This window comes from Cornus florida, unplaced genomic scaffold (assembly GCF_030987335.1).
Source record: "Cornus florida cultivar Cherokee Brave unplaced genomic scaffold, ASM3098733v1 CherokeeBrave_3.0.0_Hap2_Chr08, whole genome shotgun sequence".
Lineage (NCBI taxonomy): Eukaryota > Viridiplantae > Streptophyta > Magnoliopsida > Cornales > Cornaceae > Cornus > Cornus florida.
In genome coordinates, this window is record NW_026775578.1 from 38,451,722 (window position 1) to 38,523,810 (window position 72,089).

Consider the following 72,089-nt stretch of genomic DNA (forward strand, 5'->3'; position numbering starts at 1 on the left):
AACATTATGATTTTTTTTTTTTTTTTGGTTACCTCTAAATTTTAATACAAATCTGGTAGGAATATTGATATATATATATATATATATATATATATATATATATATATCATATCATATCATATCATATTATATCAGTATAATTCATATCCGATTTGTTAGGCTAATGGGTTATCGGATTCGGATCGTAATCGGATTGTAAGATTTTTTGTTCAATTTATATCCGACTAATCGGATCGGATTTGGATCAGAACGATCCAAATCTGATCCATTGACATGTCTAGTTACAAGGAAGACTTTGTCTTACAATGAATCCGGATGGAGAAGTGAATGCGTATATATGAGTTGGGTATTAGTCTAATCTAATAACTTAAACTTTTTGGTTGGATCGCAAAATATTTCACCACTACACTAGCCCAGTCACCACGGTACCTCGGCTATAGCCCAGGTTCCAAAAAAAAAAAAAAAAAAAAGAAAAAATTTACTACTACTATGTCCTATTAGCTATAGTCCAGCCTAAGTTCCCAATCCATGATAAATGGCCCAACCCACTAGCCTAGCAAATCAAAGCTGATCCATGAAGAAGACCAAACTATTCAGCGTAATTTCAAAAAAAAAAAAAAAATGTTTTTCTTTTTTCTTCAACAATGTTTTTTTTTTTTTTTTTTTTTTTTTCACTTTTTTAATCTTAGTGGAGTTTTAAAAAATAAAAAAATAACTTCAACATTCTGTTTATAATGATATTTGGTAATTGGGTTTTTTTTTTTGGATTATTGCCTGAAAATTTTGGATATCGGTTTATTTACTTTAGGTTAAATTTTGATTGTTTTGTGTTGAATCATGTTGTTATATCTATGTTTCTTCATACTTAGATTTCTCTTAAGAACTAATAAATTTTTTCCTCAATAAATCATCTTCTCTGCTTGAATTTTTTTTTTTTCTCAATAAATCCTTTGCTTGAATTTTTTCTTTAGCCCCCTCTACTTTCAAATCCTGGCTCCGCGCCTAGACTGCCTGGTGGTATGGTACTCGGTTAGTCACTTTTTTTTATTTTTTTTTCATAATTTTTTTTGAAACATATTTTCTACATTTGTTTCTATATATATATAGAGAGAGAGAGAGAGCGCATGGGGCCACAAACAAAAACAAACAAACAAAAAGAGTACTATTAGCATGGGGCCACAAAAAAAAAAAAATGATATTTAAAAAGATTATTTGACAAGCCTTCTTTGGTGAGGATTTATGTGAGGCCATGTAAACGAGCCCTACACCCTGTCATGCGTGATTCATACGGAAAATTGAGGCCAAACATTCCCAAAAAAAAACATAAAACATACCACTTATAGTATGAAAACGGAAAACCAGCCTGAAAACAACCTTGCGATGCGTAAGTCAAAATGCTGGCTTGGAACCCTAGGTGTCACGTTTGAAGGACCACCACCACTTGCTTCCTTCCAAAGATAAAAAAAAGTTTTGGTACTCCAAAGTCGTTGCCTCGAGTAGAAAATATGTAACCATTTGTTTAAGAACAACTCAAGGAGAACGAGATTAATGTTAGGAGTTTAAATTTGAATTCATTTTTGTGAACGCTAATGATAAGCTTGAATACACAAAATTAGACTGATGATTTTGATCACTTTCTAAAATATTATATATATATATATATATATATATATATATAAATATATGTATGTATCCATTAGTGTTTTTTATTTTTTATTTAATAAAAGTCTTCCAAATTTGGTAAAATAACATAAATACTAATTGACCTCTCTAATTAGTTCCTAGCTAATCTAGCTATAGTCAAAGACAATCCAAAACGTTAATTGAAAAATAACAAATAAATTAACTTAATTCACACACCTGTTGTCCTATTGTCACTGTCAAAAGGTAAGCCTTTAATTAATTTATTTTTTTTTAAAAAAAAATTGTGAGATCCACACTATTGTAGATATAACATTATAATTGTTTTTCATGCAATTGTACCACCAGCTTCCTTCCAAAGATAAAAAGTCTTTGGTACTCCAAAGTCCAACCAAAAGTAAAAAATATAATTGATTCCATTCGTGAACAACTCGCGCTCAATGAGATTAACGTTTGGCTCAAACTTGATTGATTAATAAAGGAGCTCATATTTGAACTCATTTTGTGAATGTGCTAATGATAAGTGTTAATGAACATTCTTGTAAATACTATGTGTTTTACCTTCCGAAAAAAAAAAACATTCTTGTAAATGTGACTATTTCATTATAATTTGTAATTAAATTTTATTCATTGGGCCTCCAGCTCGAGCTTGATAATGTACTCGAGACTAAACTCAGAATAAACTAAACAACAAGATATAGAGGAGTTGAGCTTGACTTTGAACACACAAAATTAGACTCAACGATCTTAATCACTTGCTAAAATAATACTCCGTATATAAAAGTCTTTCAAATTTAATAAAATAAACTAAATACTAATAAACTTGTGTAGCTAGTTCCTAGCTAATCTAGTTATAATCAAAGACAATCGAATAACGATGTTAATTAAAAAATAACAAATAACGCTATTCTTGGGCAAGTTGTAGGCGTCGAGGGACTGGGGTTTCGCTGCGACTATGTGGATGCAATGTGGAAGATACTATAGCAAGAAAACCCCGATGTGGTGGCATTGTGGATGAGGTCACTGTCGTAAGGATTGGGATATATATGGGTGTGTATGGATATATATATATATATGTATATATGTATGTATGTACATATGTATGTATGTATATGTATGTATGGATATTCATATGTGTGTATCTAAAATAGAAGAAATGGAATGAGGAAGAGGTGGTGACGATGGAGGTCAAGGGGTGGTGGCGGTGGTATACTGGTAAGTGGTGGCAAAATTTGTTTTTTTTGGGTAAAGTACAGCAACACCCCATGAGGTTTGCCAAAAGGACACACAGATGAAACTTACCTGTTTTTGGGACAATCACACCCCTTGAAGATTGAAAAGTGGACAAAGACACCCCTTAAAGCCAACTGGCATGAAAAATGGACCAAATTGCCCTTTGGTAATTTAGTTGACCTTTTTAACTTTACAAGTTAATAAATTAGACAAAACTACCCTTATAAACAATTTATATGTACAGCCACAATGCTAGGAATATAGACTATATATTTATCTATATATATATATATATATATATATATTGACGAGCGTTGAAAAGTGCGCTTTTAAACCCCATTAAGCTCGAGTATTCTAGGACTTTTATCTATCTTACTTTCCCGTTTTAGACTACTTTCATGTTATTGCCCTTTTTAGGTGCTTATCCCAAAATAAGTCAATTCAGCCAAATTAGAGGATAAAAGAAGCAATCTCAAGCTGAATAGACGAATGGAGCAAAGTGGTGGAAATCAGCAAACTTCGATCAATCAGGAATATTTTCGATCGATCTCACATTGATTGATCTCACCTCACCAAGATGGATCAGATCCCTTGTCCTTATCATCAAAGAATTTCCATTTTCGATCGATCCAACTTTCTTCAGATTGATCGAACTTCCTTGATCTTATCCTCATCTACCACTTTTGTCTTTTTCCAAAAATATCCCAAAATATCTCAGAGATTTGTCGTATTCCAAAAAGGCGCAGCCAAGGATTGATCGATCTAGCCTAACTTCGATGGATCTGGTCACAGTTCGATCGATCTCATCTAAACTCAATTGATCGAACCTCCTCAAGTCCGAATTAAAACAGAGTCCAGCTCGTTAAAAGATGGCTCGTGGTGCAATCATTGAAGGGACCCTAGTGCACGAGACCTGACCATTGGGTGTCACACTTGAGCTTCCTATATAAGAATTTGAGCTATTTTTACATATATCTTGATATCTCAATACATCTCATATCACATATCTTGGAGAGGAGGCTAGAGCTTAGAGAGACGTACACTATTTTGGGAGTTCTTCCATTATTTTTCTACCATGGAGATGGCCCTTAAGGGTTGGATGACTACATCAATGAGTGACTAAACATCTTCTTGGGGCTAGAGTTAACCCTAAGCATGCCTTCTGGACTTTAATGCTTTGTATTTTGAGGGAATTTGTGTTGTAAACTTGTCTTGACACTTGATTTATATATGAATCTTGTTCTTACAATGATTTGTGTTGATTAATACTTCCAATTGATCATTTTATTCTATCCATATGTCTATGTATGCTAGAGTAGATGTTCATGTGTTTATCTCTTGGTTTAGTGATATTAATGCATGTCTATGTGTAATGATATTATGAATCTAGAGATTGTCAAAGCATAGTGCTTAAATAGAATACTCTTGTGGTTTGTTTGATGGCTCATACTCATTTCTTGATGGATTGTGCCTCTACATTAGTTTAATTAGTTTAATTTTCATGTCTTTAGCTCAGTAGTAATGTAGTTACTTTACTTTCTTAGATGTGAGGACAATCCATGCTTGTTATTTGATGTTCCATACTTATGAATGCAAATAATATAGTTCTCTAACTTGTTAGTATGTTGATTGTGAGCTTAAAGGAAGGAATAATGGCTTAGTTTGATATATTGTGCTATTCACTAGGTTATTTAGACAATGTATACTTAATTAGTCAATTCATGCTTGTTGGTTCAATCAATCACACCTCATTGTATTGCAACACATGTTTTCCCTCATTTATTATACATTGAGTGTCTAAAATGGTGATATTTAGTGGTGACCTCTAGATCCCAAGACCTCTCTCTCTTGTTCTCTACCCTTTTATTTACTTTAGTTGTTTAGTATTGAATTCATTTATATTGTAGTTTAATTAACCAAACAAACAATCTTTTGATCACTCGACCTACTAATCCATCTTTGTTTCCATATTAACATAGCCCCCAATCCCTTGGGACGATCCCTACTCAACCTAGCTATATTAGTAGTTAGAGGTAGTAGTGGCTCTTTATAAATTTAAATTTGGCCACACTTTCATTACAACTTGTTAGTCCACGCGAGAGCACCGCGCTAAGTTTTGGCGCCGTTGCTGGGGATTGATTTGGTAACGCCGTGTTTTGGAAATAATTAGGAATTAGTACTCTTTTGATCGTGTTTTTATTTTATTTTCTTTTTAGTTACTTATTGGGTTTGTTCTTATTTGGCTAGGTGAATTAAGCAAGGAGGTTAAGCAAAGGAGAATTGAAAAGTAAGGAACTAAACTAAGCATAAAAAGGGCTAAAATCTAAAATTGCAAAGCTAAGCGAAAATTGAAAAATGAATTGAAGTTACTTAAGGACCCTTTGTGAGATCTTTCTAACTTAATCTCTAGTTAAATCGTCAGCCAGCGTGGTGGCAAGTTCTTAAATTCTTAGATAAATCGTGAGCCCGCGTGGAGGTAATTTACTTTTCTTTGCATATTGTTCAAGCATGGGAATATGGGATCATTGTATGCGGAGATTTGTTGATTGATTTGTTGCGCGAGCGAAGTGTTTGCTTTGTTGATTTTGTGATGCTTGATTTTTGTGTGGTCTTAATCAACCCTTCATCATTCTAATGGAAAATCTAGAGGGTCATTTTGGTTATTTAGACCTAAATTTCATGGAACATCCGCCTTTCAACCAATTTCCTCCTGGAGTTCAAGCTCCAATTTCTCTAATGATCCTTCGTGATCATTACAACCTTCATGAATATCATTCACCAACTTGCATCTTGCTTCCTAATTTTAGGGCCAATCATTATGAAATTAAGCCCGAGACTATTCAAATGTGTTCACTTTTCTATGACTTAAATGATGAGGAACCTTACAAACATCTTGATGAACTTCTTGAGATATGTTCCACCGTAAAATATATGAATGTCCCAGAGGAAGTTCTTAGGTTACTTCTCTTCCTATTTACTCTTAAAAATAAGGCGAAATATTGGTTCAACAATTTGGGAGCAAATTCAATAACTTTTTGGATATAAATGCAAAATGAATTTTTGAAAAAATTTTACCCTGTAAGTTTGACCAATTCAATGAGAACCGCCATTAAAAAATTTTCTCAAGGGGAAGGAGAACTTTTACATAAGGCTTGGGAAAGATTGAATAACTTACTAAGGAAATGCCCACACCATGGCATTCCTAAATGGCAAGTGGTTCAATATTTCTATGAAAGTCTATCCGACATTCATAAGGACATTGTTGATACATCATGTGGAGGTTCATATTTCAAAAAACATGAGGATGATGTTTGGCACCTTTTTGAGAAAATGAGTGAAATTTCATTGTATAAGTCTCACACTTCTTGGTTGAGTCATGATTCTAATAACAAAAAGAGAAATTTGAAAGTATATCAAATTGAGAGTCCAACGGAGATTGTTGCCAAGGTCAAAACTCTCACTCAAAAACTTGATCAATTTTTATTGAGTCAAAAATCGGTAAATCAATCATTTCCTCTTCTTAATCATCATCTTCATCATTCTTGTGAGCCATGAATGACTTGTTCAAGTGTATTGCATACTACTTCCAATTGTCCCCATGGACATGTGCTTGATAAACACTATGAACAAGTCAATGCCGCATTTGCTCATCCTCTTCCAAATGTTTATGTTCCGGCGTAGAATGAACATTCAAATCCTTTTCAAGCTAAAAATTTTCAAAACCGATATATTCTTCCTCATCAAAGAAATAAAGGTTTAAAAGGATTTGTTTCATCATCTTCTTATCATCAAAGAATGAATCATTTCTCTCATCTTCAAGCTTATAATTCTCAAAGTAGCTCTAATCATCCTTATGCACTTTCTAGCAACTCCACATTTGAAGATAAGGTATTAGTGGATTTGGGTAGTTTGGAAATGAACCCCAATTTGTTGCATTCTCATTCTCAATCGATATCAAAGCTTAAGTCTCAAATCGGGATGATAGCTAATGCATTGAATACGAAAGAAATTGGTAAATTTGCCTAGCCAACCCAAAAGGAACCCAAAAGCCCAATATCTTGTGGAAGCAAACTTTAAATTGGGATGTCTTTCCCAAGAACAAGTGCAAGCCATTATTACTTTGAGAAGTGGTAGGCAAGTTGACAATAGGGTTGAACAACCAATTGAAAATAGTGAACCGGTGTAACCAAAAGTTGACACCCGTCCTATTTCCAATCCTACTCCTATTTCCTTAGAGGAAAATGTTCCAAATAGGAATTTTTAACCTTCTTCATCATCCCCTCAAGTTATAAGGTCTTATGAGTCAAAAGTTCCATTTCCTTATGCTTTAAAAGAGACTTTACCTTTCGGAAGGCAAGAAAGAAAAATCCATGACATGATGGAGGTCTTTAAACAAGTTAACATAAATCTTTCTCTCTTAGATGTAATTAGGCAAATTCCACCTTATGCAAAAATTTTGAAAGATCTTTGCACGCAAAAGAGGAAGAGCAAGGGACATGGCCTTAAAAAAATGTTCCTAATAGAGCAAGTCAGCTCCATCATTCAACACAACACTCCACCTAAGTTCAAAGATCCCAGTGCTCCGACCATCTTATGTGTAATTGGAAACCATGAAGTTCGTAAAGCTCTTCTTGACTTAGGGGCGAGTGTCAATTTGATTCCTTACTTCGTGTATATCCAACTAGGTTTGAATGAGTTGAAGCCAACCTCGGTGGTGGTTCAATTAGCCAATAGATCCATTAAAACTCCTAGGGGCATGGTTGAGGACATTCTCATCAAGGTTGACAAGTTATATTTCCCGGTTGATTTTGTGGTCCTTGATACCGAACCGGTTGCTAATCCTACAAATTACATCCCAATCATCTTGGGAAGGCCATTTCTTGCCACCGCAAATGCAACTATCAGTTGTAAATCCGGGGTTATGGACCTTTCTTTTGGTAACATAATGGTTAAACTTAATGTATTTAATGCAAGTCGACATCCCATAGATGAAGACGAGTGTTGTCTCATAGATGTCTTAGATGAGATTGTGGAGGGGTCCATTCCTTCCATGGTTATAAAAAAACTAACCGAGGACAATCTTTCATCTCTTTTAGCCGAGGATCCTCTTGCATCTTGTCTCCTTGAAATGTATGAAAATTGTAGGTTTGATAATGAAAGATCAATGAGCTAGGTTAATGACCTAATGGAATCCGTTGCAAGTTTAGATTTTTCACCTTGGAAAGCTCCAAAAAACCTTCCTCCACTCTCTAGCACTCCACCGGTCCCATCTTTAGTCTCTCCACCCACTCTTGAGCTTAAAACCCTTCCTTTCAATTAGCGAATAGATCCATTAAAACTCCTAGGGGCATGGTTGAGGACATTCTCATCAAGGTTGACAAGTTCTATTTCCCGGTTGATTTTGTAGTCCTTGATACCGAACCGGTTGCTAATCCCACCAATCACATCCCAATCATCTTGGGAAGGCCATTTCTTGCCACCACAAATACAACTATCAGTTGTAGATCCGGGGTTATGGACCTTTCTTTTAGTAACATAATAGTTAAGCTTAATGTATTTAATGCAAGTCGACATCCCATAGATGAAGACGAGTGCTGTCTAATAGATGTCTTAGATGAGATTGTGGAGGGGTCCATTTCTTCCATGGTTATAAAAAAACCAACCAAGGACAATCTTTCATCTTTTTTAGCCAAGGATCCTCTTGCATCTTGTCTCCTTGAAATGTATGAAAATTGTGGGTTTGATAATGAAGGATTAATGAGCGAGGTTAATGACCTAATGGAATCCGTTGCAAGTTTAGATTTTCCACCTTGGAAAGCTCCAAAAGAACCCCTTCCTCCACTCTCTAGCACTCCACCGGTCCCATTTTTAGTCTCTCCACCCACACTCGAGCTTAAAACCCTTCCTCCCGATCTTAAGTATGCATTTCTAGGTCTGAAAGAGACTCTTCCGGTCATCATGTCTTCAAATCTTGAAAAAGATCAAGAGAATTCTCTTTTGGATGTGCTTAAAGAAAATAAAGAAGCTATGGGATGGAGTGTGATGGATTTAAAGGGAATTGACCCTTCCATTTACATGCATCGCATTCTTATGGAAGAGGATGCAAAACCTTTTAGAGATGCCCAAAGAAGATTAAACCCCAAACATGAAAGAAGTGGTTAAGAAGTAAGTTGTTAAACTCCTAGATGCCAATATCATTTATCCAATCTCTGATAGCAAATGGGTGAGTCCAACTTAAGTAGTTCCTAAGAAATCGGGGATTACGACGGTTAAAAATTTAAAAGGTGAGGCAATTTCTAAGCGTACCGCCAATTCATGGCGTGTATGCATTGATTACCGCAAATTAAATGCCGCCACTAGAAAAAATCACTTCCCTTTGCCATTTATTGATCAAATTCTAGAGAGATTGGCCGGGCAATAATATTATTACTTTCTTGATGGCTATTCAAGTTACAATCAAGTACTCCTTGACCCTTTAGACCAAGAAAAAACCACCTTTACTTGTCCTTTTGGCACATTTGCTTATAGAGGGATGCCATTTGGTTTGTGCAATACTCCTACAATATTCTAAAGGTGTATGATGTCAATTTTCTCTGATATGGTTGAAGAGTATCTAGAGGTCTTTATGGATGATTTTTCTGTCTTTGGGTCTTCATTTGATGCATGCTTAAAAAATCTAAATTTGGTGCTTAAAAGATGTCGTGAAACAAACCTTATTCTTAGTTGGAAAAATAGCCACTTCATGGTTCAAGAAGGTATTGTTTTGGGTCATGTCATCTCGAAAAGGGGAATTAAGGTTGATAAAGCGAAAGTTGAGCTCATTTCTGAATTGCCTCCACCTTCTACAGTGCGAAACGTTCGCTCCTTTTTAGGTCATACTGGCTTCTATCGCCGTTTCATCAAAGACTTTAGCAAAATTACTAGACCTTTATGCAATCTTCTTACCAAGGAAACTTCATTTGTCTTTGATCAAGTATGCCTTGATGCTTTTCATAAGTTACGTGACTTATTGTTATCTGCTCCTATTATGCAACCTCTCAATTGGTCCTTACCATTTGAAATCATATGTGATGCCTCTGACTATGCCATGGGAGCAGTTTTAGGGCAAAGGGTAGGAAAACTTTCATGCGCCGTATACTATGCAAGCAAGACCCTTTCAGGAGCTCAATTGAATTACTCCACTACCGAGAAGGAATTACTTGACGTAGTGTATGCTCTTGATAAATTTCGGTCCCACTTCTTAGGGTCAAAAGTCATTGTCTATTCCGATCATGCTGCCTTGAGGCACCTTTTGACTAAGAAGGAAACAAAGCCTCGTTTGATAAGATGGATTTTGCTTCTTCAAGAATTTGATTTTGAAATCAAAGATAAGAAAGGCACCAAAAATGTGGTTGCCGATTATCTTTCAAGATTAGTGGTAGAATTTTCCCCTAGCCCACCAATTCATGATTCATTTCTGGATGAACAACTATTCCAAGTTTCTAATGCACAAATGCCTTGGTTTGCCGACATCGTGAATTTTCTTGCAATTGGCAAACTTCCGACCAATTGGGAAGATCCTGTCTTGTTTTGATATTGTCCAGATCAAATTATGAGAAGGTGCATTCCGGAGAGTAAAATTCCAAGTGTACTTGTGTTTTGCCATACCCTTGCATGTGGTGGGCACTTTAGTGCAAAGAAGACCGCTTTGAAGGCACTTCAAAGTGGACTATTTTGGCCCACCATCCATAGAGATGCCTACAATTTTTGCAAGGAGTGTGAGAGATGTCAAAAAATGGGATCAATGTCGAGAAGAGATAAGATGCCCTTGACGAATATTCTTGTTGTTAAAATCTTTGATATTTGGGGCATTGATTTTATGAGTCATTTTCCTATGTCTTATGGATTTCAATACATTTTGCTTGCCGTTGATTATGTTTCTAAGTGGGTGGAGGCTTGTGCTACCAAAACCAAAGACCACTCCATGGTTATTCAATTCATTAAATCTAACATATTCACTCATTTTGGTATGCCAAGAGCCATAATTAGTAATGGAGGAAAGCAATTATTTCTTAAGTACTCTGTTACTCATAAAGTCGCCACTCCTTACCATCCTCAAACAAGTGGACAAATAGAGGTTTCAAACCGGGAAATCAAACATATTCTTGAGAAAATGGTTAACACAACCCAGAAGGATTGGTCACGTAAGTTGAATGATGCTTTGCGGGCTTACTGAACGGCATATAAGACTCCTATCAGCATGTCTCCTTATAAACTTGTTTATGAAAAGCCTTATCATCTCCCGGTTGAACTAGAACACAAAGCTATGTGACCGATTAGAAAGCTCAATCTTGACCTTAACAAAGCCGAAAAGAATCGGTTACTCCAATTGAGTGAGCTGGAAGAGTTGAGACACAATGCCTATGATAATGCCAAACTCTATAAAGAGAGTACCAAAGCTTTTCATGGCAAACACATTCTGAAGAAATCTTTTGAGCCTGGTTAAAAAGCTTGGTTTTTCAACTTTAGATTAAAACTCTTTCCCGAAAAGTTGCGGACCAAATGAGAAGGTCCTTATGAAATCATTTCTGTTGCGCCTCATGGAGCGGTTGAAATTCAAAGTTTAAAGAATGGCAACACATTTAAGGTGAATGGGCAAAGGTTTAAACCCTACATTGAGGGACAAGTTTTTCAAAGACATATAGAAGCTGTCCTTTTGGTAGATCCAATCTATGAAGAGATATAGTGATGCACTCATTGGTCTTAAGAGAAAGTTCAATTTCCTGCATATTCTTGCATGTTCGATCGATCTCAAAAGAAGTTTGATCGATCGAACAGTCATCTTTGCATCCAATCACCTCTCTGTCCCATCGTGCATAAATTTCCTGCATATTTCAGCTCTCTGTGTATCGTTCAAACTTCATTCTCAATCGATCTGTAATTCTCAGATCGATCCAGCTTTTTCTCGGATCGATCTCAGCTCTACACTTAGAAAATTTTTTAAAGCTCTGAAATATCACCTCTCTGTGCATCGATCGAACATGTCTGCAGGTTTTCACCAGTTGGATCGATCGAGATTTAATCAATCTATACTCGATCGATTAGGATGTTTTGCATTTAAAAAAAAAAAAAAAAATCAAAGCAACATTCTGTCTAACTAGAGACGTTAAATTTAGCAATCATTGTTCATTTTTTCTTGTATTTTGTTTAATCTTGCTTTTATTAAAAAAAAAAAAAAAAAAAAAAAAAAAAACTTTTTACCATCGTGCCCTTGTATGTATTCATGTTTTCATGTTTAGTGTAGGGCTTGCTCTCTTATCTCTACCATCTTATACTGTATTACCTTAGAATGCATAATTTGATTAATCTTATCCCATTTGATATTTGATGTGAGTTTGTTAGTGTGGTTATTCAAGTAGGTTGTTGATTTCAAGTTTAGGGGAGACGTCTTTCAAATTGGATCATTGCCGAGCATTATGTTTTCGCCACCACGGTATACTCTTTCCATCTTTTATATTGTTCTCATTGCACATTGAGGACAATGTGCGATTTAAGTTTGGGGTAAGTTGTCTTTATTGTATTCTACTTAAAGTTGAGTTTTAAATACAGAGATTTAGGATCCATTCTAGCTATGATTTTGATCTTTTGAGGACTATATTGCTTAAAATTTAAAAATTGCTTGACTTGATAGTCCAATACTCTTTTTATGCCTTGTGGATGCCATTTAGGAGTAAATTTTTCAAAAGATTGATATCTTGCTTGCACTTGTGGCCCTCATCATCCTGATTTTGTGATTGTTTTGGGATTCACTCTAGGATTCTACACTAGCACAGACGCATACTAGCATTTATTTGTGGGGTACATGCTTTGTTGACTATTGAATTGGTTATATCCCAATTAGGCTAGTAGTGCATTGAAAACTTTCATTCTTAATAAATGTGGATAACAACCCCTTTTCACTAAGTAACTAGGATTCTAGCCTCATTAAGCACTAAATTTCTCACGCCAAAAGGTAGAGGGCCCAAACTTTAGGTTACAAAAAAAAAAAAAAAAAAAAGGTTACAAAAGCAATAAAAGTAAGGACTGCTCCGAAAAGGGTGAGAAATGGGAAATGATTAGATGGAGGTTGTTTTGATTTGTAACCTAGTTGATTTGAGCTTGTAAGTCCTTAAGGGTGTTTGAACACCTAATGCCCTAAAGCCGTCTAGTTTAGGAGTCATTGACCTAATGCTCGATCTTATGGATCGCTAGAAAGCTTAATAGATCAACACATTACATTATGCTTCCATCTTTGATTTGTAGGATTAGAAGAAAAAAATAAAAATAAAAAATAAATAAATCGAGTGAAAAGAATAAGCGCACCTAGATCAATAAAGCTTTAATAAAAGGTCCACTCTTTGTCTTGATAATCGGTACTAGATTTGTGTGCTAGTTTGAGGGTAAAAATGTGATCATTTTTCTAGTTGGCTTAGATAGCAACATATTTGATGCCGGTCCACTCAAAAAGGATTCTAGAGTTGTTTTGATTTGTATGATCATTTTCTTGATGTGTGGAGGATCATACTTGCTTGCTTGATGTTGAAATTTTGAGAGATTGCTTGGAAATGGTTGAAAAATTGCATACTTGAGGTAGTTTTCTTCCAATACTTGTTTGCAATATTAGTGCCTCTTTAGTGAGAAAGAGCTTAATGTTTGTGGGTATCATTCCTGAAAACCCTCACGAGACTTCACTTATCCACTAGGGGTAACCTAGGGGTTTAAAAGGCTTGTTGCATATGCTAAATGCAATCGTGTTCCCTACGAAAGTGGCGTTATCCATTTATTGCTTTCTAGTTCATACTTGTATAATTGTTCATTTCATTCCTTTACTTTGTAGTTCATTGTTAGGGACTAGCAATATTTAAGTTTGGGGGTGTGATAAGCACTGAAAAGTGCGCTTTATCTATCTTATTTTATGACCTTTATCTATCTTATTTTCCCATTTTAGACTAATTTCATGTTATTGTCTTTTTCAGGTGCTTATCCCCAAAATAAGTCAATTCAGCCAAATTAGAGCATAAAAGAAGCAATCTCAAGCTGAATGGAAAAATAGAGCAAAGTGGTGGAAATCAGCAAACTTCGATCGATCAGGAATATTTTCGATCGATCTCACATTGATCGATCTCACCTCACCAAGATGGATCAGGCCCCTTGTCCTTATCCTCAAAGAATTTTCATCTTCGATCTATCCAACTTTCTTCAGATCGATCGAACTTCCTTGATCTTATCCTCACCTACCACTTTTGTCTTTTTCTAAACATATCCCAAAATATCTCAGAGATTTGTCGTATTCCAAAAAGGCACCGCCAAGGATTGATCGATCTGGCCTAACTTCGATGGATCTGGCCACAGTTCGATCGATCTCATCTGAACTCGATCGATCGAACCTCTTCAAGTCCGAATTAAAACAGAGTCCAGCTCATTAAAAGATAGCTCGTGGTGCAATCATTGAATGAACCCTAGTGCACGAGACCTGACTATTGGGTGTCACACTTGAGCTTCCTATATAAGGATTTTGAGTCATTTTTACATATATCTTGATATACATCTCATATCACATATCTTGGAGAGGAGGCTAGAGCTTAGAGAGACATACACTATTTTGGGAGTTCTTCCATTCTTCTAGGGTTTCCATTAAGAAGAAGAACATTTCTACCATGGAGATGGCCCTTGAGGGTTAGATGACTACATCAATAAGTGGCTAAACATCTTCTTAGGGCTAGAGTTAGCCCTAAGCATGCCTTCTAAACCTTAATGCTTTGTATTTTGAGGGGATTTGTGTTGTAAACTTGTCTTGATACTTGATTTATATATGAATCTTGTTCTTACAATGATTTGTGTTGATTAATACTTCAAATTGATCATTTCATTATATCCATATGTCTATGTATGCTAGAGTAGATGTTCATGTGTTTATCTCTTGGTTTAGTGATATTGATGCATTGATGAGCACTGAAAAGTGCATATTTAAACCCCTTAAGCTTAGGCATTCTAGTACCTTTATCTATCTTACTTTGCCATTTTAGATTGATTTCGTATTATTTCTATTTTCAGACACTTATCCCGAAAATAAGCTAATTCAACCAAATAAGAGTTTATTTGAAGCAATTCTGAGATTAAACAAAGAAAGGAGCAAAGTAGAGGAAGAAAGAAGCAAAATGAAGCAAAGCAGCAAGTTCGATCGATCCAAGTCCAAGGTTCGATTGATCGAACATTGATCGATCTCAGCACTTCAAGATAGATCCAAGCCTTGACCCAAAAGCACTTAAGTCCAAAAGTTTGATCGATCCAATATCATTCTTCGATTAATCGAACACCTTTGTCCTTATCCAAATGATTGATCTTATCCATAGCTGTCCACCCACTAACCACCTTTGTCCTTTTCCCAAAAATATCTCCCAAAATATCTCAGATTTGTCTTTTCCCAAAAAGCTCAGCCAGTTGGATCGATCCAGCTTCAGTTTGATCGATCTCAGCCAGTTCGATCGATTCAAGTCCAAGGTTCGATCGATCGAACTTCCTCCAAGTGCAAAAAGTTAAAATTCCAGCTCATTGAAAGTTGTCCTTTATCCGATCATTGGAGAATATTGTGTACACGACCCTAGCTCATTTGGGGGAGTGATTTTAACCTACCTATATAAGGATAAGGATTGCTTTTTAGTGAGGAGACATAGAGGGGATATACTTGAATATTTTTAGATATACCATCTCTAAGGAAGCTTGGAGGAGGAGCTAGAGACACCATTGGAGATCTTCATCAACAAGGAGCAAACCTTTTCCATGGAGTTAGCCCTTGAGGGTTGGACCATCCTCACCATGAGTGGCTAGACATCCTCTTGGGGCTAGAGTTAGCCCTAAGTATGCTTTCTATATCTTAATCTTGTGTATTATTGAGGGATTAGTGTTGTAATTGATGTTTTGACACTTTGATATATATAAATCTTATTTATTCAATGATTTATGTGGTTTAATGCTTCCAATTGATCATTTCATTCTATCCATATGTCTATGTATGTTAGAATAGATGTTCATGTGCTTATCTCTAGATTTTGTGTTATTGATGCATGTCTATGTGTATTGATGCCATAAATTTAGAGGTTGTCAAAACATAGTGCTTAAAGGAATGTTCTTGCGATTCTCTAGATGGTTCATGCTCATTTCTTGATGAATTGTGTCTCCTTCTTAGTTAAATTAGTTTAATTTCAATGGCTTAATTGTAGTTTAGTGATAGTATAATATTAGATGGGAAGACAATCCATGCTAGTTGTTTGATGCTCCATACTTTTGAATGCAAGTAACATATGCCTCTAATTTTGTGTTATGCATGGTTGTGAGTTCAATGAAAAGGATTAATGACTTGCTAGATATGTTGTGCTTTTCACATGCTATTTAGACAATATATACTTAATTGCTAGATATATTGTGTTTTTCACATATTGGTTATACAATGTATACTTAATTAGTCACCCTTGCTATTTGAATTAGCCAACACACACACATTAGTATTGTAACACACTAATTGCCCTCATTGGTCACTCTTCAATGATATAGAAATGCATTGCTTGGTGGTGATCTCTAAACCTCAAGATCTCTCTCTCTCTTACTTACTCTCCATTGCACTCAATTACTTAGTTTAATTTAGTTGCTTTCTAATCTAATCAACAAACCAATCAATTGTTTGATCACTCGACCTACTAACCCTAATAGCGATTCCACAATCAACTCCGACTCTAATCCCTTAGGACGATCCCTACTCGCCCTAGCTATATTTATAGTGAAAGGTAGTAGTGGCTTTTATAAATGTAAAACTTGGCCCTCGCCTAAATTGCACGTTTCTCCAAGCTTGTGGTCACCGCGATCTAAAAAAAGGACCAGTATGCATGTCTATTGTGATACCCCCGGATTCCCAAATGCAGGTTGGCCAGGCTCACGCCCGAATACCCGAGGATATCAAAAACAAAATCGGCAATAAACGAACACAGAGTACAAAAGAATAAAGAAGAATAAATAAAATGCTGACAAGAAACTAAAATGATAATCTAATAATAAACCTCATAATATATTTCCATTAATTAATAAACTCTTCTGATACAACTGATCCTCCAAAATACAACTCGGGAATCCATACTGTGTGGACCCCTAGAAAATCCAAACTAAACAAATGACAACAATAACTGTCTAAATCAGAAAACTGAATCATAAAGGAACTCCTACGTAGCATCGGAAGAATGAAGTAGACTGATCCCCGCTCAGCACGAACAACCTCTACTCCTGACGAACACCTGAAAAATAATGGTGGGTCAGGCCCACAAACAAGTTCTACTCTACTACAGTCCAAGCAGAGATCCGATACACGTATACATCCTAGTCAATCCAACAGTAACTAGTAGTCCGTATATATATATATACACACTAAAGGAACCTCACTAGACTATAGGGTTGTCTCAACCTGAATAGTAGGCAACATGCAAAACGCACATATAGTGGGCATGAGTACCTAGACCTATAAGGGTATACAACTACACTATATCTAGCTACACATCCTAGGCGATATACGCACCCTAACCACTGATCCTGAGACTCAAGCTCATATCATGGCACCATACTTATATATATATAATCTAGTAACCATCATATCCAGTATAAATTAATCCTCCATAAGTCATTCAACTTGTTCAGCTGACCTGACTTGAATATAAGTAGGACTTAACATTTTAGTTAATCTATTCCCTTATATAATAAATTAATCCTCTATAAGTCATTCAATTTGTTCAGCTGACCTAACTTGAATATAAGTAGGACTTAACATTTTAGTTAATCCATTCTCTTATATAATAAATTAATCATCCATAAGTCATTCAACTTGTTCAGCTGACCTGACTTGAATATAAGTAAGACTTAACATTTTAGTTAATCCATTCCCTTATATAAAATAGGTAGGACTTAACTGATAAGTTAATCCGTCCCTAGAATGCCGCCGTCCCACACCTGTGCATTAAACCACATAATCCAACAATTGATGTAACAATTAAAGAAATACATTAAACATTCCAGAAATAACTATGATAATATGATATCAAGTTATCACATAATATGAATGACTTATTATTTATTTAAGCTTCCTATATCATATGTCCTACACAAACTGAATCTTATACATGATGATATTTTATTATATCGTCAAATAAGTATTCTCAATATCCAATTCATCCTACACATTTAATCTCAATTGCTAAAGCATTTTAATCCATTCATTTGTTTAAAATATTCAAATAGAAAGCATCGTTATGATTAAGTGTATTTAAATTTATTTAAACCTAAACCTAGTCCCTATTTAATGTTCAGAAATCCTAGGCATGTTTTTACGTTCCATCATTCCACAGATATGAAAAATACATAATTCAAACATGTAAAAATTCACACCAGAAATCAAATCAAAATCATGCATTTATCAATTTATAACACAAGAACAGATATGAACCAATTTCATAAAAACCTATATTTTAATCCAATTAAACATGCATAATTATTTAATTTTATATGTTTAATAAATCCTGAAATTTCCTAGGCATGTACAGAAACACGAATCAAAGGGAAAGAGATAGAAGAAGAACTTGCCTTAAACTTTCGGATCGAAAGTTAAACTTCTTCTTCCTTGATCTTCTCTCTACAGGGTTTTTTTCATTCTTTGTTCTGTTTCCTCCTTCCCTCTCTAACTCTCTCTCTCTAGAATATATCACGTGAATATTTCTAACCCTTTTTACAACCTATAGCTATATATTTATAGGCTAAATAAAATAACCCTAACCCTTTTCCCAATCCAAGTCAACTTAAAAAAAATAAATATTAAAATATTAAAAAGGTAAGTAAAATATGTTACATATATAATTTATGTATATCTTTATCAAATAAATAAATTATACACATCGTATTATTTATTAATGGATTATCTAATAATACTTAAGTTACCATAATATTATAAAGGAACTTAAAACATAACACGTATCAAAACTATATATATTTTTATTATTTAAATATAAAACATATTCATCAGATTAAATATTACTAACCAAGTTACCATAAAAGTAATTACTAAATTACTTTCCATGTATATGTTTATTAAATAAATAAATTATACACATTCCATTATTTATTAATGGATTATCCAATAATACTTAAGTTATCATAATATTATAGAGTAACTTAAAACATAACACGTATCAAATCTACGTATATTTTTATTATTTAAATATAAAACATATACATCAGATTAAATATTATTACTCAAGTTACCATAAAAGTAATTAATAAATTACTTTCCCTTTTATATATATTAAAAATGTAAGTAAAATATGTTACGTATATAATTTATGTATATATTTATTAAATAAATAAATTATACACATTCCATTATTTATTAATGGATTATCCAATAATACTTAAGTTACCATAATATTATAAAGTAACTTAAAATATAACACGTACACGTATCAAATCTATGTATATTTTTATTATTTAAATATCAAACATATACATCAAATTAAATATTATTACCCAAGTTACCATAAAAGTAATTAATAAATTATTTTCCTTTTTATATATGTATATATATATATATATATACATACACAACTATCCATGGGTAATAATCCATACACATCCAACCTCCTATCCAAGTAGTCCATGGGACCTAATTGGTTGGCCCATTACTACTAACTATAACCATAAAAGAAAAATAAAATAAAATAATAAAAGAAAAGAAAACATTTAATTTACAATTAATCAAAACACCATTTAAGCACATAATCTAAGTAAACAATTAACACATAGACAAATACAAATAATACATAGACACATAATTAAATAATCAAGTAATACCTAATTCAATTAAACACATAAGCAATTAGTCAAATAATCAATTAAAAAATTAAAAATACAATTAAAAGAAATAAATAAATACCGAGACTATCCTTTTAAAATTAAGAGTATTACATCTATGTGTAACAATGTTATGAATCTAGAGATTGTCAAGGTATAGCGCTTAAATAGAATACTCTTGTGGTTTGTTTGGTGGTTCATACTCATTTCTTGATGGATTGTGCCTCTACCTTAATTTAATTAGTCTAATTTTCATGTCCTTAGCTTAGAAGTAGTGTTGTTGCTTTACTTTCTTAAATGTGAGGACAATCCATGCTTGTTGTTTGATGTTCCATACTTATGAATGCAAATAATATAATTCTTTAACTTGTTAGTGTGTTGATTGTGAGCTTAAAGAAAGGAATAATGGCTTAGTTTGATATATTGTGCTATTCACTAGGTTGTTTAGACAATGTATACTTAATTAGTTAATCCATGCTTGTTGATTCAATCAATCACACCTTATTGTATTGCAACACATGTTTCCCCTCATTTATTATACATTGAGTGTCTAGAATGGTAATGTTTAGTGGTGACCTCTAGATCCCAAGACCTCTCTCTCTTGTTCTCTACCCTTTTATTTGCTTTGGTTGTTTAGTATTGAATTCATTTACATTGTAATTTAATTAACCAAACAAACAATCTTTTGATCACTCGACTTGCTAATCCTACTTGGTTTCCATATTAACATAGCCCCCAATCCTTTGGGACGATCCCTACTCACCCTAGCTATATTAGTAGTTAGAGGTAATAATAGCTCTTTATAAATTTAAACTTGGCTACACTTTCATTGCAACTTGTTGGTGCACGCGACAACACCGCACCACATATATACATCCCACGAAAATTCTCAACATATGAACCCTAGTTTGCAATAAAAATGCAAAGCACCATTGTATTAATGCCGGAACAATCAATCAAGTAATAAAACTAAGTACAAAACCAAACTATGCATCAAATTAAGACCTCAATTTCAATATCGAGGATAAACAAAACTAAGTAAAGGACCATTTCGAATTATATGCTAGTAAAGGACCATATTCGAATTATATGCGATGTACCTAATTATGCAAAGTTCATGAAACTTAGGCCCTGTTTGGGAAATGTTTTGTAATGTTCCCGGCCCGCTACAGTAACCCATTTTTAGTCCAAAACATGTTTGGCCCGTCTTGCTTTGTTTTCAACAATACCAGAACAAACTAAGATTTCGGGTCCAAAGTTGAAACACCATTTAGGTGTTCCAGGTTGTTCCGACAATAGTTGGACTACAAAGGCACTGTAGCAGAGAGAACATTGGCACTGTAGCGGAGAGAACATTGGCCCAAATGCAGCACAGGTATATTAACGAGTTACAATAAATTTCTAGGGTTTTTTCTGCGCTCTTATCTGGCGATTCCAGAGGCGATTCCACTGTTTGTGCGTTGTTGCTGAAAATGACTACAAATTTGTTGAGTTTTTGTTCAAATCGCCCAACAAACTTTGCTATTTTAGTCTTTTCGTCACACAACAACCCAGGTTGGAACCATTTTCGCTTCTTTTATTCGATTAAGAGTTGAAGTTCGTCTTTCCTCTTCAATTTTTTTTTTTGAGTTTTCTACTTACAAATTCACAAATGGGGTGTAAAATGGATTTTTCTACTTAAAACCCTAATTTTTCTTTAATTTTTGAATTTTTGGTTTGAATTCCATAGATGGTGTAATTTGGATTTTTCGATTTTTTTTTGTCAGGAAAGATGAATTTTTTTTTTATTTTTTATGACTGGATATATTAAATTTTTTTGAGTCAGTAGTTGTTTCGATTTTTTTTTTTTTGGCAGTAAAGATGAATTTTTTTTTTTTTTTTTTTTCTTTCCATGTTCAAAGCATATTATAATTTTTTTGAGGGAGTAAAGTTGTTTCGAAGAAATTGTAGAAACTGTATGCAAAACCTAGAGATTTTAGAACCAACGTCTTCCTTATAAACTTTCTTCGTTCATATATTAACAAAAACTTTAACAGAAACTGATGCAATTTTGACATTTAGCATCCAGACAGCAAGTCTCATATGAGTTTCCCTGTTGATGGTTACAAATTCTGGTCCTATTGTAGTAGATAGAAGTCGAACTTGTTTATGCCTTCATTCTTCCATTTTGCATACATTCTTTTTATGATACTTGCAAGAATTTTGGATAAATTGCTTGATAGAAAAACTATTTCAACTTTCATTGCAAAAACATGACCCGTATAACCATTGTCATACCTTAATTCTATATATTGAATATATATACTATTTCAACTTTTATTGTTATCTTTCTGTTAGAATATGTATAAGAATTTTGTTGTGCAAGCCTGATTCTGTTTTGAGTTGTGATAGACTTTGAAAACTTTGAGTTCTTAATAGGGAGTTTGAAAATTGAATATTAATATACTTATAACTTATTTATAAAGATATAACATCTTTAAGTTAGGTTTTGACTATAAAATATTTTGGTGAACATAATAATGATGAATGGTGAGACTAAGAGCATGTTGCAATTACACATGTATGATAGTTTAAAAAAGAAAGATTTAAGAATGTCACTCAACATGCATAATTTATCGGACCACTATTGTTAATAACCTTTTTAACCCATTCTTATTAAAACTATATAATTAGATGGATATCAATGGTGACAATATGGTGGGAGAAAAAATAGAGGACCTTACAGACAATACAGATGATGCAAGACTAGTATGGAATGATTCTTAGCTTGAAACTTTCATCATCTGTATGGAGGAAGAAGTGAGGGTTGGTAATCGAACTAGTGGAACTTTTAGTCCAACTAGTTGGAAGAATATAGTAAAAAGTATGAGGGTCCATGCAGGGAAGAAGTATGCACCAAAATAACTGAGGAGAAAATTCAACCACATGAGGGTAGTGTACAAAGCCTTTGTGAGTTTGTTAGCAGAAACAGGCGTATGATACAATGCTGAGACGGGCATGGTTATAATTGAAAAAGAAAAATGGCCTAGATTGATGAAAGTTAGTTATTTAAATAAATGTATGTTGATTTTACAAATGTATACTTAACTTAATATTAATAATACTTTAATAATTTATAGGTGAATAACCTTTATGTAAGTTTCGAAAAAAGGGATGCAAGCATTTTGACAAGCTCACCACCATATTTGGAGGCACACACGCTACAGGTACACATGTCTATACTTCAACGAATCCACTTATTATCAACCAAGCCCCCGTACACCATGCAGCCATACATAGCTCATTTGAAATTGATGATTTTACTGAGTTAGAAGGTCATGAGATCAGTCCTCTCCTGAACCTCGTGGTAAGAAACCAAAGAAAGAGAGTTTTGCCTCCACAATGAGCGATGTCATGTGTGAAATGAAAAACAATGCTAACATGAAATGTGATCGAATTGAAAAGGCCATAAAAGAAGCTTCGTCATCTAATATGAAAACAGTCCATGAAGAATGTCAGGTTGAAGTAAATTCTCCGGACAAGACAAAAGGTGATTTTAATTTATGTTGTAATATTTTGAATCAGTTGGAGGGGCGTTGATATGAAATAATATGCTAAGGTCACCCAGATGTTATGTAATGATGAAGTTTGAAGAATTTTTTTCTAAATGACCTTCCTGATGATAAGAGGGTTGGTTGGATCATGAATCTTTGATTTGGTATGTTGCTTTTATTATGACTTTAGATGATTGTACTATTAAGTATACTTTATTTAGTGTATTGCTTTTATTTCTTATTTGACTTTGTTATCACTTTGAATGATTGTAATATTAAGTACACTAGTATTTATGTTATTGGGATGATTGTAATGACAATATTAGTATTTAGCTTGGGATGATTTTATTTGTTGTCTTGCTTTTATTTCTTATTTAGTATTTGGCTTGGGATGATTGTAATTTATATCGTTTCTTATATTTTGTATTATACAGATGGATATTAAAACAATAATTGAGTTGTATGATGATGATGATGACAAGAATGAATGTGTCATCATAATGGCATGTATGTTGGATTATTATATGAAACATTATCATAAATAACCTTATAAGGATTCATTTTTAAGCGAGGAAGCATATATAATGGAGATCTTGAACGGGCATGGAAGTAGATGTTTTGAAAACTTCCGGATGTCCACCCCTGCTTTTTTGAAGTTGTGTGGGGGAGCTTAGGTCATTAGGGTTGAAAGACTATAAAGGTGTAAGTGTTTATGAACAAGTTGACATATTCTTGCTTACTTTAGCTCACAATGAAAGGAATCGTGTAGTAGCAGAAAGATTTCAACACTCTACCTATACAATTCCAAAACACTTTTTTTCAGTTTTATAAAAAGTGTGTGATTTAGGGAAAAAGATTATTGTCCCCCTAGATTTAACCAAAGTTCCTAACCATATAAGGAAGTCAAAAAGTACTACCTTTTATTTAGGAATTGCGTAAGGGCAATTGATGGAACTCATATCCATTGGAACGTGCCTATGGACCAGTAAATACCATTTCATGGTAGGAAGGGCACAAAATGTAATGGCTGTTTATGATTTTGATATGATGTTCACGTACATTGTAGCAGGATGTAAGGGATCTGCTAATGATTCTAAGATATTGAACGAGATCATTAATAATGAGGATATGCATTTCCCACAGCCCTTAGACGGTAAATGTCATACTTCCTATAATTTTGCAATAGTTATTTTAAATATCACGGTACAATTGTTTATAGTTTGTAAAATGGCAGAAAAATATTATTTGGTGGACTCCGGATATGCCAATCAACTGGGTTTCTTAGCTCCCTACAGGGGTCAACGGTACCACTTCTAAGAGTACCGTAGAGCTTCTCGGCAATCCCGAGGTAGAGAGAAAATATACAATCACAGGCACTCGTCTTTGCGAAATATCATTGAGCGTTGTTTTGGGATGCTTAAGATGAGATTTCACATCTTAAAGCAAATGCCCCCATATAAGTTTGAAGCTCAGGTTGCTATTGCTTTAGCCTGCTGCACACTTCACAACTTTATAAGAAAAGAGGAGCAAGTAGATGCAATATTTGATGATGCAACTGTGGAGGCAATGATAGATGAAATATTTGAAGATGGTAATGATGATGTTCAGGTTAATGTGTCACAGTCTCGCTCGCGACCAATGGATATTTTACGTGATCATATTGTTAATAATATATGGAATACAATTCAGCACCCTTAAAATTACATTTAGATGTTTATCATGTTTGGATAATTGTAATAACTACTTTATTTTAATTATTTGTTAGTATTTGGATAACTGTAATAACTACTTTATTTTAACTATTTGTTAGGATTTGAATAACTGTAATAACTACTTTATTTTAACTCTCTTTTACGATTCCGATAAATGTAATAACATGTGGTAACTATATTTTAACTTTTTTATGATTTGGATAACTGTAATAACTTGTATATGCAGTCATGTATGAGATACAGGGTGACGGACCACCTTGTGCATGTGGAAGGGGTTGAATGAATACGGCTGGAACTTCAAAGAATTATGGACGTTTATTCTATAAATGTCCAGCTTGGGGGGTATACAATTTTCTTTGCATTAATAATTTTTTATACGTACATCTTATTGTCACATAGGCATTATAATAATATACAAGTCTTTGATATTTTAGTTACATGCTCGTGCATTTATATGGTTGAATGACATGCACCAACGTCTACAAATGGGTGGTCATGTAGAGCAAGAGTTGGAGGATGTAGTTGTTGTTATGTAAGCTCAACAAAATCGACAAAACTACATCATCTATAGTGGTTGTTGTTGTCTTACTATAACTATATTATTTATGTTATTACTCATGTTGTTGTTGTTGGTTATTGTGGCTGTTGATAAATGATGTAATATATTAGTTCAATTTTACTTCATGAACTTTTATTGTGCCTGTTGACAAATGATGTAATATTTATGAAACTCATGTTTGTAATATCTTCAAACTCATGTAATGTATAATATATTGAAAGTTTATTTCAGTTCGATATTGAAACAATGTCTTCTATAATTGTCAAAACAATATGCAATATTCATAGGTTTTACAATTTAGAATATATTTTATAAGTTTTTATAGATTAGTTAATAAACTAACATAAACAAATATATATATATATATATATATATATATATATATATATATATATTAAAAGTTATATCAATTGTACATATTTTATTGGTTTTTATAGATTAGTTAATAAACAAACATAAACAAATATATATATAAATATTAAAAGTTATATCAATTGTATACTAAAATTATACAATAATTAAATTTTACTTTATATTTAATAAAGTTAAAAATAATGTATTGATTAAAACATTATTTAAAAACACTCTTTACCAAACATATTTCATGTTTTTGTTTTACTGATTTTGGTTACACTTTCACTTTGCCAGACATATTTTGTTCTCATATTTCTTGAAACAAAATACCTTGCCAAACATGTTCTACCATGTTTCTGTTCCAAAATTCTCACTGCAATTTTTTGTCGCCAAACATGTTTTGTTCTCATTTCAGAACAAAACATGACAAAACCCTTGTTCTGTTCTACACTAAAACAAAACACTACAAAACACAACGCAAACCAAATGGGCCCTTATGTTCCTAGACAAATTACTTATGATGACCTTGTGGGCGGGTGTACCGTGGGCGGGTGCAAGAGACACTGTCAGGCTACCACACTAGCGAGCTACGGGTGCACAAGTCCCACATCGCCTGGGTAGAGGAAAGGTGAAGTGCTTATATGTAAGTGCATCATCTCCAATTGGTATGAGGCCTTTTGGGGTAAAGTCCAAGAGCAAAACCGTGAGGGCTCAGGCTCAAAGCGGACAATATCATACCATGTGGTGGAGTGGGTCGTTACAAATGGTATCAGAGCCTGACCCAACCGGAAGTGTGCTGACGGGGACGTCGGGCCTCCAAGGGGGGTGGATTGTGATGACCTTGTGGGCGGGTGTGCCGTGGGCGGGTGCAAGAGACACTGTCAGGCTACCACACTGGCGAGCTACAGGTGCACAAGTCCCACATCGCCTGGGTAGAGGAAAGGTGAAGTGCTTATATGTAAGTGCATCATCTCCAATTGGTATGAGGCCTTTTGGGGTAAAGCCCAAGAGCAAAACCGTGAGGGCTCAGGCCCAAAGCGGACAATATCATACCATGTGGTGGAGTGAGTCGTTACATTACTCCCATTGGAGTCGAATTTGATCCGTGTTGTACCGCCCTGTGCCTCAACGCGCTTGATCTCGTTGACGAGGTCTGGCACGAGCCGTATAATCATAGCAAAGTTCAGAGCCAGTGACAAGACTTAACGTCTCCTCCACCGCCGGAGGGGCTGAGGTGGTGGCACCAGAGTCGCCGCTGCGATTGCGAGGGCCAACACTGCTACCGACCAAGAGACGAATTCCAGGAGCGGCGGGTTGAATGTGGAGTGGATGTTGTGCTTGCGGGCAGCAACGCCCCCGCCGCGGCCAAGCTTCCCGGAGCCTCCATACATTGTGGGTCCGATTAGTCGCATTTGGGGTTGACGTTTCATACAGTGGTTCGATGGTTATAAGATTAGGGCATTCACATGTTACTAATTTTGGCTTTTCATATGATTTAAGACCTTATTTGGATATAATTTCTTCAAGGGGATGTCATTGTCCCAAAAACAGGTAAATTTTACCTATGTGTCCTTTTGGCTACAGGAAATAAATATTCATATTTTTCTTGTTTATAGGAAATAATCACTTTCAATTGTATGGGAGCATTATTTTACAAGTATTTTGATGTGTATAATACTTTTTTGTGTTCTCGAGTGGAGACTGACAACTTGTTTAACTTAATATAACTTGTTTACTTAAAAATATCATGTGAACACAAAAATATGCTAACGGACATAGCTCAAATTTTCTGCTATTCAAACATCATAAAAGAACAAGAAGGCTGCAAACGCATCATAATATATCACACATAGCATGGACATGCACTAAGTTCCAACAGCCAATTCAATTCCAAAAAAATGGGAAGTTGTTACAAATATATACATTTTATGGAAAGTGGCTACAAATATATACATTCTTGATTTCATTTAGGGTACAGTGAAAAAAAATCCTACTATAAAAAATGTGCGAAAAAACACACCTGCTTTAGTATGTGCACGTAAATCTCTAGCATTTGAAAATATGCCCAAATTGCACCTCATATCTGTCGTCAAGTGTCAAATTTGACCAACTTTTTTTATTTATAAATCCCCCCAAAATACCCCTAAAAAATGAAATCAGTGTTTTTTTTTTTTTTTTGGGAAATGTAAGGGGTGGGGGATGGGGGTATAGATTCTACATATAACAAGGGGTTGTTTTGCACATTACCTTTTCATTTATTTACTATTCTTAGGCCTGATTTCAATTCCTTGAAGAATGAGGCCACTTTTCCAGTTGCCACCCTTCACTTCTTGCAAACATATTTCTAGTTCCCCATCTTCTCCACTCTTGTAAAGATAGTCACCCAACACCATCTCCAACCACCCGTCTCCTCTCTCCTTCGGACATTGATCGCTGCTTTCACTTGGCATGGCGACTTGTGGTCTCTGCATCTTAGTAAGGGTGCGGTTGAAAATCCCCATTCGCCCTCTTCGTCTTGGTACAATATGAGTTCGACGCCCCTGCCCTCCATTAGGATCCAGATAAAAACTCCTTAATTCCTCTTCAATCCCACGAACTCCTACCCAAACCTCTACTGGTTGGGATTTAAATCCATATACTCTTTTCGTCCACTTGAACACAAGGTAAGCTGCATAGTTTGTGTCAGGCGATATCATCCGAGTACTTATCCTCCCAAGAATTTCAAGCCAACACACATCGACAAGCTCTGCCACCTCAGCGAATCTGATTTTGTAAATTTGGTTTCATTGAATTAATTAACACCATACATGGAGAAAACAAACGAAGAAAAGAACAGCCCAGTGTGAGAGATAGACCTGGACTCGGGTAGAGAAATCCATCTCCAATACATAGGTGTATCACCATAAACAATTGTGAGGGATCTTGCAGCTAACATGAAACATTTCTTCCCACTCCATTTATCCAATGAAAAACTCTGCTTAATGCCACTAATGAGAAGTTAGAGAGAGATTAAAATGAAAACTGAAGCAAACACTGTGTATAAAGTAAATTACAGCCACCCAAATGGACATTCAGAGAGAGAAAAAGACTAGAAAGAACCAAAGCTCCAAAACAGAAACGCCAACTCCACCCTGTGAATCATATGATTCAACTCAAAAGGTACAAAACAAAGATAACAAGAATTACATGTTATGCTGCAGTACTAATGAATAACACGAGTCTGCAATCACCAGCAAAGATGGCTTTTGACAGGCTGTTTTGCAACACAACCAGATTCATAACCAACCCGAAATTTGTTGTGTTAGGCATAGCTTACACGTGATTCAAGGGTTCTCTATTTGAACACTATAAATGATTATCCATAATTAACTAGTGATACAACATATTGGGAGATTGCAGCTACTAACTGAGAAAATAGATATTTGGTATTAGTATTAAACAAGCAAGTAGAGAGAAGCAAAAGGAACAGAAGCAGACAAGTAGTTTATTTTTCCCTCAAATGCTGGTAAGCAAGGCCCTGAGACAGAATACGCCAATGCTCAGTATCCACCTTCACTCGCAACAATATTATTCGAAATACTTGTTGTATCCATTTTGAACCAAAATTCATCACACTTGCAAATAATTTGGGGAGTGTTCGGATTCTCGCGAACTTATAGTTTGACAATTAAGACTTCCGGTGTCTACAGTGATCTGATGTCATGTCTCCCCATTTGAAGATGCTCATGTTTAGCCTTCCAAGTAAATTTCTATTCACAGTATATGGATCTTGCACAGTATAATGTAAGTCTAATATTTGTTGGAAATAGGGGCATTAAAAACATAAACTTTGGATGAGATTTGAAATAGATTCCGCTAATAATTTTTTTCGGATTTCTAGACAAGCGCGTTTCTCTCCGCAAGGAGATGAACGTGGTATATTTACTTTCTGAAATCCGTTTCCGGATGAATAAGAAATTAGCTCCAAAGTGTGATATTTTGATAAGCCTAAATGGGTATGCAAAATGTGGGAAGTGTTTGTCCCACATGGAAAAAATGTTGAAACAAATTGAAATTTAAATAAGCTGAGTTTAGGATTTGGGCTTGAGCTTGAGCCTAATTGTAAAGTCCAGATTATTCTTTTTTGGAATTTTGGATTGGGCCTAATTTTGGGCTGGGCTTATTTAAATGGGTTTCACAAATGAGTGAGTTTTTTGGGTGGTTGATTTTTTGAATTAAAAAAACTACTTTTTAATTTTTCTAAAAGGTTACACCTTTTAAATTAAAAAACCATATTTTAGTTTTTCTAAAGGGTTACACCTTTTAAATTAAAAAACCACTTTTTAGTTTTTCAAAGGGTTACACCTTTTTCCGAACCATCATGACCTATGGTTGCACCCACTCGAAAAGGCACATTGCAACCTATTGGAATGGATGTGTCTATTGGTGAACAGACACCATGTGAACCATTGCAACTTATTGGAATAGATGTGTCTAGTGGTGAACAGATACCATGTGAACCATTGCAATGGTTGCATCCAATAATGAAGAGATACACCCAATCCGAAAAGACATTTCTGTTTCTATAAATACCCCCATTTGGATCATTTGCAAATTGTTCATTTTCATTTTCTTCTATCTCCCTTTCTAGACTTGAACCCAACCCAAGTGAGTTCAAACCATAGGTTAAGTGGTCCGAACCACTTAGACCTTAATCCAATTTCATCGAGCTATATTAAGATTGGTCCGAACCATTTGATTCGAATTGCACCCAATTCAGCATTTATATAGCATAGATGCATTTTTGAGTCAGAGAGAGTATTACACGGAGAAGGTTCGCCGTATCCACGAGTTTGTAGTGCTGCTACTGGTGGATGTAGACCGTTGTATCCTGGGAGATAAACGCCACTGAGTCCGTTAGCACAATAACGGGGCGAATCTGTCTTAAGGACATAGTATCCAATACTAGCCTCGGTCCAGGTTCATTCCTTGCATATTATTATTATTTTATTGCTTTATTTTGCATATTTAATTAAATATAGAGTTGCATATTTAATTAATGATTTATTAGCATATTGTTAATTATCTCATGACATATTAGTATAAGGGTTATTATATCTTAAAAGTCACATTAAGCATATATTTTTCCAACAATCTTAAGACAGACTCCTTCCTTGCGTAGATTTTATTATATGTTTCTATTTAAGATATAAACAAGTAGATATTATAATAATAGTTGAGATATGATAAAATAATGTTATATACATTATTATATGATAATATGTTAAATATTAATGCATTCAATATTATGTGAAATTGAAGCATGTTATATAAGTAGATTATTGAATTATTCATTATTGGCTGAATTATTTAATTTTGTAATATGATATTATGAAGTATATGACATTACCTTAAACATGTACCAACTAGAGGTGGAAAAATGTTCTTCGTTACTTTTATCATTGGTTGCACAAGATACCGTTATGTGTATTTGCCACGAAGCAAAGATGAAACCTTAGAAATGTGACATCATATGAATTATGGAAAGGTTGAAAACCTTTCTATAAATTCTTAAAAGTGTGGGGGTGTCTATTTAAGGTTGCAGATCCTACTCTTATGAAAGGTTAAAGTGGTCCTAAAATGTGACAACCTTGTAGGTGAGTCTGTCGTGGACGGGTGCAAGAGGCACTAACAGGCTACCACACTAGGCGAGCTACAAGTGCACAGTCCCCACACATAAAACCTTTGATAGGTTATGCTCATAACAGTATTGCATATCATTTCCTTGTGCATAAATCATACAATGAAAATAAAGATGAGCTTAGAGGTAGTAAGAAGGTTAGAACGTCTAAATCTTTTATTCCTGATTTTCTAGCATGTTTATTAGAGAATAAGCCATAAAGTTTTAAGGAAGCAAATTCTTCTCTTGATTATTATTATTTCTTATGAAACTATATTGTTATGCAAGTTTAATATTATTTTTATAAATGTTTACTTTCATTTTATACTATAATATTGAACTATGTAGTTGAATTACTTAACGTGTATTGTAATTCAAATTAACAACATAATTTATTTAATATGTGATATTATTGAATTTTGTATGAATGGACTAGTCCAACTATGTCAACTCTTCTGATAGTCAAAGGAAAACGATCTATACTAGTGTTTAAGACACGTATAGCTGTAAATGGGCTGAATCAGAGAAAATTTTCCAATAACTCGAAAGAATTTAATGGAAAATGTTATGGATACACTAAGCAAGTACACCTAGACAAGCTAAATCAAGCTAGTTAGCTCTAATATACAATTTAGCTAAAAGCTAAAATGTTATCGAGTTACAAACTAGTTAGCTTAGGTATAAGCTAAAATGATTAATGAGGTGCACAAAACCTAAGAGGAAGATAAAAAAACTGACAGTTGGTTCTACCTCTTAACTTGATAGTAAAAAAACATGAGGGTAATGAGTAGCCATTTTAGCCATAAGCTATTTGAGCTATACATCATATCTGCTCATGTAGGAGGGAATAATACTACTTGTAAAGTAGTAGTTTTTGAAGAATATTCTTCAAAACAAATTACTCTACTACCAAGATAGACCACTTAGATAAGTGTGTACTAAAGTTATAAGCTACTAGAATTGCTAGCTAAACAAACTTAACTTCAAGCTAGCGGTAATAACTAAAAAGTGGGTGCTCATCATAACTTAGTAGTGAGATATGAGAAGAGTGTGTAATAATACTTGAGAAGTGAGTGCTCACTCTGTGGTGATTGTATCCAAAACTTAAATAATAAGATAATTATTTACTTAAATGATTGAGTTATGTGATGTGTGACACATGAAAGGTTATGACATGTTAATATGACTAACTTAACATGAATAACTCAATTCATAAATACAAGAGATGTAGAAGCAAATATTAATTAAAGCCCATATCTCTAGCATTAATTCACAATAACGTTAGTAACATATTATAAAAACAAGTTAGAGATAAAGTGAATACATATGCACTAGAGACTGTTAGACATGCTTGTTGAAAAACGAATATAGAACCTTGGAAAGGTAGATGGGGTGAAATATTTAATATATGGTATTTCAAGAGTTAGAAAACCATAAGAAATATATCATATATAAAATTTCAGGATTATCTTAAAGTTGTGGGGGGATATTGTCCATAGATAAAATTTGTTATGAGTTACCTTACCAAATAAGAAATACTTATAAATGTAGGGTTCTTAATCCTAAGAAATTTTGGATAGAACCAAGCATTTATAGTATTATAACAATAGTGCATGTTGTTTCCTATGAGGAAAACATTATAGAACAACTAGAAAAGTTCTTTTTCCAGTGGAAGAGCTGAGTTATTTGTTCTAGTTGAAGAGTAAAGTGTGCAAGCTTATAAGTCCTTGAGTGGATTAAAGCTAGTACCAAGACAATGACATAAATGTGATGTATAAGTCATTGTATGCCTTAAAAAAAATTAATGATATACTAATTAGTATATTTGATATGAAAGATTTAACATCTAATAACATAGTATATTCTCAATAGAGTGAGATTGAGATAATACTAGTTATGACAATAAAAGTCTAACTAACTTTTGTAGATGTAAATCTTAAATATAAATACTAGCCAAAGTATATCATTGGTTGAGATTGCAAGACATCTTAATAACTGTGTTTAATTGCACATTTTCAATCTAGGATCGGATCACTGAAAAAATAATAAATTGGGTAGTTGAGATACACCCTAAATCCAATATTGCATAGATCAAGATATATAACTAAATTGGAGGTGTAACAGTGATGCAATCTGGATATGGGATATTAAAGACTTCAAATCCAATAGTGGATATGTCTTTTATATTAAAGGTATAGTTCTATGTTATTAATATAACTTAAAGTTAGAAACTTTGAATAAATCAAATAGGGAAGTCAATAGACTTCACCTAGAGGAAAATTCAAAGTAAGTCTACACCTGTGCCACTAAAGAAAATGATATTGCTAACATTAAGCAATTTTAGGGCACAAAGTATACAGTTGCTCTCACCTGGAGAAATCTCTGCAGAGTGTAATATTTCTAAACACAACCTTGTGGCCACATATAAAATTGAAGGTTGTACTAGAGAGCAATTGTACAGTTCATCAAGGGGAATGGGGTTTAAAGCCGAAAGCTAACGAGTCACCTTAATGGAAACCCAACCTAGCTGACTAGAGATCCCAAGATCTAGGTTCAAAGGGACAACAGAAATTCTGAGTGACTCACCAGAAGCACTGGGAAGATATAAATCTTCTACCCATTTATATGATGAGACAGTGCTACCTACAGCGATGATTAGGATAAGCTTCGCTTTTAATGACTCTTATACCTTGAAAATTCAAGTGGGGTTTGGTAGGATACTCTTAATAAGAAGTCACCTATATGAGTGTGAAGTGGGGCCATTTCTATGAGAACTATAAAGGCTAAGTTTTCAAGAGCACTCATTGAATACCAGGACTTGTTCAGGGCCAAAATGAACACAACAATGAGAACCAACTTTGTGAGGAAAGCTACTGTGTGTTTGTTATTGTCTTGGTTTACACAAACAGTTGAACAGTTTAAGACATCGCGTTCACTGGTTAGCCAGTAAATCCGACAGCAATACACTAGGGAAGGCTCAAAGCCAAAAGCCACCTATCCTGATGCAGTAACTTTTCGACTATACTCTCTCTAGTGTCTGCATGATCATCTTTTGCATTTTACGCAAATTTCCATTCATGTGGGGGATTGTTAGAAATGGGGGCATTAAAAACATAAACTTTGGATGAGATTTGAAATAGATTCCGCTAATAATTTTTTTCGGATTTCTAGACAAGCGCGTTTCTCTCCGCAAGGAGATGAACGTGGTATATTTACTTTCTGAAATCCGTTTCCGGATGAATGAGAAATTAGCTCCAAAGTGTGGTATTTTGATAAGCCTAAATGGGTATGCAAAATGTGGGAAGTGTTTGTCCCACATGGAAAAAATGTTGAAACAAATTGAAATTTAAATAAGCTGAGTTTAGGATTTGGGCTTGGGCCTAATTGTAAAGTCCAGATTATTCTTTTTTGGAATTTTGGATTGGGCCTAATTTTGAGCTGGGCTTATTTAAATAGGTTTCACAAATGAGTGAGTTTTTTGGGTGGGAGGTTATTGAATTAAAAAAATTACTTTTTAGTTTTTTTAAAAGGTTACACCTTTTAAATTAAAAAACCATATTTTAGCTTTTCTAAAGGGTTACACCTTTTAAATTAAAAAACCACTTTTTAATTTTTCAAAAGGTTACACCTTTTTCCGAACCATCATGACCCATGGTTGCACCTACTCGAAAAGGCACATTGCAACCTATTGGAATGGATGTGTCTATTGGTGAACAGACACTATGTGAACCATTGCAACTTATTAGAATAGATGTGTCTAGTGGTGAACAGACACCATGTGAACCATTGCAATGGTTGTGTCCAATAATGAAGAGATACACCCCATCCGAAAGGACATTTCTGTTTCTATAAATACCCCCCTTTGGATCATTTGCAAATTGTTCATTTTCATTTTCTTTTATCTCCCTTTCTAGACTTGAACCCAACCCAAGTGAGTTCAAACCATAGGTTAAGTGGTCCGAACCACTTAGACCTTAATCCAATTTCATCGAGCCATATTAAGATTGGTCCGAACCATTTGATTCGAATTGCACCCAATTCAGCATTTATATAGCATAGATGCATTTTTGAGTCAGAGAGAGTATTACACGAAGAAGGTTCGCCATATCCACGAGTTTGTAGTGCTGCTACTGGTGGATGTAGACCGTTGTATCCTGGGAGATAAACGACACTGAGTCCGTTAGCACCATAGCGGGGCGAATCTGTCTTAAGGATATAGTATCCAATACTAGCCTCGGTCCAGGTTCATTCCTTGTATATTATTATTATTTTATTGCTTTATTTTGCATATTTAATTAAATATAGAGTTGCATATTTAATTAATGATTTATTAGCATATTGTTAATTATCTCATGACATATTAGTATAAAGGTTATTATATTTTAAAAATCACATTAAGCATATATTTTTCCAACAATATTATGTAGCATTCTATTACTTGGTATGATGGTAAAAGCTAGACTGACAAGTGTGAGAATGTAGGTTCTTGGTCTGCAAGAGTTGGGGCTTTTTCTAATTTGCCACACTCCATGATTTCTATGCACATTCTTTAGTCAACTTCTGTCCACACTTTATGATTATGAAGAGATTCCACTGTTTGGTACGATGGTATACGCTTAGGCTGACATGTTTGAGAAATCTCTCCCAAATTGTCAAAAGTTAAGAGGGTGTAAAATTTTCCTCTGCTGCCTTCTCTGAACAGTGTATGATTAATAATTTGTATGCACAATTGATGATAAAGGAATTACCATAAATTGATTCCCCTACATATATTCATAATTCACAACACCAATAGTTATCAATTCAAACTTATTTTCTCCAAAAAAAAAAAAAAAAAAAAAAACACCTTCCTGCAAATACTCAAATCTTTGTCTAAACCATAATTGCATTTTATGTTTTAAAATTTTGAAGGAGAACTCGTCCTGATCACAATCATTCATCTCTAATCCCATTAAAATTATATATATATATATATACACACACACTAAACCCTAAAGTCTAATCCCATTAAAATATTGAATATATTAAGCCCCTAAACCCATCAAAAACTTGACCTTATTTTCCACAGAAACAGAAAATCACACATCATTCATGACTAATCACAATCAGACATATATATATATATATATATATATATATATATATATATATATATTTCCTTACTATATTTTTTTTTGGATTGTGCCCAAAGAGATATTTTATTCAATATATATATAGATATATATATATATAGATATATAGATCCTGTCAAAAGAGGAAATTTATTCATTATTTTTTGTAAATATATATAATTTTTTTAGCCTCTGTCAAGAAGAGGAATATTCGACAGAGATAAAAAAATAAAAAAAAATTTGGACAAAAGTAAATTAAAATCTTGAACATATTTCCCTAAATTACACATCATTCATTTCTACTCACAATCAAACAATACAGTGTGAAACTTGATATTTTACCTTAGTCCCACCATCGACGATGAGGGGATGATCGGAGAGGCTCAGATAAAGCTCTTTCTTAGATGTGAAAACCGGCGGAGAAGAATCGGAAGCTCGGGCAATGATGTCCTGATAATCTGACGGCAGAAATCTCTCCCAAACTGTGTCAGATTCCGCAGCCGACCGGAAAGTGGAAGCCACCAACGAAAGCCGGCAAGTCTCTGGAGCACTCGCCAGAGAAAACATGTTCGCTATGCATTCTCCGGCAATGTGTTGAAATCGGTCGCCGGACATGGGTTTCTGCTGCTCTCTGCTTCCATCACTTCTCTCTCCAGTCTATATTATACCGGTGAATGCATATATATATGCATTCACCGGTATAATATAGACTGGAGAGAGAAGTGATGGAAGCAGAGAGCAGCAGAAATCACCGATATAATATAGACTATATATGCATTCACCGGTATAATATAGACTGGAGAGAGAAGTGATGGAAGCAGAGAGCAGCAGAAATCACCGATATAATATAGACTGGAGAGAGAAGTGATGGAAGCAGAGAGCAGCAGAAATCCGGATATATGCATTCACCGGTATAATATAGACTGGAGAGAGAAGTGATGGAAGCAGAGAGCAGCAGAAATCCATGTCCGGCGACCGATTTCAATACAATACAATGCACACACATATGTATGTAATATATATGTGTCTTCGCGCTTTCATCACGACACGTGTTCACCAATCACCCGTTGAATTAACAATAATGGTGAACCTGTCAATTATGAATCAAAAATAAACAGTAATAAAAAATAAAAAATTGTTTGTTCACTTTTTACTTTTTCTTTTTTTAATTTATAGAAAATAATCCTAGGATTTGAGACCGAGAATGTCTAAAAATTCATTTACTTAAACAATTTAAAAAAACAAATTAAATGTTATATAAATTTTCTATGGATACTGCTATTATTTAGTATTTAATATTTATATTTTATTAATCAAGAAAAGTATAATACAAAGGTACCCATAGGTCATTTCTCAATTGAAATGTAAGAATTTTAGTCTCTAATGAATAATTTGTACAGTAAAATATGTGTGAATGTTTATCTAACTCGTATAAATATGAAGAAAATTTTTTTTGACAATATGGAGGTCCTTTTCTAGTGGTAAATAGTGGTCATTGTGAGGAGTATCGAGAGTGGTGCTTACTCTATTATGATGGTGGTGTTATTTTGAGGATGTTGGAAGAAGAATTGTTTGGTAGTAACTTGATGGTCCGGTGAGATGATAGTTTTGAACTGTTAATTTGTATGAATGGCAGTGAGGGTGTTAAGGTGTGATGTTTAGTGATGATGAGTAGAATGGTTTAAGGTATGATCTGGATGTGGTTTAGGATTGTAAGTGTTGTCGTATGTTGTTAAGTAAGTGATGGGATTGTGCGCCAATTGAGGCAATTGTGGTTAGTTTAGTCTTTAGAACCAAAGAGAGAGGTGTTGCTATGTAGGCATCTTTTTCTTTTGAAGAGTCAATGGGTTATTGTGACTGAGGTTACGGGTCTTATGCACACGGTGATCGAGGCAGTGTCGCCTAGGTAGGTAGAGATGAAGTGGATGGTTAAGTGTCATTTTATGACGTAGAGATTGTCTGTTGGGAGTGACTGATTCTAGACAGAACGGGACGCGGTGTCCGAAGGGCTGTGATCGTTTTTAGTGTTGGTATGTTGTGGGCATTGACGCTTTTATATGATGGTTGTGTTGTGAGTTATATCTTAGTACTCGACGAATGAGTAGTATGGATCTGATTGGTTTTGGTTAGCATATGTATCGCGGTGTATCGTATGCGAGGTTTCTGTATTGACAGTGTATGATGGTTTGTTGGTGGCGAGGTCACCTAGAATTGAAGTCGTAGTCCCGTATGTGTTTCCAGTTGGTTCTTCTCTTTACGTATGGAAAGTTCAGTTTATCTCGGGTGGGATTGGGTGTTTATGGTTGGACGATTGGTGTGTAACGAGTGATAAGGGGTCGGGTGCATTCAGGTGCGAGTTGTCAGTCTCTTGTGAGAGCGGGGTTTGTTACCCTTTCCGTTTATTCTAGTCCTAGCAGGGACGTCGTTCGTCGTGAGTCTTGTTCTCCATTTAGGAGTTGTACGCGTTCGTTTGTGGACGGACCTGTGTATATGGTTTGTTATGTTGTTAGAGATTATCAGTAAAGGTTTGATTGATTTGGCTGACTCACTTTCACGGAGGGAGATAAAGTCATTGGTTCTTAGTGGTGCTTGTTTTAAGAGTGGTTTTGACCGCACGAGTTGCCGAATAGGGATTATGTTGCCAATGTTTAGTGCTATCGGTGATGGCTAGGGGATGTGTCGTGAACGGTAGTTTGAGGATGATTAGGTGATGTGATGTGAGTCGTGTACTCGGATATTTTTATTGATATTTGATTTAAGCAGTGTCTTTAGGACAAGTGTTGGTATTGTTTAAGTGCTATATAGGTAGAGAGTGAATGCGTGATTCTATTTGGGAATAATAGAAGTGATTGACTTTGGTTTTGAGGTTTCAGGCATGAGACCGTCGTATTGTGTGTTTTTAAGAAGTAAGAATTGAATCGAATGATGTTATGGAGTCGTTTACCTGGTATGGGTGCTATGAAATCATTAGAGAGCTTTTATGCTGATAGATGATTGTGACGTTGGTGCTGTGTTATTTTTAACTTGTTAGGGGATTGTGTGACTAAAGTATGATTGGGATTTTTAGAGTAGGTATGTGACTGTATAGTCGTTATGGTAATGTAGAGCAATGGATGATAGTGAGTGAATCTCATGGTTGTTTTGTGGACTGTGTGTGACTGTGTTTGAGGTTTAGACCTAAGGACTTGAATGACGTCTGTGCTGAAATCGGATCGAGGATAAGGATGGCCTGGCTAACCATTTCTCTTGAATCGGTCCCTCTTTAGCGCGATGTCGGGTCAAAGGTCAATGATTGATTTGACTTGTCAGGGATAGCGACAGCATGGTACTGTGCGTCGTGTAGGTGTAACAGTGTAGATTCAAATGGTTTGTCTCAGGTAACGAGGTGCGTTAGGTAGGACCATGTGTCCGATAAATGGTTTGCGGTACAATAATTGATTATTGAAATTCTTGTTATGGTTTTTCTTACTGGGACTTTCCGTCTCACCACCTTCCAGTTTAAGGTACCGAAAATAAATGTGGATTGCTAGTTTCGGGCTTAGGTGGATGAGTTGGCGTTGCGAGATTTAATTTATTTATTTGGAGAATTTTGTATATATTTGAGGAAATTGATTTTGTATAAAAGATGACATTTTTCTTATGATAATGGGATTGTAGTGATGTATTTGTATCTGAATGAATTGAGGATTTTATTAGCTTGTACCCAGTCGGAATTGTGAGTGTAGTGATGATGTAGACGGGTGTGAATGGACGAGTGTATAATACTGGTTAGCTACCACTCATAGCCGGGTGTGTGTGGGTGGATGGCGTTCACCGGAAGTTACTAGGATGGTTAGTTAGTGTGATTGGGTAGGTAGCCCGGGTTTATTATTGTTTTTTTTGTGGGCGTGTAACGCATCGACTAGCTACCACAACGATTACGGAGTGTGTGGGCGGGTGATTAGCACTGACAGCTACCGCAACGTCTTACATATCACGGTATCTCACATCGCCTGGGGTAAGGATTTGGATTTTGTTTTGTGGTTATTGGTGTTTTCGGGTATACGAAGACTGTTGGATCTGAATTTCGGGGACGAAATTCTTTTTAAGTGGCGGAGAATGTAATAACCCGAATTTTTTTTAAGACTTTAATTTATTTATTTCATGATTTTTAGTTGTTTTATTTAATTTTAAATTGGAGATTCATGATTAAGCTATTTAATTTATTTTTGTTGCAATTGAAATTATATTGTTTTTCTTGACCTGATAGAGATTGCAGCAAAATGGAGCAGCAGGTAGACGAAATTGTTGGAAGATAAATGGGTTTTGAACTTTTGATATTTTTTCGTGGGGTCCACTAAGGAGCTTGATGTGGTCTTGTATGCATTTATATTATATATATATATATATTGCATCTGCCATGAGATAAGAAGAATGAGTGCTGCCAGCTGAATATTTAGAGAAAAAAGAAAGAAAAGAAAAAGGGGAAAAAAAAAATAAAAATAAAATAAAAGTAAAAAAAAAATTGAAGGTGGGACCCACCATTATTACACTTAAAGGCTAGGAGACCATTTTTTTGGTCCCATTTTGCTCTTACCCCGACAACAACCTCATTTCCCCTCTTTTCTTTTCTTTTTCTTTTTCTTTTCTCCACAAACTCAAGCTTTGATTTCTCCCTCATTTGTGGGAATTTTTGGGTGCTGTTTGTGGCAAATCGGAGAGCACGGCAAAATCTACGCGTGGGTGTAAACAATTCCTTATTTGGCCAACTCTAGGGATTTCAAAATTTTAAACCCATTTGGGTTCCTAATTCATGTTGTCTTGCACTTTTGTGAATTAATTCCTATAATTTGTTTCCTATCATGTTATTTGTGTTGATTTTTCCTTTAAGGGTATAAATTGTTGTAAATAAAATGTGTGATTATGTGTTCTACTTGATGCTACATGAAATCACATACTTGAATGAGTTAAATTCATGTTTTATATGCCTACCATGCTAGATTATGGTTGAATGAAAGCATGATGTAATTTTCTTGGAATTTCTTGTAAAGCATGCTATGTAGTTTAATTTTGAATTAGTTGTAAAATGATGATTATTAACATGGCATGATGCATGCATGCATGTCATTGGGCATGGAATGAGAAAGAAACGTTTTGAAAAAAAAAAAAAAAGAAGAAGAAGAAGAAGAAGAAAATTTTGGGAAAATAAGTTTTGGAAAGGTTTTTATGAAAAACCCGGACGCCAAGGGGGTACCGAAGGTCCGTGGTGTTAATGTAACCTAGAGGGAAGGGAACTAGGGAGATTGTCCTAGCGTGGTTGAGCTATCTGGGCCTCAAATGACGCCGGGGGGTTACCGAGGGTCAGGGACAGCAGCCAATCCTTCTCTCATGTCGCTAAGGGGTCACCGAGGGATAAGTTACATTAACGGTTTGAAAAGTGAGGAAATGGAAAAAGTTTTGGAAATGGGGAGTGACATTGCATGACATTGCATTCCACAACATGGCATGGTTCCTTTATGACTTGGATTATTGTTGTTGATATTGTGGTTATATTTTTCCAGGAAATGGTATTATCCTGGTTCTTTTTCTTATTCCTTGTTTGGATTCACGGGGTCACAAGATGTGTGTCTTAGGCACCTCCTACTGAGCCATTGTGCTCACCCCTTTATTATTAATATTTTTCAGGACATAGAAAGGAGGTGGCGGACGACCATCTACCACAAGTTTAGACGGGATTAGAGATTTATATTTTGCTATTTTTGTTTTAGAACTTTAATATTTTGTAAATGTAAATCTTGACTATTCTGTAAAACTTTAGTATAATTTGTATAATGTTGTAAATTATGGACTTTTGATTTCAGCTGTATTTCATGGACTGTAAATTGATGTAATTAGAGTATGTTTCTTGTAAAGGAGTATGGGACTAGGTAATGGATTGGCGCTTCCATTTTTTTTGAAGGAATTGGAGGAACGGTACTCTTTTTATATGTTTGCTGTTGTTCTGGGAATGTTTTATATTATTTGCGTTGTGCGTTAGGATATGATAGATTAGTTTAAGGCCAAGTGAGGCCATTACATTTTTTTTTAATTTTTTATGCATTTCAACAGGTTGTGGTAGGACCCTTTTTAGCAGAGGTCATGCCAATTTTTTTTTTTTATGACTGGTAACATATTGGGTTATTATATGATGTACTTGTAGATCTAGCTGTTGATGTGGCTAGATCTATGAGCGGTTGATCAGGTGTGTGAGGTGCACTAAATCTTAGTGCACAACAGATCTGGAGCATTGACTAGGTCTGGTCAAAAGAGGAAGGATCCGATAAAGTCGCACTCACAATAGCGATTGAGCTCAGCCTATTATTCTGCCTGTTTTATTACACAAAATTTAAATGGTCATAACTTAATCATCTTAAATCAAAATTGGATCATTCTTGAGCTCAAATTTAAGGATTTTTCGTCTTCTTTCCAATTGTATTAATTTAATTCTCAAATTCATATCCTACTGGGAGATATTTAAGTTTTAGTGAGATGGTGTTGGAAAATTATTTAAACCGAGATGGAGTGTTTATGGGAAACCATTTCTGACATATTTAGTAGCATTTAATTTGCGTAAATATAATAAATTATTAATTTATTATGGAAAGTGTCATTACTGGTTATCCAGAGCAAGCCGAGAGTTTAAATGGTGAAATTTGGAAGAATTCAAAATCCAAAGCTCGAGCCCAAGTCATGAGGCTCGAGCCTTACAAGTCAAAGGAGACAAAAATCAACAAGGCATTAAAGTTCAAACCTTGTATTTTCAGGCTCGAACCTGACCAACGGGTGCTCGAGCCTGACCATAGGGTGCTCAAGCCTTGACCCTTAAGATCGAGCATAATGCGTCAGAATTTGAAGAGTTGATTTCTAAGCTCCCAGACCTCGTGCCTAACCCCAAGGATCAAGCACCATTCATTGCAGCTCGAGCCTTAAGAACCAAATGCTCAAGCCTGGTACGTAGTGCTCGAGCCCATGAAGCTTTGATCGAGCAATGTTAAAAGATTTTAATCCCAAGAATATTCTAAGTGTTGAAGAAAAAGACGCTTCAGAAAGTAATTAAAGAAATTTGGCTAAGTGTCAAAGTGAAGATTTGTAATACCCTTAATTTTAAAAGGAAAGTCCTAGTATTTAATTAATTGTTTATTTGTTTTATTTATTTATTTTACCTGTTTATTCATTATTTTATTAAATGTGAATAATTATTTAATTGATTTCATTTCATTAAATTATATTACTTGATTAATTGTTAATTATTTAATTGGTGTAATTATTGAATTATTTTGTGTTAACCGTTTAGTTGTTTTACTTATTGTAAATTAGGGTTTACTTTTATGTCACATGTTGTAGCCGACTTATGGTTGGTGTAGAATTAGAATTAGGATTTGTTTAAGTGAAGCCTATATATACAATATTATACGTTGGTATAGGGTTACAAACAAACCCTATTCACGTAGTGAAAGACAGAGAGATCCAGAGAGAGATAAAGAGAGGAAGGCTAGGGTTTTGGCTTAAGCTAAGACTGAAACAAGGAGGGGAGTTTGGCATATACTTGTGGGTTGAACTAGGAGCAACAGAGATTGGTAAAAACAATTGACGTTGCCGGAGTTGCTAGAGACGACAGTTTAAGATTTCTAACCGGAAATCAGAGGCAAGTCTCTATTCTACTCTTTTCCTTAAACCTGTGTTCTGTGCATACCTAGATAGTCTCTAGGACTTAAAATTGAAGTTATTATTATTCATACAAGCTTGTCTAAATTAAATTTAAATCGTTGTATAAAAATTATTTCGTGATTTAAAGTTATTCTTGCTTAAAAATCTGTTTGCATTGATTTTAAACTTGCTTAACTTTTGTGTTTTTGGGATCTGAGGCATGCTTATAATTAATTTTGGACATCAATTGAACCCTAGGTAGTTAAATAAAAACTATACAGGGGCTCTGAACTTCGCCAGAGGCGAAGAAGATGAACAGGTTGGGCGTTACGGCTCTCAAAGGAGAAAAGTGAGCTCACCACAAGGGTGGAGACGGCTCCACAAGAGGTAGAGCCGGCTCCCACAAGGGTGGAGCCGGCTCCACCAAGGGGAGAGGCGGCTCCCTTGTTTGGGGAGGCAGCTCCCTCTTTTGTTTTTTTGATTTTTCGTGATTCTGGGTTCAGTTTGGCCTGTAGGGAGTCTTGTAATTTGTTTCAGTGGTTGTGGATGGTCTATATAACTGTTTCAGAGATGTAAAATCTTTTGGGAAGCATGCTAGTATTAATGTATTGAAGCATGAAGCAACCTAAGGTTAAATAGTGGACTGGTATGTGGAAGGATGGATTATTAATTTAAGTTGCCTACTGTTTTCTAAAGCAATTTAGTTTCTTTGCATGATTTAAAATTGTTAATCATGTCTCAGCTGTGTTGTAAGCATATAGTTGTTTGTCTGGAAAAATAAGTATGCTTAGATGGAATTACTTCTACTATTTATTGCATCAATTATAATACTGTTTGGAGGAGTTAAATGCGTAGTCTTACTTTATTAATTTAAAAGACTGGAGCATGGTTTCTAAATATTAATCTGGATGCATAATTTGGGCATACACATGTTAAACTGTATTTATGCTTATTTTGGAGTATGGTTAATGGGTATTTATTACTATTTTGCCAACTATGTTGAATGGAGTATTGTATGCACCGGTATGGGACGGTGGCATACTGGATATGGATTAGTTCAAACACTAATTTCTACCTAATCTGGATTGAGGTATGGATTAACCATAAAGGTTAAGTTCTACTCATATTTATGTCATATCAATAAAGAATTGAATGGCCTACTTTGATTTCTGGATGGACTGTTATACATATATTAGACCACTATAATAGATTGATGATATTTTGTATTAGGAGTACGGACTTTATATATTTATGTTATGGTGCCATGGTATGAGTTTGAGTCTCAGGACCATGGTTAGGGTGCGTATATCGCCTAGGATGGATAACTGGACATAAGTGTTGTTCCCTGGTAGGTCTAGGTACACATGACCACTTTATGTGCGATTTGTATGGTATCTCTACTCAGGCTGAGATAGACCTATTGGACTAGTGAGCATCCTATAGTGTGTACTTACACATATAGGGACTACTCTAGATATTGTTGAGCTTTCTAGGATGTATATGCGTATTGGGTTTCTGTATGGATCGTAGTAGAATAGGACTTTCATGTGGGCCTGACCCACTCTTTTGTTTTTCAGGTGCTCGTCAGTTCCAGGGTTAGAGCTTGGTCGTGCAGAGCAAATACAGACACTCATTCCTCCGACTACGTAGGACCACTTGCCATGATTGACTTTAGATTTTATTTCAGTCTATCGTATAAGACTTTCACGTGGCGTACTCTATTGTTTAGAGCTTAGGATTTGTTGTATTCATTTACGGTTCGGTTTAATCGTATTGATGTCTGTCTTTCTGTGTTGACAAAATAGTTAACGCAAGAACCAGACGGAACAATCAGTGACGAAGGGAAGCGGCCCGCAGGTAGCTTCAGGAGGATGATGGTCAGTTCTATGGAGAGCAGGAGAACGTTCAGCAGACTCGGGATCAGGGAGGAGATCTAGAGTATCCTCCTCATATCAACGACCTCATTGCTTAGGCTATAAAAGCTACAGTAACAGCTACACTTCGGAATCAACCTTAGGTACAGCTGGCACCGTTACCAACACCGGTTGTTCAGACTGATACTTGGGAGAAGATTAGGAGTTCTTTTACAAAGGGAAACCCACCTGACACTACAAGAAATTCGGGTTTTAGGGACAGTCGAAACTGTCCCTAAAAGTACCAAATCCGTCCCTAAAAGTCAGTTTGGACCGTCACTAAAAGTTGCGTGCCAAAAGAGCTTTAGGGACGGTCAAAGTTGACCGTCCCTAATACTTTTGACCTTTAGGGACAGTCCAACCTGTCCCAAATAACACCGTCCCTAAAACTTTTTAGGGACGGCCAAGACTGTCACTAATAAGGTACGAATTAGGGACAGTTTAAATGACTGTCCCCAAAAACTAGAGTATTAGGGACAGACAGACCGTCCCTAATACATAATTTTTCAATTATAATTATTGTATTAGGGACGGACAGACCGTCCCTAATAGATTATTTTAATTATATATTTTAATATATTATTGTATTAGGGACGATCAGACCGTCCTTAATACATTATTTTTAATTATATATTTTAATATATATTGTATTAGGGACGGCCACACCGTCCCTAATATATTATTTTAATTATATATTTTAATATATATTGTATTAGGGACGGTCAGACCGTCCCTAATACATTAATTAAATTATATATTTTAATATATTAATGTATTAGGGACAGTCAGACCGTCCCTAATACATTAATTTAATTGTATATTTTAATATATTATTGTATTAGGGACAGTCAGGACCGTCCCTAATACATTATTTGAATTATATATTTTAATATATTAATGTATTAGGGACGGTCAGGACCGTCCCTAATACATTATTTTTAATTATATATTTTAATATATATTGTATTAGGGACGGTCAGACCGTCCCTAATACATTAATTAAATTATATATTTTAATATATTAATGTATTAGGGACGGTCAGACCGTCCCTAATACATTATTTTTAATTGTATATTTTAATATATTATTGTATTAGGGACAGTCAGGACCGTCCCTAATACATTATTTTTAATTATATATTTTAATATATTAATGTATTAGGGACGGTCAGGACCGTCCCTAATACATTATTTTTAATTATATATTTTAATATATTATTGTATTAGGGACGGTCAGGACCGTCCCTAATACATTATTTTTAATTATAATTATTATATTAAACCGTCTATATATATATATATATATTGTATGCTTAATTTGTGAATTTAACCATTCCGGATACATACATACAAAACATATACAAAATAGATCCACAATAACATTCAAAAAAATATTACTATCCATAGAATAAAATCAATCCACAATATATATATTCAAGATCCATAAAATATAAAATCTCTAGTTTTCTAAACAAAAACTAAAACCATGTGGTAGCACAAAAAATTATTTCATCCTCTTCAAGATCCATTATTCATTCTGTTGGTGGTTGTGGTGGTGCTTGCTGGTGAGACCATGTTGGTGGCGGCAGCTGATATTGCCATCTTGTTGTTGGTGGCGGCTGCTGAAAATACGAGTCTGCTGGAGGTGGCGGTGGTTGTTGATGCCAATTTGGTGCGGTTTGCTGCTGTTGGGAATCTGATGGAGACTGTTGTTGGTGGAACCATGGTGGCGACTGCTGCTGCTGTTGGAATTGGAGGAACCATGGTGGCGGCTGCTGCTGCTGCTGCTGATATTGGAGGAACCATGGTGGCGGCTGTTGTTGGTACTGCTCAAGCATCTTCTCAAGTTTTTCTATTTTTTCCGCCATTTGTACACTTCTTTCTTCAGCAATTTCGGCCCTTTTCCTAGAAGCCTCATCATATGATGAAGAGGCACGCTGACGCTTTGGAGCCACGAAACCATGTCCGAATCCACGGCAATATCCCTTCCTTATGCCTAGTTGGTTTTGTACTATCTCAACATCATTTATGGATGGACTCGTACCATCAGAATTTTGAGAATTTTGTGCAGCCTTTTCTTTCATTGCATCCTGCAAAATATTTAAGTTCGCTATCAAATTAAAAAAATATGGCATAGGAATAAATCAAGTAATAACAGAAAATGTAATCACACATGCACCAGCACATAAAAATAGAGAGATTAAAGTGATTCGGTTTATAACATGCGCACATACAGTAAACAATGGCATTTCTTGTATGGCATTTCTTGTATTACATGCTGTTTATCAACAAATAGAAAAAAATATTGTACATTTAAATAAATTTAAGGCTCACTACTGTCGAAATTATTGTTAGAAAACTTTACAGAAAGGGAGAAAAGTCATATTTGATAGGCTTTGCTGATAGTGATTATACAGAAGATCAAGATGATAGAAAGAGCACTTCGGGGTATGCTTTTATGCTGGGTTCAGGGGTTGTTTCATGGTCATCAAAGAAGCAACCCATTGTCATTTTATCGACCACTAAAGCCGAATTCGTTGCTGCAACTTCATATGCCTGTCAAGCTATTTGGTTGAAGAAAATACTTAAAGAGTTACACTTCAAGCAACAAGGAGTAACAACAATCTATTGTGATAGCAATTCAGCCATAAAACTTTCTAAAAATTCTGTTCTCCATGGACGAAGCAAGCATATAGATGTGAAGTATCACTTCTTAAGGGATCTCATGAATGATGGAATTATTGATCTCACTTACTGCAAGAGTGAAGACCAAGTTACTGATATACTAACCAAGGCCCCTCAAATTTCTTACATTTTAGAAGTTAAGAAAGTTGCTTGATGTCTGCACTTCAAATGATTCAAATTGAGGGAGAGTGCTTTGAAGGTGACCCAATAAACTGATGTTTCAGACATAACATTCAGTTTAAGGGAGGGAATGTTGGAAAAACTGAGTTTGTTGTGCTGTCATGTGAGTCATAATTTGTTTATTTTGTCCTAGTCTTTAGGAAATGAAGCAAAAAGGAGAGCTAGTCTTTAGGAGTTGAGCTAGTCTTTAGGAGCTCCACTACTGATGCAGTAGTGGGAGTATGCTATTAATTTTATTGTTAGTGGCTTATCTGTTTCCTTAATTTTTACTTTTATCTATTGGTGTATTTGCCTATATAAAGGCCTTTTGTTTAATGAATAATAGTATCAGTATTCAGTACTTTCTTCTTCTATTAAATTTTACTTTTCATATATAACCTTTCTTTCTATTATACCAAACTAAACAAACCAAATTACAGTTCAATGTAAAATTCAATAAAAATCACTCTGAATCGTTCAACATAAAATTCCAAAAAAATCACCCTGAAGTCTCTTCAAATTTTTTCCATGAGTTATAGAGCTGAAAAGAAAATGATATAAAAGTTAAACTAAATCAAAGGGTATAAATTAAAGAAGAACATGTCTTGTTTGATTGCAAAATATCTAAAAAGGAAAAGAAATCATAGAAAATAGAGAACTAAACGAAGCAGTGATTTGATGATTTTGTTCCCAAAAAAAAAAAAAATTTAAAATTTAAAATTTAAAATTTACATAGCCTAGTTCACTATAAAACTCATCTCATCCTATAAAATAATTTTGATAAAGTCACGAGTAATATTAATAATACATACTAGTGTGTTATATCAGTTGCGATATGTGGACAATATTATGAGATCCAAATTTCATAATCTAACATGGTAGCTTATAGTTAACTTACAAAATTCCTCTTAGCTTTCTCATGTGCCCATCCACCTTGTTCCTTAAAATGTGTGTCCTTGTACAAACGAATAGCAGGATCCTCTTCCCTTTCACCGTCCCCATCTTCTTGGCTCTGCCTTTCTTTGAGTTTGACCTATAGTACAAAGTAATAGTGACTATTAGACAAATATATGGTTTAGAACGTAGAATATAAAATAAAAAATTTATAATTATTGTTTCGTATATTACGCACATAATCATCGTAACGTCTGACGAAGGACATTGATCCAGAATAATGTGGAACCTCATTCTTGGAACGATTTTCTTTGTTTTTTGCACTTATTTCCTAAGTAGTAATTCAAACAATATTACAAGTTAGGAAACCTAAATAACTAGTGAATGAAGTTATTATATTAAATAGTAAAAACAAGTAGTTAAGAAATTGAACCTGAAATTTAGGTGACATCCACGTATCACACAATTTTTCCCAAACAGCATTACCAATACCATTGTAAGGATGGCGGCGTGCATTCTCAATCGGCATGCCAAACTTGTAAATTTTGATTCTACTTATTCCCCATTAAATATTTAGTCTTATTTATATTGTATCTTTTTTGGAGGCTTGAGAATGGATTCATCAGCTCCAAATATTCAAATTTGGGGCAGTAGTTAGCAAATTGTTTATAGCCTTCTCACCATGGCTTTGGGTAAGTCTTAAGATAATTAATTTCTAATTTGTTTATGGTATACTGTAGACAAATACGGTTTTGGTTTACTGTAGTCAGTCTAATTTGTTTAATTCAAAACTTGTTAAACAATGGGCGAAAAAGACTTCTACCACTGCACTACAAACTGACTTAAAAGCTTCTACAACATTGCAAGATTACAATTCAAACAATGGAAAAAATCTGGAGTAAATAGGAGAAGAGCAGAAGCAAAAAAATAATAATAATAATAATAATATAAAGGACAGCAACTTCTTATTCTTCTGCAAACGCTAGCCCGGTCCAATTTAGTTTTATCTCTCCCTGTTTAAGCTATGTTTTTCTTCCTATCTCCCTGCTCAATCTCTTGAACTAGGCACATCGTCAAAATCAGAAAATATGGTTGTTGAAACAGAGTTTGTTGAAAATTTGTAGTGATAAATCCTATTTAAACTCCATTAATCCAACCATAAAATCAGAAAGAAAGAAAAAAAAATTAATAGCTCAGTTAAAATTTGGTGAAACATGACCAAGAAATCTGAAACTTAAAAGCTCTTGGGTTGATCAAAGCTGGCCCAAGTTTTTAAAAATTCAGTTTTCAAATTTGGTCCAAATGTGAATGACTAATTTAAGCCAAAGATAAAATTGGCTTTTGAATTCCAAAATAAAACCCTTTGTGACGGGTAATCTACATAATGTTATTAATCATTGCAACGAAAAAATAAATTATCTTTCTGCGAATTGTAATTAAACAATCAACCATATAACGAAATTTTCAAAATAAAAATCCAATTCTGCCAGCCACGAAAACAAACTTGAAGATCAAATCATTTGTTTTTCCTTTATTTTAATTTCTCATTTTCAAACTGTGGGGGCATGAGCAATAAAACTTTTCAGCTCAATCACTTTCTCTGTTTTTACTTTCCCAATCTCAATGTAAGAACAAACAGAAAGCCTATTTCAACTATATCTCAAGAAATATATAAGGAACACATAACAAAATATATAAGGAACACATCACAGAATATATAAGGGTTTAGATTACCTCCTGATTCTGATAGCTGGCCTCCTCCAAGCCCGAGATTCTCTTCGAAACACCAAAGAATCACTTCTGCAAACCTGATCATCACAAGGAAAGAAGTCATCAAACAAAAGATAGAGCAAGGATAGAAGCAACATGGAACACTTAACACTAGTCTGGTGTTTCGCAGTCTGACTCAAAAATTTGAGTCATTAGGTGGTGCTAATAATACATAACTCATTTATACCCATTAATATAATATGGAACACTTAACACTAGTCTACCACATTTGCAAGACATTAACAACTTTAAATGCTAAGACTTCAGACAAACACTATTACAATGTTATAGTAAATATTTATTTTTTAATTTGACAAAAAGATTACACACCTATTTATCTTCACGGTCTAGATTAAAGTCCCCAAATGGACACATTGATGTGTAAGTGTATTTTTCTTCTCAATAAAATAAATGTTATATAACAGAATATTCAATGGTGTTCACAATCTAATACAGGGTAATTTTTTTTTTTTTTTTTTTTTGGGGCAAGGTAAATAGAATTGAATTAAAAAGATGGGAACTACTATACAACCATTTAATGACTTCCATTGTGTTGACGATGCCACATTTCCTTGGGGGGGTTGGGTTAGATGAGGAAACTTGGGTGAGTATTGGTCAAAACCACTAGGACTAAAAAGGCTCAAACCCATTACAGCTGGATGTTCACATCCCAAATAATTTTATTATTATATTCATGTATATAACACATGCAATTGCCGACTGCCGACACACCACTGTGTATCCTTACGCTTAAATATATATTTTTGATGTGTTTGGGAGTATAAGATTGAAGTTTTGGAATTAAAATTAATAAAATTAGAGAAAAGTAATAAAAAAATTTAATCAAATATTTTTTTTCAATTTTATCAATTTCATACTTCCAACCACAACCAACATTAAGTTCAAATTCTAAATACTTAAAAAGAAAAAGAAAAAAACAAAATCATCAACTAAGAAAAAGAGAGAAAAAAAAAAATAGATATGTGCCGTCATTCAGCTTACTCTCTCAGTGAAAGTATGTAAAATCAAAGAAGAAATTTGACAATCAAAGAAGAATTAAAATAGATAATATCATGGTTTTCCAATTTCACATATCTTAATCCTATATTCCTCCGAGCCCTTTATCTAATCCTTATCCTAAACTAGTACTAGTATAAAATTGAGCAATAAGTGGAATGGGTCATATAAGCCATTTACAAAAAAAAAACCTACTGGACTCAAAATTCAAGAATAATAGCAACATATTAATAAAATGTTATCATGTGGATTGTCATACATTTTAATTTCTTATTGAATTCAAATGAAATGATTTTGAACATATAAAATTGGGTGTTAATACTATTATAATTTGCAATTGCAATATCAGTTACATTAATAATTATAATTACAGTATTATAGATTCGGACAAATATCAATATAAATATCAGTATTATAGATTCGGACAAATATCAATTGTGGTCTTGGTTTTGGGTTGTTTATGATCGATAGCAAATAACATTTCATCACACTTCCAATAGAAATTTGAAATGATATATATATATTGAAATGATATATATATATATATATATATATATATATATATATGTATGTATGTATCATCTTAAATTCTCATTAAAGTAGCTACAAATTTTTTATAAAACATAAACAAGCCTAATGAATATATCAATTCACACCACCCTAGTAATGATATATATGATGCTGACGATAGCTTACAAGTGTGAATAAAAAAATTGATGCTTATGTTCCGATTGGGCAGCAGTCAGTCTACTTGGTTTGGTGGGTAGAAATGGGTGAAGGTGGTTGGGCAATGCCACTAAAACAACAATTTTCTTCTATGAGGTGTAAATCAGACTCAAACCCTTGTGCCAAAACTATAATTGCCATTCCTTTTAGTACAATTTTTTTTAAAACTACTCCTAATTAATTATTAAACACAATTTCAAGTCTACTTCTTTGAAACTATCATGGTTTCCTAGTAATAACACCAAATCCCAAATGGCAATTAAGGAAATCCAATTTCCTAGCTCATGTTGAATAGTGTGGCATAGTTGCAAATCTCTCTTGACGAAAGAAAAATCTAAATCTTCATGCACCATCTTTGTCAAAGTGTTAGCTGTAATTAATGGAATAAAGAAAGACTAGCTATGGCTGCTTCTTCTTGAAGGTTGAGGTCTGTATAGAAGACAAATAGTGGCACCATTTATAGGTGAACTCAGTGCAACCGTAGTTTGGCTCTTCTGCTAGCTTCAAGAAATCACCAGAATCTTGTTTGGTTTTTTTTATCGATCGCGTCGTGGTAGAGATGGAGGAGAGTCTTCCTCCAGGGTTCAGATTTCACCCAACGGATGAAGAACTCGTCACCTATTATCTAACTCATAAGGTTTCTGATTTTACTTTCACGTCCAAAGCTATTGCAGATGTTGATCTTAATAAGTGCGAGCCTTGGGACCTCCCAGGTAGTTTTTAGATTCATGTTTTTCCTTTTCATTTTCATTTCATCTCTCAAGTTTCTATTGTTTTCTAATTCTTGTGTGTGTTTGTGTTTGTGTTTGTGTGTTTGGGTTTGGGTTGTCAATAATTTTTATTTTTTCTTTGAAGTTCTTTTATGCTAAACAAAATTCACAACTTTCATTGTAATTTCCATTATTATTGTTAGTTGGTTTTTATTTTCTTTCTAATAACATAAATTAATCTCAAGCAAAATAAAAACTCTTGCTAGGGTTATTAAAAAGCTGAAAGGGGGTGAAACAAGCTATTAAGATTTGGAATATAACCAAGTTTGGTTCAGTTTTTGAGAGGTTAATTACTGCTAATGATAATCTTATTCAGAAAAAGGATGACGCTTGAAGAGAATATGAAATTGCTCAGTCCAATGAGGAGCTTTTGCTTTTTTAGAAGGCTAGAGTAAGTTGGATTAAAGACCAAGATCAATGTTCAAAGTTTTTTTATCAGCAGATTAAGGCTCGGAGAGTGAAAAATAACATTACTAAACTTCAGGATGATGTTGGTAATTTGATTCATAATGATATTGGTATTCGAAATAAGCTTTTAAATTACTATACTGAAATGTTCTCATCTAAAGGCCAGTATAGTATTCCAGCGGCAGAGTATGTTAGGAATGTTCTTACTCCTGAGGAAGCAGGGTATCTTGAGAGACCTATTACAGGGGAGGAAATCAAGACCACTATATTTTCAATGGGAGCTGATAAAACTCTTGGCCTTGATGGCTTTCCTATGAAATTCTTTAAGGTTTATTGGGATATTGTTGGGGAGGATGTTACTAATGCAGTGTTGCATTTTTTTGTTCATTCTTCTTTGGATAAGGGGCTTAATAATACTTTTATTACTTTGATTCCAAAAGGTAAAGATGTTGTCAAGGTAGGGGAGTTCAGACCAATCTCACTTTGCAATTCTTTGTACAAGGTGATTACTAAAATTCTTGCCTTAAGATTGGGGACTGTTTTGGATCAGTTGGTAAGGAAAGAACATAATGCTTTTATAAGTGGAAGGAAAATTCAAGATAATATTATCATTGCAAATGAATTATTGAGAGGTTTTGGAGCCAAGTCTACTAAGCCTATTTTAGTCTGGAAGGTGGACCACTGAAAGGCTTATGACTCTATTCAATGGAACTTTTTGTTTCACATTCTTCAATTATTTAGGTTTGGCAGCAAATGGATAGGTTGGATTCAGGGATGTATTACCACAGCTTGGTTTTCATTGTTAATTAATGGTAGTCTTTATGGTTTTTTCAAATCATCTAGAGGAATTAGGCAAGGCTGCCCCCTATCTCCCCTCTTATTTACCTTGGTGACAGATTACCTTTCAGGTATGTTCCAAAATGAATGTGATGCAGGACATCTGGTGGTTTCTGAAGCAACTCGAAGGGCACAGGTTGGGGTTACTCACTAGTTTTTTGCAGATGACCTTCTTGTAGTAGGGAGGGCAACATGGCCTCAGTTTTGACTTTAAGGAGAATGATGAGACACTTTGATTCAGTTTCTGGTTTGGCTATTAATGGAGATAAGTCTAAGATTTTTTTTACTAGATCGATGAGAAAAAAGTCCATGATACTTCGAATTCTTGGATGCAAACAAGGAAATCTTCCTTTCACTTATTTAGGTGTTTCGATTTCTAATAAAGGCCTAAAAAGATTGGATTGTAAACCTTTGATTGAAAAGGTTGAAGCAGCTACCATAAGATGGGCTAGTATGAATTTATCTATAGCTGGGAGAGTTGAATTGATTAGAGCTGTTATTACTCCTATGGTATTGTATTGGACCTCTGTTTATTCTCTTCCAGCTGCTGTTGTTAACATTATAGAGAGAAGAATGCAAAATTTTGTTTGGGGTTATAGTTCTCAATCTTATAAGCTCCATGGTTTGTGTTAGAAAAAGCTATCTACTCCAAAATCTGAAGGTGGTTTGGGCATACGAAAGTTGATTGACATTGACAAAGCTGCTAAATGTGTTTTAGCTTGGGAATTTTTACTTTCAAAGGATAGATTGTGCATGGCTTGGTATAAACAAATGAATTTGAAGAAGTCTACTTATTGGTCTGTTGTCAATCAAAACATAATGCAATCTAAACCAGGAAAACAAGAGTTAAAAGTAAAAATCAGCTAGATGGTCCCACCAACAAGCATAATCATAAAAGAGTAAAAAAAAAAAAATTAACAAAAACAGATAGAGAATAGAATGCTTGGGTGAGAAACTAAGGCAGTTGGGTGTGGCCTTAGATGGTGAGACACACTTGTTTAACATTGTCATTCAAGAAGCAAGATTAGGTGTTTCAGTTTTGACATCTGAAATGGAAATTTGGTTTTTTTTTTTTTGTTTTTATTTTTTTATTTTTTTTTTATATGTTTCAAATTTTGAATAATACAATCATATAATTCCAAAGGTGCTCAAACCTCAAAATCAAGACAATGATATATGCATCTACATGGTTAGAAATGATGTATTACCATAAATTTCAAAGAGAATACTCATCATTATCAAAACTTTCAATAATTAGGTCAATTAATTGAAGTACTAAGTAAAGGTTAGGTCTAAATTCTCTACCATATACTTCCAAGCACCTACAGCTTGCATTCCACTCAGTTGCTATTCCAGCCAGTTGCTAATAAGTAGTTTCGATGGACCAACCAACAATAGCTAAAGACATGAAAATTACACTTTGATTACCTTTGTATTAATTTAAGTCAATGTATTTGGCATCTTCAATGTCTCTGTTGACCTTTTTTTGACTGAGGATTGTGTCTTATGAACACTTGTTTATATATATACACATGATTTATTTTGTTATATATACGAACCTCTTATTTAGAGAGTATTTAGCACGTACAGTGCATCAAAACAGTATCATTTCAATCATCAACAAGAAAAGCCAACAAAAGACATTTTCTTCAAAGCTATAAATAAATGTTTTTTTACAAAAATTAATTGTTATAGTGGAGTAGTATAAAGCAAAGGGAAATTAGCAATTAATTATTAAAGGTGAAATTAAAGGGTGTGTGTGTATAATTGTGTCTTTGTTTTAGAAATAGAAAGAATAACCACCAAGGGATAGAATTATGGGCTGCTGTAACCTAACTTACAATCATTGTCATGAAAAGGTAAATAATTATTAACTGGTTTAGCCCAAAAACAGTGCAATAGAAAGTTTTGCATACTTAAGTTTTTGCCTAGTAGTTTGTAAATTTAATTAGGACATTCCAGCTCTCAGTTTGTAGTAGATATGATTAGTATGTCATCTTCTCCGATGCCAAATAGCTTGAAATCATAATGGAAATTATTAAGAAAAGTAATGAGGAAAGTTGTTGGGAAGAATCCAATGGCTAGGTCCATAATTTTAATCCAAAGTGCGAAGAGTATAATCCATTTTCTATGGATTTGCAGGCCACATACATCTAAATTAATAAAAAACTTCCCCAAAAAATAAATAAATGCATTGGTAATTTGGTATATATACATTATATATGTTATTTGATTAGATACTCCAAAAAGAATTGACACACCAATTTGATATCAATATATTTGATTAGTATGCATTGGTAGTTTTGCAAACTTGAAATACACTTTGTAATCCAATCTGATATCAATATATTTGATTTCAGCCATATAATTTTTTTTTTTTTTTAATGGAGTTTGGAAGTACCATTGAGACATATATATATATATATATATATATATATATATATATATATATATATATATATATATATTAATTTTAAAGAAGTTTGATGTGAAAAGTTCATTAATGGCATGTAGAGTTGGGACCAACATATTTATAAGCATCAGCTAATTCCTACCAATTTGAAGGTTTGGCAGACATTTATCAGTTTTAGCTACTCTTTACCAGTCTAAAGGTTTGGAAGATTTCAGGAGAACAAATTAAAATCAATGGCTATTAAGATTAATACATTTGGGCACTATATTGGCCGAAGACAGAAATAAAAATTTCAAACTACTATATGGTTACATTACCATAAAATAGTTTGACATTATTGTGAGTTATTTTTATTTTTATTTTTATAAAATAAAAATAAAAAATTATATGGTGCTAGCTAGCTAGATTCACCTACAAGTTGAACCTAAAATGAAGATGGAGACTTTATCGATCCTCAAAAATATTCAAGTGTCTGACTCGTGAACTCAACCTTAATGTATTTAAGCTTTTATTCTGTTCATGGTTTAGGTAAACAAAACATTTTCATTTTAACTAACAATGAAAGATAGGTGAAGAGATTGAGGTCAACCTTAGGAGTTAAAGTATGAAAATTGGTATTAGATGGGGGGTTAATAAGGTATGGTGTCTAGGTCAACATAGGAGCATCATGACTAAGTATTAAAGGGAATAAAAAAGGTTCCCCCATTGAACTCGGAGCATCTTTCTTAGTAAGATTTAGGAGACAAGGTGGATGGAACATCATTGGAGATAGTCTAGATCTGATTAAATACGTTGACAGTAACTTTGAAGAAATTAACAATAAACTTATTTAAACTGTTGAAAAAATGAAATTGCAGCTTCCTAAACAACTGAATCTAAATAAAGACCTAAATTATCATGAAAATTTGCAGCCAAATCAACCAGATCACACCATTCAAAAAGTATGTAACAATAAAACATAAGAACAAACAGAAAATCTATTTCAACTATATCTCAAGAAATATATAAGGAACACATAACAGAATATATAAGGAACACATAACAGAATATATAAGGGTTTATAAAGTTCCATCACAATAGTACCTCCTGATTTTGATAGTCTCCACCAAGCCCGAGATTCTCTTCGAAACAACAATGAATCGCTTCTGCAAACCTGTATTTCCCACAGCGATTCAGCCTCAGACCACAAGCCGACTCCAGATTTGGTGAAGATTGAATCTTGTGATTCGGTGAAGATTGAAGCCCAAAGAATGTTTGATTAAGAACCTCTGTCTTCTGCAACGGTGGAAGAGGGTGGAAGAGCCTCCGTCTTCTGCAACGATGGAAAAGGGTGGAAGAGGATGGAAGACGGTAGAAGAGGATAGAAGACGGTGGAAGAGGCGTGATGGCTTGAGCGTTCAGAACTGAAGACTAGGTATACAAATGTAATGAGATATATGATTAAACGACGTAGTTTATGCCCCTTTTGAGTATTTTATAAAATAAAATTATTTTATATATTATATTTTTGTAGCGCCAAACAAAAAATGAAGTGCCAAATGTTACCGCGCTATTTTTTGTGGAATTGGGGACGGGCTAGTTTAGGTTTTAGGGACAGTCTTTAGAGTGTGCCAAAAAATAAAGTTTTAGGGACGGGCTAGTTAAGGTTTTAGGGACAGTTTATGAGATTGTGCCAAAAAATAAGGTTTTAGGGACGGGCAAGTTAGGTTTTAGGGACAGTCCTTGAGACTGTGCCAAAAAATAAGGTTTTAGGGACAGTCCTAAAAAACTGTCCCTAAAACATAGGGTTTTAGGGACAGTTTTTAGGACTGTCCCTAAAGGACTGTTACTAAAACCCATATTTCTTGTAGTGTGAGTTCACAGGCTCCACCAATGCGAAAGCAGTTCATCAGTGGAAGAATGATATCGAGTGACATCTTCGATTGGTTCAGTGCATGGAGGTTCAGAAGCAAATGTTTGCTACCTTCAAGCTAGTTAGAGATGCACTACAGTGATGGGAGTTAGTTACCACCGCAGAGGAGAGGATGGCATTGACTTATGATCAGTTCAATGCTCACTTTGACGAGAAGTACTTTCCTTATGCAGTCAGGGCAGCTATGAAGACAGAATTTCTTAATCTGCAGCAAGGGAACATGATAGTGGCGGAGTATAAGCAGCAGTTCACACGCTTATCTCTTTTTGCTCCGGAGGAGGAGGATACAGAGGATAAGAAGCGCAATAGTTTCGTTAAGGGACTTATGTGGTCTATCAGGAGAGCTATTACAGGTAGTCCAGCCTATACTACCTACGCTCAAGTGGTAGACACCGCTCTACAGTAGTATCAGTTGACCGTGGACTTCAGACAGGCTAAGGGTGAGAAGTGGTATGATACCCTCGGATTTCCAGATGCGGGTTGGCCAGGCCCATGCCCGAATACCCGAGGATATCAAACCAATTAGCAATAAATGAATGCAATTAAGATAACAAGAATAAATAAAATTTGCTGAAAAGAAACTAGAATGATAATCCAAAATTGAAAACCTCAGAATAAAATTTTATAAATCAAGAATTAATCTGATACATCCAACCTCTCCAATTCTAATACAACTCGAGAATCTATCTGGTGGACCCCTAATAAACTCCAACACTGCAGACAACAACTGAAGAACTCCGATGCTAGATCATGAAGAAACTCACGTCGTCGATAGAATGAATAGCCGTCTTTGCTCAGCACAAACAAACTCTAAGACCTGGAACCGTCCGTTACCTGAAAAATAATAGTGGGTCAGGCCCGCGAACAAGTTCTATCCTAACTACAATCCAAACAAAGACCCGATACGCAGATATATCCTAGATGTCTCAACCATATCTATATAATCCGTAAATAAATACATATCCACACTACAGGACTCTCACTGGACTATGATGAGGGTCTTAACCTGAATAGAAGGCATCAAGCAAAACGCACCTGAGTGGGCATGACTACCTAAGCCTAACAGGGTATACCTTAACCAACATAGTCAGCTACGCATCGTACTGTATATACGCTCCCTAATAGTCAACTATGAGACTCAAGCTCAGATCGCGGTACCATAATTATATATATAAAGTCCGATTCTATCCATCCATAAGAAATCCAGTTAGTCGTTCAGCTTGTTCAGCCGCACAGAATAACATACATTATATTTATATAAATTCTCTCCAAATAATATGTTGTGTCTGTCAACTGTTCGTCGTCCAGACACGACACATAATTAGGATTTAAATGCTTTAATTAAATCCGTATCCTTTCTATTATAGAAATATAAACAACCATCCATTATGTCGTTCAACTGTTTTAGTTGATAGGATATGAAACCATGTAGGATTTAACTGTTTTAGTTAATCCATTCCGTATGTATGAATGGGTAGGAGTTAGTGTTTTGATCTAACCCTTCCCTCCGCATGCCACCGTCCCATACCAGTGCATACCATGCAAATGATCCGTAAATGATTGCAACACCTCATACAGTACACCAAATACAATCCACATAATCCATATAGCTGATAGAACAAAACTTAAACAGTTTATCAACCCAAAATCAAACTAACATCCCTGTAAATTGCTAGAACCTTATTTAACAGTTTAGCAAAGAGAATCCAAAGCATTTTATCCACGTAATTGTAGAATAAAGTGTTAATAACTCAGCAATTAAAATTCCAAAACCGTAATCCATATAACTACAGATTAAAATATAATACCTCAGTAATTATAATCCAAAGTAAGCATAAAACAAGTCTGATAATTAAATGACTCCATTATGAATCCAGAACATGGTTTAAAAATCATTCTACAGTCCATCAATTTTTTAAAATAAAACTGACCAATTTACTACTGCTTATTCGTTAACAACCTGCAAAATTGGTTAAACTGCCTACAGTTAAATCCATGAGCACAAAGACATTAATTTATTTAATGCGGCTCTAATATAGCATAATATCATGTTTAGAGTCCATGCTACAATCCATTAAATTTTTAAAAAAAGATTTAGCATTTTAGTCCTTCCTATCCGTTAGCAGCGTAAAAAATTCAATAATTTTATACTGTTTGTCCCGTTGACTTAGAAGTAAACTTTAATTAATTAAAGATCTTATTAACACTCAAGATTGACTTTTTAATCACTCTGTGAAGTCCCAGACTCAATCCAAACAGTTCATAACTTCTCCAGTCTCAAAAATGTTCATAAAAAAAAAAATTCAGAAAACTACAATTGAGAGTGAGCCTACTCCAGACTTTGGGAGCAGGCTCTTTGTGCTTGGAGCCGCCTCCCTACATGGGAGAGCAGGATCTTGAGAGCTAGGAGCCGGTTCTTGACTCCCCAGAGCCGGCTCTGCACTTTGAGGGAGCTGGCTCCCTCTTTTATGGAGCCAGCTCTCTCCCTCTCTAAGCCTTGTTCCGTTTTCGCTTCGTCATCTTCATTTTTGGCTGATTCTAACCCCTCCGTTCTTCATTTATATTGAGCTTAGGAGTCTAATACGCATTCAATAATATCCCAGTTATTCATTCCAACCAGTTTGCATAAAAAAGAACCATAAAAACCCTTGCCGATTTAATTACATTTTAACAACCGGCAACATATTTCAACTTCCAGAAACCATTACAGTTTAAGCTAAAGACATACAGACGAGTAATTAATCACTTTTTAAGCATGTAATATTCCATGAATATCCAAGTATCAACCCAGTCCTTTGTTTACCATAATTTATATTAACAGAACAATCAAAATAATTACCGTTTCAACATGCTCAACGATTTAAAAGTGAAACCAAACTTCCAAGAACGATTTCAGTTTAATTTCAACAAATACAGATAATTAATTTAATCTATACTAAGCATGTATGATCCGTTTAATATCTGTTTAAGATCCTAGAGAACATCTAAGAATGCACAGAACACAGGCCAAATGGAGAGAGATAGAATAGAACTTGCCTGTACAGTTTTGTAACCAAAACCTTGTCGCCGTCCTTCTAAGCTTTTCCGACAAAGTTTGTCTACTGTCAACTCAACGTCCTACTGTTCCACCTTCCCTTCTCCTAGGTCCCTCCGTTGATCTCAAGCCGAAAACCCCTACTGTACCCTCTCTGTTTTTCTCACAACCTACTTGGTTTTCACTTTAAAAGCTCTCTGTAAAATAATTATATACGTGAATAGGGTCTGTGTTTATTTTTCAAAACCCTAAGATGACCTATTGTTGTATTTATATAGGCTTAAAGAAAACCTAATTCTAATTCTGAGAGGAAACGGGAAAAATAAAATCATACTAAGTCGGCTAACTCGTGAGATTAAACGAAACCCTAAAATTATAATATTCATTTAATAATAATTAATTCTAATTTAATTATTAATAATTCCTAATAATTAAATTAACCCAAAAATACATGAATATAAAATCATGAGTATTAACCGTACCCATGTAATCCAACCCATCCAATCGGATAAAATAAAAATAAAGCAACTAACCACAATTGAATTAAATAGACTAATTAATCAAATAAGGCAAATTCAAATACACAATTAAATCAAACAAAAATAAAACAATTAAACACATACACAAATAGATACAAAATCAATTAAGCAAATAAACACAAAATCAATTAAAATGCACAAAAATAAACTTTAAATTCCAATTTTATCCTTTTGGAACATAGGGGTATTACATTCTTCCCCCCTAACAAAAGGAATTCCGTCCTCGGAATTCACGAAATTCTGAATTATTTTCATTAAAATTCATATCCGTTCTCGTGTGGACTCAGCTTTATCAGTACGAATAGATTGAGTCATAACTTGGCAACTAACCCATGCCTTCCTAAGTATAGTTATATATACTTTGGCAAATAAACCATGCCCCTTATTTTTTATATTGTGTTAAACCTTTGCAAATCAACCATGCTGACAATTCAACCATGTCTGTGGCAAATCACCCATGCCGCTTTAAGTATATGTAGTTATACGTGACAAATCAACCATGCCTCAATTGAACCATCTATCGAGTTTAAACTTAACAAAGAACTAAATCACCCATAGTCCGAGCGTACATATCAAACGCATAACATTAATTTAAAACAACCAATCTAGATAGACAAATTAAATATGTCTTACATCATCCGGTTCACGTGACCAGAAAATCGATGTCCTGATGTCTTACTCACATAAACTGCTATCCCAATAGCTTCTGTCTGCACCCATTGTTCAAATTGGAGTATCTAAAAAAAAAAAATTTAACCTTGCAATTGTAGCTATGCATCAGCAGTTAGTGCTAAACTTACCTATAATAAAAACAACCGGTAAGTCCATTCATCAAAAGTCCACGCACCCCGTGCATCGCTTCCTTATATAGGCAGTCGGTCTTTCCTTCCTGTCCTTGACACACCTTACTTCTTTAATATAGGTAAATGTCAATTTGACTCCTTGTCTCGCTTCAAATGAATATGAAACTTTTCCATCCTCCATATAGTCATCAACGTCGGAGCAACAGCTAATTGTTGCGAAAGATAACCCTAAAAAAAAAAATTCCACATTTTATACAGTGTAGAAACTTTGGTTTCTCCTCCAAGTGCAACACCAACAACTCCTCCAAATGACACCCTCGTAAAATAATGTCTCGGTTACGAATAGACTGATAAAGCTTTAATCAATCCACTATCCTCTCTCAGCGTCCTTCTAATAAGTACCTACCATCACGAAATCCTCCGTTTGAACCATAGTGGCATTACAGTAATCTTTACCTACCATAACCTCACGAATCCCCAAAACATTATCAACCACCATTCTTATAGCGTTGTAAAAAAATGAATACCTACCTAGCATAGAGCATATCAAATTAATCGTTTTAAATTGTTTGACTCGTGTTGATAGTTTAACTATCCCATCCTAAATAGCATACACTATTGATGCCTGCCCAGGTCCAATAGAGTGGCTAGAATTATGTATTTCTACCAACTCCTATGACCATATGCTCACAATCTTAGCGCAAATAGCGCTATTACTCTATTTTATTAAAACAACAGTTGGCTGATCACATACTTGTGTCCCCAACTAAACCATATTCCCAATCCGGACTAATTAATAAAAATGAATCACGTAATAACAAAATGAAAACACACAATCACAAAAATAAAACACTTAGATACACACATTATAATTCAAAATATAATTCTACTTAAGTCATCCTCTATTCAAGAGAAGAAAACCTCATTTGAACTCAAGTTGCCAAATTATTTCACAAAAGTTCATTTCATAGTTTCATTGGTAAGCATCCAACCTTGAAACCTATCCATTAAACATAGCTTAATTGTACAATCGTTTGCCTAAGCAAATACCCAAAGGCTCAACCCTCATCATCCTTAAAAACAGAATGCAAATCGTCTACCGCGGCTTTACAAAGCAACTTAAAATGTCACAACCTAATCCCCATACGCCCCGGAATGTGATATAAAATCACGTCTTCGTTCTGAAAAGAACTCCATCAAATTCTGCCCCTCTAGAAGAGTACTTCTTAAATCACTCTCTGCGTCTGCGAGATGATACGAAAATTCAACTATATGTAGATTGGTTTATACCAACTCTACTAATATCATTCGCTATATTGCTGGTGAGTAAGAGCACCCTTGTGCAATCCTTCATCTTTAAGTTTTAATATCCCCTTTCTTGGAGACGTTGAAATCTCCTCCCTTAGGATCCTCTTCAGAATCCTACTCTTCGGTTGTCTCCTTTTTTAGAACATTTGAAGTTGCGTTGGCCCTGATATGCGGTGACCTAACACCTACATCTTACTCCTTCCTTGGCATATACTTTCTAAGTAATGCCAACCTCAGAACTACCTTCGATCCCAAGTAATGCTTCTGGCAATGAACTCGACAACGTATACTATTACTCCTTTGGGTCCGTATCGCTTTCGCCGTGAACCCCATCCTCCTCCTAATGTCAACCATTCCAAAACTAATTGACATCAACTCCCCCTAACGAACCGTAAAGAGAGTACAACGAATCCTAATATGGCTCTAAGTTTTAAGAGACGCAACGCGGAAGTCTTATAATGAAAACACTCTCAAGGACACTAGAACCTAGAGTGCTCTGATACCAACTATGATACCCCCGGATTTCCGGATGTGGGTTAGCCAGGCCCACGCCCGAATACCCAAGGATATTAAATCAATTAGCAATAAATGAACACAGAATGCAATTAAGATAACAAGAATAAATAAAATTTGCTGAAAAGAAACTAGAATGATAATCCAAAACTAAAAACCTCAGAATAAAATTTTATAAATCAAGAATTAATCTGATACATCCAACCTCTCCAATTCTAATACAACTCGAGAATCCATGGTGGACCCCTAATAAACTCCAACACTGCAGACAACAACTGAAGAACTCCAATGCTAGATCATGAAGAATGAGTAGCCATCTCTGCTCAGCACGAACAAACTCTAAGACCTGGAACAGTTCGTTACCTAAAAAATAATAGTGGGTCAGGCTCACGAACAAGTTCTATCCTAACTACAATCCAAACAGAGACCCGATACGCAGATACATCCTAGATGTCTCAACCATATCTATACAATCCGTAAATAAATATATATCCACACTACATGACTCTCACTAGACTATGACGAGGGTCTAAACCTGAACAGAAGGCAACACGCAAAACGCACCTGAGTGGCCATGACTACCTAAGCCTAACAGGGTACACCTTAACCAACATAGTCAGCTACGCATCCTACTACATATACGCTCCCTAACCGTCGACTATGAGACTTGTGATACCCCTGGATTTCCGGATGCGGGTTGGCCAGGCCCACGCCAGATTACCCGAGGATATCAATCAAATTAGCATTTAACGAACACAGATTACAATATAGAAAACATGAATGAATAAAATTTTACTGAAAAGAAACTAAATGGAAATCCTTTATTAAAACATCAGAATAAATCTTATAAATAAGAACTAGTCTGTTACATCCAACTTCTCCAATTATAATAGAACTCGGGAATCCATCTGGTGGACCCCTAATCAAAAGCCAATACTGGAAAGCGAATAACTAAAAAGAAGTCCACTGCTAAACCATAAAGAACCCCCCTTACATCGTCGGTAGAATGAGTAGTCATCTCTACTCAACACGAACAAGCTCTAAGACCTAGAACTGTCCATTACCTGAAAAATAATAGTGGGTCAGGTCCACGAACAAGTTCTATCCTAACTACAATCCAAACAGAGACCCGATACGCAGATACATCCTAGACGTCTCAAACATATCTATATAGTCCGTAATAGATAAATATATATCCACCCTACAGGACTCTCACTAACTATGCTGAGGGTCTCAACCTGAATAGAAGGTAACATGCAATACGCACCTGAGTGGGCATGACTACCTAAGCCTAACAGGGTATACCTCAACCAACATAGCTAGCTACGCATCCTACTGCATATACGCACCCTAACCGTCGACTATGAGACTCAAGCTCAAATCGCGGTACCATAATTTATATATATAAATTCCCATCCAAACCAATGTAGTGCCGCTCAACCGATTCGTTGCCATGACACGACATAAAATTAGGATTTAAATGTTTTAATTAAATCCCTACTCCAATTATATATATAAGTTCTTTCCAAATACAATGTTGTGCCGGTCAATAGTTCATTGGTCAAGACACAACATATAATCAGGATTTAAACGTTTTAGTTAAAACCCTATCCATCCTAACACAGAAATATAAACAACCATCCAGTATGTCGTTCAACTGTTTTAGTTGACAGGACATGAAACCATGTAGGATTTAACTGTTTTAGTTAATCCATTCCGTATGTATGAATGGGTTGGAATTAGTGTTTTGATCTAATCCGTCCCTCCATATGTCACCGTCTTATACCGGTACATACCATGCATATGATCCGTAAATGATGCATCATTATAAGCAGTACATCAAACAAAGTCCACATTATCCATATAGTTGACAAGCACAGAATTTACACAAGTCATCAACTAAATATCCAGAATCCATCCATGTAATTAAACAAGACAAAGTTTACTAATTCGTCAAGTTAAAATCCAAAATTCGTCCATGTAATTAACAGAAAATATATTTAATTCTTTAATTAATTCCAAGCCAACGTCCAATTGAAGTCCAAACTCTAATCCAAATAATTGCAGTGTAATACTTAAAATTACCGCAACTAAAGTTCCAAACTTAAATCCATGCATTGCATAAAAGTATTTAGTATTTCAACAATTAACATCCGAAGCATGCGTAGATCACATCTAATGTATCAATGACTCTATCATGCATTAAAATTATTTGTCAACCATATTATCGTCCAATAAAATTGCTAAATTAATTTAGCAAGTTAATTCTCTCCATCCGATAACAGCGTGCTAAGTTATATACTAATATACTATTTAATCTTTTAGCACAGAGCCACAATATGCTACAAGTCTAATTTTGTTAATTGGAAGACTCCATTATACCTCCAAACTTTAATTTAGAATCATATTGTCGCACCTTAAATTGTCAAATTGAAATTAGGCAACTTAACTTCCTTCTAGTAGTTAACCGTGCGCAAGTTGTTAATTAATGCACTGTTAATTCCATTTATACAAAGAGGGTATTTTATGCAATCTAAGACCTTGATTACATGTTAAATTAATTATTGAAAAGCCCCCTAAAGTTTTAAAATTGTTCAAGAACCCCAAGTGCCCAAACAATAGCCAAAAAGTCACTGTACGCTTCAAAATGAAAGAGCCTGCTCCCAAAATAAGTGGAGCAGGCTCCACTTTGCCTAGAGCCGGCTCTCTCCATGGGAGAGCCGGCTCTCTCCCCTTTGAGAGCCCCAATTTGTTCCCTCATCGTTTCCGACCATCTGCCTCGTCTCCGGTCCTTTCCTACCCCTCTGTTCTTCCTTAAAACTTGTCCTCACTGTCTAATATATATACAATGTTAATCCCCAGTCCTTAATTTACCACAGTACAAGTTAATATAGTGATATAACACAACGACCAATTTAATGCTTTGAAACAAACAACGAAGAACAGAGTTGCAAGAATTTATTTCAGACAATATGCACATATACAGATGATCTAATAAACTTATTCCAAGTATGTAAGATTCAATCAAAATTCAAATACAATCCTAGAGATCATCAAAGGATGCACAGAACACAGGCAAAGGGAGAGAGACAGAATAGAACTTGCCTTTATAGTTTTGGATTCAAAACTCTGTTGCCTTCGTTCTAAATTTTTTCAGCGATCCAACTCACTGTTAAATCTCCTATTGCTCCATCTTCCCTTCTCCTACGTCTGTCCTTCAAGCCACGGCCAAACCCTCACCAAAGTGGCTTTATTTGTTTCTCACAACCTCTCTCTGTTCCTCTCTGTTTTCTCTCTCTCAACTATACGTGTATAGGGTTCTAAACCTTTTTGAGAGTATAACAGTATATATATATATAAGCACCAAGGAACCCTAAATCCTAACCTCCGATGGAAAACCTAATTAACCCTACAATTTAAAACACTAATAATATAAACCTAATTAACTCATTCAATTAAAATAACAAATAGTTTAAACAATTAAAAAAAACGAATATAATTCAATTAAAGAAAATAAAACTACAATTAAACAATTAATTAAAACAAACCATTTAATTAAAACAATTAATTAAAACAAACCATTTAAATAAAACAATTAATTAAAACAAACCACTTAAATAAAACAATTAATTAAAACAAACCACTAATCAAATTAAAATCTGACACCTAAGCACATATCCACAAAATCAAATTAAAATTTCACATAAAATAGAATTTAAATTCCAATCGTATCCTTTTGAAAACTAGGGGTATTACATTCTTCCCCCCTAACAAAAGGAATTCCGTCCTCGGAATTCACGAAATTCTGAAATATCTTCATTAAAATTCGTTGACATTCCATTGTGGACGTTGCCTCTGTATAGGAGTTCTACGAAATTCCAAAACCTCCAAGAAAATTTATGGGTCCAATATGAAGGAAACATAAAAATTATTCAACACATAAGTTGTATGTAGCAACTATTCATCCTTGCCCGATGTTTTGATACAGGGTAAAGATCCACAGTCCTCCAAGTTCTATAACATAGATATGTAAAACTTCTATGCATCCCATCCCAATATTTTAAAAACACTAATCGATAGGCTATCACCTAAATGGAGAACCACCATCCATGAGACGTCAATTTAAGACATAATAACTGACTTTCCTCAAAAACGCACTTTTGCTTCTGATATAGAAGACATCCCAATCAACTGTTTCTTGATAGAAAATGCTAATGTAGGAGTGTAAGGATTAACAAAACCTACTGCCACCTCCAAACGGCGCGCAATCCATTATAAAGAGGAGTATTTCTCCTCGATGTTTCCGGTAATGAAGCCAAGGTTTTATTGTACAACCCTCGCTACCATTACGACCCAACAGATATGTGATTATGGTCATACAAACCTTCTTGTGTTAACAATATAAGAAGTGAAATAAGCACTTTCAACTTTTCATAAAAACCTAGGATATCTAATGAAGTATCTCCTTCATGGTCAAATATATATTCTCGATCAAATCCTCCGTCTAGAGATATGAAGCACAGCTATACCTCCGTGATAAGTGCAATATAAAACTAACGCGAAGTTGAAAAGCGAACATTACGAGAATAAATGTCCATCAGCAAACATGCTCAATCCACCACTCTTAATCCGTATGGAATTAAAATTCCAATAGATGTCGATATTCTCGACTAACCATCCACTCCTGACGAGTTCTACACCCCTTATCTAATAGGTGTCACTCGTATAGACAGTTATATACATGTCTCTTTCCAAACCTGTTCACTAGAACTAACATTTAATGTCTTGATGTTCCTTATAATCGTCTGAGTGCCTCGAGAAAATCTTCGAATTTTACATCTCAGCCACTCTGACATCATTCACAGAATCAACAAACCCTTCTCCAGTACCTTAAGCTCTATCTGAGCAAGGTAACCCCTCTACGAGGGTCAGCTCCCATATTTGGAGTTAATCTTCTTTAGTACCTTGGTAATAACAAGTGTCTCTATTATACAAGCTATAACTTCAACTACAAACTCAACAAAGAATCGAAATACCTGAATATTCTATCAGTTATTGAGAATGTCCACCTCCCTATTCCTTTCCACCAGACCGAATTCAATGCAAAGCATGAATTACCACCTCGATGCATCTAAGTCGTCCTGTATCCCCTTTACTCATATGAACTGATATCCTACCAGTCCAAAATAAACCAGGATTGAGCTGATTTAATATAAAAATTTACCAACATCCCAACCAAAATAAAGAACTAAAGGTGTGAATCTCAGTCCTTATATTCTTCTTCCTGTTTGTCTACAGAAAGTACAAACTGGTCTGGTACCACTAGCTTTCCTCAAAACTAACCCTACCACTGTAACTATGCAACACCAGTTAGTGATAAACATACTGATAAGAAAATCAGCCAGTAATTCCATTCAGCAAAAGTCAATTCACTATGACTTCCCACACACACCGTGCACCGCTTCCTTATATAGACGTTCAGTCTCTCCTTCCTGTCCTTGACACATCCTATTTCTCTAATCTAGGTAAGTGTCAAACTAACTCCTTTTCTCATTTCAATTGAATATGGAACGTTTGCCCATCCTTTATATAGTCATCAGTGTCAAAGCAATAACTGATTGTTGCAAATTAAGACCCTAAAAAAAAATTTCCACATTCTTATGTAGTGTAGAAACTTTGGTTCCTCCTCTAGGTACATACCAGCAACTCCTCTAAATGACACCCTCAAAAATCATGTCTTGATTATGAATAGACTGCTAAAGATTTTATCAGCCCACTATCCTCTCTCAGAGTCATCCTAATAAGTACCTACCAGTACAAATCCTCCGTCTAAACTATAGTGGAATTACAGTGATCTTTACCCACCACAACCTCACGAATCCCCAAGACACTAACAACCACCATTATTATATCGTTGTAAAAAAAAAAAAAAAAAAAAAAAAAAAAAAAAAAAAAAAAACGAATCCCCACCTAGCATCGAGCATATCAAACTAATCATTTTTTTATTATTTGTCTCATTTTGATA

The 72,089-nt window shown here is 34.7% G+C and overlaps 1 pseudogene; it reads right to left on the minus strand.

Moving 5' to 3' along the window:
* Positions 1–28,123: 28,123 nt before the first annotated feature.
* Positions 28,124–37,339, minus strand: LOC132268452 (putative F-box protein PP2-B12; annotated as a pseudogene).
* Between the last annotated feature and the right edge of the window lie 34,750 nt (positions 37,340–72,089).